The sequence below is a fragment of the Mauremys mutica genome, unplaced genomic scaffold (assembly GCF_020497125.1).
Source record: "Mauremys mutica isolate MM-2020 ecotype Southern unplaced genomic scaffold, ASM2049712v1 Super-Scaffold_100113, whole genome shotgun sequence".
NCBI classification, from domain to species: domain Eukaryota; kingdom Metazoa; phylum Chordata; order Testudines; family Geoemydidae; genus Mauremys; species Mauremys mutica.
In genome coordinates, this window is record NW_025423271.1 from 1,405,349 (window position 1) to 1,477,437 (window position 72,089).

Sequence of the window (72,089 nt, forward strand, 5' to 3'; positions counted from 1 at the left end):
CTGAGGGGGCCATTTGGGGATTTAGCTGGGGATCTTGGACTAGATGACCTCCTGAGGTCCCTTCCAACCCTGATAGTCTATGAAATGCTCAGAGTTGCAAGGATGGAGTCTCAGCAAGCTGATCTAATTAACAAGGCAGTGTACTTGAGGGAAATGTGCATATGTCCGTCCTGCTGCCTTGCAGAGTGAGAGTTAACCCTTGAGGGCTCAGCCAATTGCTAGTTCATCATTTAGTGGTAAGGGAAATAGCCCATCCTCTGACTCCTCCACTTCAACAAAGCTTCACAATCATCATCACTGTGTACCAGTGTTAACTTGTTTGTTTAAAACTTTGTTTGTGTGTGTGAGAGAATTTCCTTGGAACCTAAACCCCTCATTTACATTAATTCGTATGGGGAAATTAGATTCGCTTAACATTTCATTTAGTCACATTTTTTAGGACCATAACTGCAACGTTAAGTGAGGAGTTACTGTACTGAGTGCTTAAAAGAACAGTCAGCTACAGGCACTTCAGTTCTGTGCAAGGCAGTAATGAACTGGTATATCTCAATGGATGACTACTTACATGTACATCTAAGTGGCATTTCATGGCTGAAATGTTCATTCTGCTATCTACATTGTACTTTAGCTTTCTGAAGAGACCAGTCTTTCAAATGAAAGCAATATGCTGCAATCATTTGTTTGAGAGTCTGTAGTCTCATTGCTATGTGAAATGCTGCATAAAACTTGTCCCTAACTGAAAAAAACAGACTGGGAATAGAATTCTAATCCTAGTTCTAATGTCCTCTGTGGCATTTGGTGAAGCATGTGATCTTACACTATCATTAAATGGGAATAACATCTATTTCATATGGGTGTGAGCTAAACTAGAGAAGGCTGTAAACATTTCTGAGCACTAAATGCTAAATACTGTAATGTTGTTGTGCCTCAATCTTGACCAGTAAGAACAGCTTCCAGGGGTGAGAGCATAGTTCAGGTTCCATGTCGATTCAGATCTTGGCATATATGAATCTGCAAACAAGGGGGGCAGTTGAGATGGCTTTTGAATGGAACACCTGTCCACTGGTAAATGTGCTAAAACCAGTCCACCTCATCTCTGAATTAAAGGAAATTTGGGATGGTAGGTCAAAATATAAGAATCCAAAGCATTTCAGACAGTTCTTGTGCTGACTCTACTGAATTTTGGACCAAGTGTTGCAGAATAGTAATCTCCTAAATATTAAGGTTTCAATAAAAACCTTTTTGGATCCTTAAATATAACCGCATTACTGAGTTACTCAGTGATTCTCAGATTGCTTGTTTTGATGAAACACATTGTGATTTCCCTGTTTCTATGTCCTACCTGCCTAGGGCAGAGCTAGACTTGTACTAACAAAGGCCAGATAGAGGTGCTTTTGAAACTAATAAATGATTGCCTAATAACTAGTTTTCATCAAACCAGTTTCTGTGTCAAACTTGTGATCCTCCTCAAATATCTGTTCTCTTATAGGCCTTTGGATTTTGCGGGGTTAAAGAAATGGAATACAAGGGCTTTTGGGGGATGGAGTGGCAGTGAATGAAATGCTTGTAAACAGCACTAAATTGAAAACTACTGATGTCAAACACAGAAAAGTTCCTCCCTCTAAGGGAAATGTCTATGCTAGGGAATATTACCATAACACCCCCCCCCCCCCAATCCCCTCTAGTGTGTGGTTGAGAACACTATATCTGAACCTGGATCCATAAAAGCTAGTAACTCAAAAAAGAAAAGAGTGCTCAGCTTGTTTTTAGATTGCTTTATGAATTTTAGCCTGCATAATGTAACCCCAAAGAAAGGGTCTTCAGACTGGCAGACCACCAACAAAAACTGCCCAGAAACAATGAAAGGAAACACCATATATGGAAGAAAACTGAAGTAGCTTGCTAATGTTACAATTGCTACTCCCAAATAAGGGAATTTTAAGTAAATGCTAATTTGCGGTTTTAACCTTTATAAGCTTGGTAAAAATCTGTAACAGGCAGAGGGGGGCTTAACCCTTACGGGGGAATACGCTACCTCTCTCCCTGCATGCATGCTTGTACTTAAGTAAAAGTGCCTCCGGCCGTCTGATCCAAAAATTCAAAGGTGTGGTCGATTTTTTTTTTTTTTTTCCCACAACAATTTGGGGGCTCGTCCGGGATCCACAGATGACATCCCTGGATCGGAGGACCGCGGGCAGTTACCTCTCAGATGGGCCCAGGGGTTGGAAGGGAAGAGACCTTTTGAAATCTCTAGAGGGGTCTGGAGGAGGACTGATCCGTAGGCTCCGGCTTGGGGTAACTCACAAGCTGGATCTGAACTTTTAACATCAGGCAGGCCAGACGCCTTTTTCTGAGGTTGTTTTGACCCGTGTAATTCCCGGTGTGGTAACGGGTCCCGAGTCGTTTGGTGGTGCCGGCAAGCTCAAGCCTCGGACCCGCACTCCTTTTCGTCCGAGGGAACTGATCGCCTTTTTAGGGGTTTGGGGGTCCCGGAGCCGCCAGGTCGGGAGGGACCAGAGCAGTATTCGCCCTGGTGACTGCCAGGAACGTGCCTGTATGTGTGTGAAGGCCATGCGGCCAGTGTGATTGTTGGTTGTGGGAAGACGCACCGAACCTCCTGCGAAGCGAAAGCTCGTGACCGGGAGTGTCTCGAAAGCAAGCCCCACAACCCTGCTTGAAGAGAGACTGTAGAAGCTTCCCCGACTGGCAGGCCTTGGTAAGTGACTAACCAGTCGAGGTGCATGTACATTCCCTGGCCCGTTACCCTTTTCCCTCTCCACATCCCCATGATCCTGTGACTGCTCTTTGAGCACTGCCTTCACCGAAAGGCCGCAGGGTCCCTTTGTTTTCCCCCGGAGCTATAAGCTCCCTTCCCTTCTTGGAGAGAAGGGAAGCCCCAGGGAAACCACACCGTCAGCTCGGAAGCTGCTGCAGCACCGTTGGCTTGAAGGCTGGTGCTCAGGGCTGAGGAGAGACGTGCGGGGGCCACGGGCTTTTCTGTTAGCCCGCCCCCCCTTACCCGCTCGCCCTGTAGGTTTAGCAGAGGCGGTATCCCGAGCCTCGGAACCTGCTCCCTTGTGTACCTGCCATGGGCAGGTCGGTGGGCCTGGTGGGCCACTGGTGATAGAACCGGGGCAGTCCTAATAAGCGTTCCTTGTGTGATTTGGCTTGAGTGAGAGTAAGAGCTGGGGTGAGAATGGGGTCCGGAGAGTCGAAAGACATTCCGGTCCCACCTAAAGGCACCCCTGCTGCTTATATGTATGTGCATTATGGATCGTCGACGTGTAAATATTTAGAGAGATGGAATTGGTATACTAGGGATGATCTGAAACTGCAGTTTCCCCTGGAGGGAAGTGTCAACCTTGACAGAATTGTGCACCTAAGGGGAGCCCTTCTTGCCAACGCCGTACCTCAGGGACAGTTTGATGCGCATTTTTTGTGGTATGATGAAATGGGAAAATGGCGTCAAGAGTCTCAGGTTAGGGGGCTAAAGGATTCTCAGGAGAAACTTAAACAAAAGCTTAGAGAGACACAGGAAAAATTGAGCCTTACGCATGGCCCTACGGACCAGCCAAGTGCTGGCCCGAAATCATCCCTTTTTCCTGTTCGCCCTATTAGGAAGGCGGCAGCTTCTTGTTTAACCCCATCAGCCCATCTCCCGATGTGATTGATCTGTTCCTGGAGTGCAGACAGTGGCCCACCAAGCCCCAGCCTCGGATGAGGAAGGGGACGACTCAGTAGGTCCCTCAAGGGAGGCCCCTGTCCGCTCTGAACCCCCTTCTTACACATCTACTACTACCCAGTTTCCTTCGACTCCGGGAGGGTCAGGTTCTGAATCGGAAGTTGAGTTCCTCAGGGAACTCAGAATCCATGCAGGTTTCCCCAGTGTTTCAGCAACGACTTGCAGAGTTATCTCAGCATGTCGAAGAGGCGATTGCACAAGCTGCAACTGACTGATTCTACTGACGATCCAGTAAGGCGTCTATCAGATGCCTTTGAATTATTAAAAACCTTTGTGAAATCACCTACCTCACCCCCGGCCTTCCGTACCCGATATAGAACACTTGTAAGGAAGGGTCAGGATAAAACGGGGGACCGATATGAGGAGTTGTCTAACCCTCAGACAAGGAGTTTACTGTTGCCTTTAAGGCAATTACCTGGAGGAGATGGACGGTTGGTAACTGTACATGCTCCTTGGTCACCAGTTGATTTATATAATTTTTTTGACAAATTTCCTAAAATTCGGGAAGATCCAGAGAAATTTCAGGAACAATTAAAAATGGTTGTGCAGTGTTATGATCCGTCCTGGGCTGACATGGATCAGCTCCTGCGAGCCATGTTACCCAGGGAGACACTCAATCGTTTTCTTACCTCTAGCGGTTCACCTATTTGTAATGGCCCTTATGTCTTGGCCCTTTTGTCTGCCCTCCAACTCCCTTCCTCTATTGCTGTAGTAAAATGTTTGGCCCACCGGAAACCCTGCGATGATGTTACGTGAGGAAATGCCCTGGCGGATACTGCCGCCAGGCAAGCAGCCCTTTCCAGGTCTCTGGCTCCCACTGAAATATTCCCCCTTTGTGTACTTCAGCCTCTTACATTGTGCTCACCACCCTCAAAGTGCAGGGGCGGTAGAGTGTAAGAATGGGGAACTTAAGAACAAGCTTGCCAAACTTTGTGCTGAAACTGGCCTTAAGTGGCCAGATGCCCTACCCCTAGCGCTGATGCAAATGAGGAACACCCTGATGCGAAAGCATGGGTTGTCTCCACATGAAATTCTCATGGCCCGACCAATGAGAATGCCAGTCTCCCCACCCTTGCTTCCTAAGCAAGTTAATTTACAGTTAGATGATGATGCTGTTTTAGATTATTGTAGGGCACTAATTCGTCATGTCATATTTATCCATTCTCAGGTTAAAGACGCCCTGCCTGAACCTGCGGATACTGCATGCCACCCGTTGCAGCCAGGAGATTGGGTCTACCTTAAGGTGCACCAGCAGAAATCCTCCTTGGAACCTCGGTGGAAGGGCCTTCACCAGGTGCTGTTGGTTACTCACACGGCGGTCAAGTGCCAGGGATTCCCACGTTGGGTCCACGCCTCTCACTGCAAAAAGGTTACCCCACCTTTGGATCCCACTACGGCACCCTTCGTTCCCGAGATTCAAGACCAATTCACTAAAAGGGACTATAATCTAGTAGACTCCAGAAAGTCAGATTTTTACAATCATAGTGAGAAGTTTATCACCTGACCAGGGATGGGAGCCTGGCTAGCTCAGTTGGCAGAGCATCAGACTTTTAATCTGAGAGTCCAGGGTTCATGTCCCTGGTCAGGTGATAAACTTCTCACTATGATTGTAAAAATCTGACTTTCTGGAGTCTTCTTTGGTGTTACTCTTTTTTTTTTTTTATAATCTAGTAGACAACCCTATCACACCTGAGCCCCAAGAAAAGGAGCCAAGATATAACCTCAGGAAAAGACTCTAAAGGAAAACTAGGAAAAGACTTATTACCAATCTGTTAAAAGACTTAGGCCTTGTCTACACTACAAGACTATTTCGAATCAACTTAGTTCGAATTTGTGGATTCGACCTTATGAAGTCGAATTTGTGTATCCATACTAAATACACTAATTCGAATTTCTGAGTCCACATTCACGGAGCCAGCGTCGACTTTGGAAGCGGTGCACTGTGGGAAGCTATCCCACAGTTCCCGCAGTCCCCGCTGCCCATTGGAATGCTGGGTAGAGCTCACAATGCCTGCTGGGGGAAAAATGTGTCGAGGGTGGTTTTGGGTAACTGTCATCATTCAACCGTCACTCACAAACGCCCTCCCTCCCTGAAAGCGCCGGCGGGAAATCTGTTCGCGCACTTTTCTGGTCAGTGACAGCGCGGACGCCACAGCACTGCGAGCATGGAGCCCGCTGCGATCATCGCTGCACTTATGGCCGTTGTCAACTCCTCGCACCTTATCGTCCACCTCTGCAACAGTCAGCTGCTGAGAAATCGGGCGAGGAGGCTCCGGCAGCACGGTGAGGAGAGTGGCGCAGACCTCTCAGAAAGCAGGGTACGCCGGGCAGTGGAGATCATGGTGGCAATGGGTCACGTTCATGGTGTGGAACGGAGATTCTGGGCCCGGGAAACAAGCACGGACTGGTGGGACCGCATAGTGCTGCAGGTCTGGGATGACACAGAGTGGCTGCGAAACTTCAGGATGCGTAAGGGCACTTTCCTTGAACTGTGTGACTTGCTGTCCCCTGCCCTGAAGCGCCAGGACACCCGGATGCGAGCAGCCCTGAGTGTGCAGAAGCGAGTGGCCATAGCCCTCTGGAAACTTGCCACGCCAGACAGCTACCGGTCAGTAGCGAACCACTTTGGCGTGGGCAAATCTACCGTGGGGGTTGCTGTGATGCAAGTAGCCCACGCAATCGTTGAGCAACTGCTCTCAAAGGTGGTGACCCTGGGAAACGTCCAGGTTGTCATAGACGGCTTCGCCGCGATGGGATTCCCAAACTGCGGTGGGGCTATAGATGGGACTCACATCCCTATCCTGGCACCGGCCCACCAGGCCAGCGATTACATTAACCGAAAGGGCTACTTTTCCATGGTGCTGCAAGGACTGGTGGACCATAGGGGACGTTTTACCAACATCAACGTCGGGTGGGCGGGCAAGGTTCATGACGCGCATGTGTTCAGGAGCTCTGGTCTCTTTAGACTCCTCCAGGCAGGTACTTTCTTCCCGGACCACAAAATAACGGTTGGGGATGTGCAGATGCCTACAGTGATCCTCGGGGACCCAGCCTACCCGCTAATGCCCTGGCTAATGAAGCCCTATACAGGCGCCCTGGACAGAGAGAAGGAACTCTTCAGCTACCGGCTGAGCAAGTGCAGAATGGTGGTGGAGTGTGCTTTCGGACGTCTCAAGGGGAGATGGCGGAGCTTACTCACTCGCTCGGACATCAGCGAAAAGAATATCCCCGTAGTTATTGCTGCATGCTGTGTGCTGCACAATCTGTGTGAGAGCAAGGGCGAGGCCTTTTTGTCCGGATGGGAGGTTGAGGCAAATCGCCTGGCTGCAGTTTATGCTCAGCCAGACACCCGTGCCGAGAGAATATCCCAGCGGGAAGCGCTCTGTATCCGGGAGGCTTTGAAAGCAAGTTTCCTCGGAGATCAGGGTAACCTATGACTCTCCACTTGCTTTCAAGAGAAACTGACCCTGGGCCTGTGTCAGTTTGTGTCGATTTGGATCTGCGGCTACATGCCGCGTTCTCCAAGTTTCCCCCACTTCCAAAGCATGTTTTTAAGCAAATTAATTGTTACACTCATTATTAATAAATCTTTCTTTTACTTTGCATTTCTGTTCTGGTGTTGAGACATGGACGCATACTGTGCTGGGCACGGTGTGCACTGACGTACAGACCGCTTCCTCCATAGAGGACTGACATCCTCCTGCTCCTACATAGGTCCCTGGGTTGGGGGACGGATGACAGTGGTTCTGCATGAAGGGGAGGGTTTGCAGGAAGGGGCGAGTGGTGCCTTCTTTGCATAGGGGTTTGGATGACGGCAGTGGGCTGCGGGTTTCTGCGTGGGAAGGGGTGATGGGTGTGGGAGAAGGGTGACTATCTGTCCGTGGATGAGGGCTCTTGTTGGGCTCAGGGCAGCGGATAGGCTCGTGGATCCGTTGCAAGTGCATCGTAAGGGCAGCCTGCCTTCACAGTAATGGCGTGGCAGGCGCTAGGACCCTGGACAAGCATACACATTACGAAATGATCAGGGGCAGCATACACAACACAGAATGACCCTGGTGCCTACTGACTGCAGTGTGTGTGTGCCCCGCAGTTGATCCTTTCCCAAGTCTGTACCCTGGTACTGTAGGCTATACCGTGCAAGTATGAAACCCCTGTCCACCCCATACACCGAAAAATCCTCTGACAGGAAAGACATGACGGAAACAGTGATTAACAGCAAACATCTTTTATTAATCTAATAAACAGTGGGGGGATGAACCTTGGATTTGGGACTGGCTGAGCCTATAAGGGAAGCACTTCTACAAATTTCTAACGTGAGAAGTGCGGGGTACATGGCCGCTCTGCTCTGGTTCAGTGACAGTTCTCACGGCCTCTACCACCCCTCCGTCTTGTACTTTTGGGTGAGGGGGGGCCAGGACTTCTTGGCTGGGGAGGGCGATTGCAGAGACACTGCAGGGGGGCCCTGTCCTCCAGCCTGCGGTCCTGCAGGACATCAACAAGGCGACGAAGCGTGTCCGTTTGTTCCTTCATGAGACCAAGCAGCGTTTGGGTGGTCTGCTGGTCTTCCTGCCACCACCTATCCTCACGTTCCATGAGTGTGCGATGCTGCTCACATAGGGTCTCCCTCCAGTGTTTCTGCTCTGCAGCCTCTGCTCGGGAGCAGGCCATCAGTTCAGCGAACATGTCGTCCCTAGTCTTCTTTCGCCGTCTAATCATTGCCAGTCTCTGCGAGGGGGATGCCAGGGCAGTCCGGGAAGGATCCGAAGCTGTGTGATGGGGAAAGTTAGTGATTTCCTTGTACAGATACATTTTGGCGAACAGTGAACACCGTCTAGTCAATTTCTATGAAGAAGACCGTACCGGACAACAAGTGTCACGTGGTCTCCAGAGAAGCACAACATTTTGGCCTACGCTCTGATTGGCTGCGCCATTGCACAGGAGAGCGGAGAAGTCGGGAGAGATAGCAGAATCCCTCTAGCAGAGAGTCCTGGTAAGCCTTACAGTACATTATGCTTATCAGTTAACGGATAGCTGTGCCGTCGTGCTAAAGGCAATCTGGAAATCAGATACTATGACCCTTTTGCAGCCACTCCCGACACTGCAGGGGAAAGATCAATGTATGCTTTTCCTGTGTGGCCTACAGCACGTGGCTGCTAAGCGCGGGGCTTTGTTATGCAAACTATAAGTAAACCATTAAGAACAGTAACTATTCGCTAATTGCCCTAATTAGATGCAGCACTTCAGTAACGAGATTACCCTGAGGCGTGTCTCTCGAGTGCAGAAAGAAAGGATGTTAAGGGAAGCACTTCACCGACCGGACCCTACGCGGCCATGCTGGTAGAGGCGATGGTTCCCCTGTATCTGAGGATGTCGTGGCGTGGAAGAGTGAGCTTCACCGGAGGACCAAATAAGGCACCTCTTCCTCGAAACCTCCTGCGGAGGGTATTTGAGGAACTGTTTGAAGCATTTGTGGAATTGTCCATGGAGGACTATTGTTCCATCCCAATCTGTGTAGACCTACTGTTCGTTTAGTTTCCCTTTAAAAACTTTTAGATATAGTATTTATAGATAGAATTTATATTTTTGGTATACATGTTTTCGAGCAAATAAATATTTTCTTGTTTATACGACTTACCGCCTGATCCTTCCCCTGACTCTGAGTCCGGGTTCACGGCCGGTGAGGGTTGGTAGGGGATCTCTGTGAGGGTGATGAAGAGATCCTGGCTGTCAGGGAAAGCGGCATTGTGTTCGCTGTCGCCTGCGCCTTCCTCCACGGACCCTTCGTCGTCTTGCCCATCGGCGAACATCGAGTAGGAACTGTCCTGGCTCACTATGCCATCCACTGAGTCCACGGTCACTGGTGGGACAGTGGTGGCAGACCCACCGAGAATGGCATGCAGTGCCTCGTAGAAGCGGCATGTCTGGGGCTGTGCTCCGGAGCGTCCGTTTGCCGCTCTGACTTTTTGATAGCCTTGCCTCAGGTCCTTGACTTTCACGCGGCACTGCATCGCATCCCGGCTGTATCCTTTCTGTGTCATGGCTTGGGAGACCTTCTCGAAGGTCTTTGCATTACGCTTGTTGGAGCGCAGCTCCGACAGCACAGACTCCTCGCCCCACACAGCGATCAGATTCCTGGACTTCCCGGTCTGTCCATGCTGGGGATCTCTTTCTATTCTTGCATTGGGCTGACTCCTCTGCTGGAGAGCTCTGCATCGTTGCAGGTGCCGCGGAGCTCGCCCCGATGTCAAAGCAAGAAATGAGATTCTAACTGTCCAGACAGGAAAAGGATTTCAAATTTTCCCGGGTCATTTCCTGTGTGGCTGCTCAGAACATCCAAGCTCGGACTGCTGTCCAGAGCGTCAACAGAGTGGTGCAGTGTGGGATAGCTCCTGGAGCTACTAAGTTCGATTTGCATCCACACCTAGCCTAATTCGAGCTAGCAAGTGCGAATTTAGCGTTACTCCACCTGTCGGGGTGGAGTACCAAATTCGAACTAAGGAGCCCCCTAGTTCGAATTAAATGGCTTCCTGGTGTGGACGGTTGAGCGATTAGTTCGAATTAACGCTGCTAAATTCGATTTAAGATCCTAGTGTAGACCAGGCCTTTATTGCAATAGCTGATCCAAGAGCAAAAATCAAAGAATCAGCCATGGTGCAAAAGTGGCTTATACCGTCCCTTTGGTTTATTTGTGTAACCATGTTTCTTTTGTTGCTTTTAAATTTTCATGATACCCTTATGTTTTTCTGGATGCTGGGGAAAGCTAGTACTCCCGTTACCCCGATCCCTATAACCTCTTTAAGTCCCCCCCCCCCGCCTACAAAAGACCAAACCAACCTTGTGCAAAACAAAACCAACCCCACCCACAAAGCCATGCCCAGCCCCAGTAAAGAAAAGGATAGCGCGATCGGCTGAGATAAAGAAGGGGACTAAGCCTTTGACCATTAATGATATAAAGAATTGGCCCTGGTATAAAAGACGCAATATAGTCCACTGGCAGGGGGGAACATGTGGGACATAGTCTTGGGAATGTGGTACCGAATGGCTGGCGGGATTTATCCCACAGGCTGCGAATTGTAAAAGGGACCAAGTACCATACCCATGTCAAACTATCCCTGAATTGTTGTCAGAACCTAAACCTTCTCTTCCAGCAGCCCCAACCAGGAAAATTGTTCCTACACTCCATCCCCGTCCCCACCGAGAAAAGGAAATGACCTTTGACAATTTTACATGGCCTAGGCCCTCTTTTATTAGCAATTTATTTTCTTATTGTTCAACCAAATTATTTTTTTTTCGCTCAAGGCCACCTCTACCAACGGGTAGTGGAGTGGGAATCTTTGGGAACTGTACATATCCATTTTAGTAACATTTCTGTTTATTATAATACCAAACCCACAAAAACTGTTGTCTCTTATGCAACAGTGGGGAAAGGATACAGATGCAATGTTATTTCCTGGCCTGTGTCAAACCCTTGATGCCCAGGGTGCCTTTTGTTTCCTAATCACCCAGGTGACGGTGGACGCTGTAACCACCCATAGACAATGTTCCACACAGACCAGATTTTCGTGCCAGGAAACTTTCCCCCTTACTGAAAATATTACATGTACTTTTATCCAGTTTACCCCCACACATACTATTAACGAGACCATATCCAAGCAGGGTGTCCACATCCACCCCCAGCAGTTGTGGTACGAAACCTTAGACACTACTGACCCCGGGGGATTTAAATGGACTATACTTAATACTACATTAGGGACTATTAGGTTTATATTGCCTTTAACTCATTTTCAAATTGCCGCCATTTATCCTAATTGTTCCCGGGGGGCAGCCCAGGGCCGCCCAGAGGGGGGGGCAAAGGGGGCAATTTGCCCTGGGCTCCGCAGGGGCCCCCAAGAGAAGAGCGGAGGCTCCCGCCTCCGCCCCTCTCCTGGACCCTCAGCGCATCAAGCGCCGAGTCTCCGCCAGGGCCCCTGAGCCCCGCCCCGCTCAGAGCCGTGTGGTCAGGGGGCGGGGCTGGGAGCTCCAACGGGGCCTGAGCCCCGCCCCACTCAGAGCGGTGTGGGGAGGGGGCGGGGCTGTGAGCTCCGGGCGGGGCTGCGAGCTCCGGGCTGAGCTCCCAGCCCCGCCCCCTCACCACGCGGCTCTGAGCGGGATGGAGCTTTGGCCCCGCCGGAGACGCGCTCAGGTAAGAGGCTGGGGCTGGGGCCGGGGCGGGGGGGGAAGCGGGACCCGCCCCCGCCGCCACCGAAGCACAGCCCGGTCTTTGGCGGCAGGGGGCCCCTTCTGTTCCGGGACCCACCGCCGAAGTGACCTGAAGGCCCGCGGCGGGGACCCCCCCCCCGCCACCGAATTACCGCCGAAGACCGGGCTGCACTTCGGCGGCGGGTCCCGCTTCGGCGGTAATTCGGCGGCGGGGGGGCCCCCGCCGCGGGTCTTCGGGGCACTTTGGTGGCGGGCCCCCGGAATCCTCTGGGCGGCCCTGGGGCAGCCATCCAATTATTGTTACAACGCGTTTGGATTCGTAAGTTTAGAAAAAGGAGGGATCTTACTAACACATTATGGAAAGGGGCAAATAGTGTTGCCTCCGCTTGGAGTGTTTATAAGACCCATCAACATGAAAGCAGATTGGGACAATTGGAACAAGCGGCGGGGCTTATTTCCGGGGCACAGATCACTGGGGTCAGGGCTGGGGTTGGAGAACTGCATTTAATCTCCTCCCTTAGTGTTATTACTCACGACATGTTAAGCCAAATGATCTGGAGCGTCTCTGAAGCTGGGAAGGCATCGCAGTGGGACCACGCGTGTGCGGAGGTGCAAGGGTTCCTTAGTGCCCAATTAAGTTCCATTCAAGAAGACCTCAAGCACCCAACTTGGCCCACTGCCCTTACAGATACTTCAGGCGTGCCGCCTGGTTTATGGCTTTGGAGACACACTTGGAGGTTCTCTCTGTCAGCGTTTCCATCAAGAAGGAACTGAGGGTGGGGGCAGCTTCCAAGTTTACACAGATCCCTGTGTGGGCAGTCAGGCCATGCTCCTGTCTCAGGAATTCACTCCAGCTTGGGATCCTTGCTGCCCTGCTGTTGTCCTCCCCATGAGGTGATCAACTGAGGTCTGTGTGGTGACAGAACTGGTTTGTAACAGGCTTGTCTTTCACATTCTCTTCTCAGGCTTGCTGGCAGACTTGTCTGAGGATCTGACAGAGGCGAAGCACAGGGACTACCCAGAAGAACACAGGCAAATCAGAATCGCTCCTCTCCTGCAGCAATGGGTTGGCTGGAAGCATCAAACTGGCAGCTTCACGTTTCCTTGATCTTGCTACTCTCCATGCACACAAAGGGTAAGGAGAAAAAAGTGTTCCGCAATGTAATTCTGACAGGGTGGTGAGCTGAAAGATAACCGCTAACTGTTCAATTTTATTATGAAAGGAAAAGTTCAGTGTGGAGAATCGCAGCTTAAGAATCTCCAAACCACAGTGCAGTCGGGGAAAGTACAGCATTTTAGCTGTCAGTATGGCGCTCCTGCAGCGCACCCCAAAGGATCCTCTTGCGCACCCCACTTTGGAGACCACTGTATTAAACAGTTCAACTTCCTGTGACTCATCCTTTAGTATTGGACATGTGGTTTGTTTTGGGGGATTTTTTGTTTGGGGGTGGTGTTGGTTTTTTTGGTGCTTTAGGGAATCTTACTCTGGCTCCCTAATAGGGCATGATACAGTTAAACCAAATAGCCAGAAGAAACAGTAGAAGTACCTTTGTATAGTTAGTTTGCTCTCAAAGATTGAATGTGTGGTAGGAAGGTAGTAATCAGTAGGAGAAAATTAGCTTCATGAGTCTGCTCTGTGCACTGAGCCCTAATAAAACTTCAGATCCCAACACCCTGAACAGCTTAAGGTCCCACCTTCCCTGTTGACAACTATCTTGGAATATGGTTCTTAACTTAGTGGTTTGGACCCATCTCTCAACTAACACATTTCTTTGGTTTTAGGTGCCTTGGTTGAACCAGTTGTTGATCCACATGTAACAGCCGTTTGGGGGAAGAATGTCACCCTGAAATGCATAATTGAAATAAATGGAACAATAACACAAATCTCATGGGAGAAGATGCATGGTAAAAGTAAACAGACCATTGCTGTTCATCATCCTAAATATGGGTTTACTGCTCAAGGAGACTACCAAGGAAGAGTGTCACTTAAGAACCACTCACTTACTGATGCAACTATCACCCTAAACAATATAAGCTTCTTTGATTCAGGAGAATATATATGCAAAGCAGTTACATTCCCACTAGGAAATGCTCAGTCATCAACAACCGTAACTGTATTAGGTATGTTTGCTTTTTAATTTTATATTTAATTTTTTTATCCCCAAAAGCCCCCACAAAAAGCTAAATAAACTTCATAGGACTTGGCTACATGGAGACATCGTGTGTGGCAAGCTGGGGTCTGAATCTACAGCACAGTATCTTGCCACATAATGATTGGCCGTGTTTACCTTCCTGCTGTGTACTGAAAGTTCAGTAGTGGGGTTTGACAGATGTTTCAAATATTGTTAGTGGGCTCCAGCTTTGTAAGGAAGTGATCGAGATTCTTAATGCTGTGACTTACAGAAGTATACAACTTATTCTTCTGTCTCAAGTTTACTTTAACAATCCTCTTGGCTGACTTGGAAGACAACACAGAGTAGGTATTAGTTGGTTTATGACTTTTTTTTGGTCATCATAGCCACATCCACGAGAAGACTACAAGCCTTTTGATTGAAAGTCATTCTTAGTGATTTGGGGAGGACTTACATTTTTTTAATCAGAAGATCCAGGCACTCTGTCAAATAATCCAAAAGCTGAGAATAGTGTGTGCATTTTTTTTTAAAGTAGGTAATATGGTTGGGCCTTAAGTGCAAGAAGGAGAAAATAAACATTGAGTGATGGAATTAATATACTGGGCAATGCTTACGGAGAGAGCTTGTTTGCTGGGTGACAATAGGCTGAGATGAAATTGTTGCTATTTCAAATGTTTGACAAATATGTGCTAAAATAGTGCAGTTAATTAAAAATAAATGTTCACATTCTTGTATGTTTAAAATAAACTGCACGTGAATGGGAGAAATTTCAAGCATTTAATCCTAGCTTCAATTTTGATACTTTTCTCGAGGAAACCTCTGCCTCCAAAGTGTTTTGTCTACTTGAAATGTTAGTTGCCTCACTTGATCTGGATTTTACCAAATCATTGAGTTTTGACTTGAGCTGTTTAGTCCTGTTAAGAAAAAAGATGTCACAAATTTAGTAGTGTTCAATGTATCAGAAAGCGTAAAGCTGTAAAACCTGTAAGGGATTTTAGAAAATAAGTGATAAATATAAAAGGAATGCTTTTGTCTTGTAGAAAAGATATATATGGCCTTTATTTGATCTCAGTGAACAATACATTCCATGTCTCAGCGGGGTAGCCGTGTTAGTCTGGATCTGTAAAAGCAGCAAAGAATCCTGAGGCACCTTATAGACTAACAGACGTATTGGAGCATGAGCTTTCATGGGTGAATACCCACTTCGTCAGATGCATGTAGTGGAAATTTCCAGGGGCAGGTATATATATGCAAGCAAGAAGCAGGCTAGAGATAACTGGGTTAGTTCGATCAGGGAGGGTGAGGCCCTCTTCTAGCAGTTGAGGTGTGAACACCAAGGGAGGAGAAACTGCTTTTGTACTTGGCAAGCCATTCAGTCTTTGTTTAATACTGAGCTGATGGTGTCAAATTTGCAGATGAACTGGACCTCAGCCGTTTCTTTTTGAAGTCTGGTCCTGAAGTTTTTTTGCTGCAGGATGGCTACTTTTAAATCTGCTATTGTGTGTCCAGGGAGGTTGAAGTGCTCTCCTACAGGTTTTTGTATATTGCCATTCCTAATGTCTGATTTGTGTCCATTTATCCTTTTCCGTACGGACTATCCAGTTTGGCCGATGTACATAGCAGAGGGGCATTGCTGGCATATGATGGCATATATTACATTGGTGGATGTTCAGGTGAATGAACCGGTGATGGTGTGGCTGATCTGGTTAGGTCCTGTGATGGTGTTGCTGGTGTAGATATGTGGGCAGAGTTGGCATTGAGGTTTGTTGCATGGATTGGTACACCATCATATGCCAGCAATGCAGGTCCTTCCCACAAATAAGCCAACCTACTCTGGTACGAGGCTTGAACTTGGTCCTTAACAGCTTCATGGAACCTTCATTTGTGCCTCTAGCTACAATAGTTGTTTTCTATTCCCTTTACCTATTAAAATGGCATCACTTCTGCACCTGGGCCCGATCGTTAGGGGCATTAATATTGGAGCCCCTTTACAGTATTAAGGAAAAAGTTTCATTACAGCCTCATCTCAAACTTCTACCTAAACCATTCTTCCATTTCTGCACTAACCAGGCCATATACCTTCCTCTGTATGTGTGGTTCCCCCTCCCCCATCCATTTCCCATCCAGACCTGTCCAGGGCAGAATCTGCATTCCATACTCTGAATGTCAGAAGGGTGTTAGCTTTGTATCTGGACAGAGCCAGACCATTTAGAAACTCTGTTTCTTTTGTGGCTCGATCAGAAAAATATACACTTTCCACCCAAAGACTTCAAAATGCGTTTCTGGGGCTATTCTGAGTTGTTTGAAAAGCGTGCGAGTCACTGAAATTTGCAAAGTTGCAACTTGGTCACCAGTTCAGTTTTTCCAAACAATATGTCTTGGTATAGGCTTGCAGGTCAGATACTGCTATTGCCAGTGCTGTTTTGTCAGCAGTCTTAAATCTGACTCCAAAGCTGCTCCCTCCTGGATGCTGGTTGTCAGTTGCTTGAAGTGGAGCACCCATCAGGACACTACTTGAGAAAGGAAAGGTGGTTTAATTTTACAGGAACTGACGTTCTTAGACGTCTTGATAGTTGCTCTACTGTTTGCCCTTTCCCTCCTCTTTTGGTGACAGCGAAGGAACTGAGGGCTATTTGCCTGTATGGCTTCCCGTATTCTTGAGACAGGACATGAGGTGGTCTGGAGCCACCTGCGTGTGCTGAACATGCACTGTTACCAAAAATGTCAAAGATGAACCTGAAGTGGAGTGCATGTAGGGGGATGCACCTTGAAGAACTCGAGTTACTATACAAAGTCACTAACCTCTCAATCTACAAGTGGCATTATTTAAACAGTACATTAAGTAAGAATTCTACGTTTGGTCAAGAATTGGTGGATGACTAACTGTATTCCATGGGTGGATGCATAATTGAACCTTATTTATAAATAAAATGTAAAATTGACTTTAACTTAAATACTAACTACTGTAAGAATTATTTTCTTTTAAATATAAACTGCAGTAGAGATGCTCTGGACACCTGAGTTCACAAAATGTTGGGCAGTTGGATATTCCCTGTTAGTACCTTGCAGCATGTGAGTGAAATCAATCTCTTATTTGTAACTGGCTTGACATTCATAAGTAGACTAAATTTCCTTGCACTTAAAAGTTTGATTTTTCTCAGAGGCTTTCCTTAATGTATAAGAGTTCAACCTCCTGGACGTCATTGATTCTTGGGCATCTCTCAGGTCTTTCCTGATGTTGAGTTTTTGCATGTTGATTATCTTGATAGCTATATTTAAAAAAAAAAAAAAGAGAAAAATGAAGAGAAGTGAAAAGAATGTTTTATGGCCAAAGCATAATGCTGCAAGTCACACTGTTAACTACCAAAGAAAGTAGGCTGAAGGACATAATGATTTGTTTAATAGCTTGTGGAGCAAGAATCTTTAGTACTACTTTCTCTTTAACCACAAAACTCCAAAACCTAAACAAACAAACAAAAAAACCCACCCTGGTATCTAGTTAGGTGATAGCACTTGAAGTAAACAACAAAGATTTGGGTTCTAACCACACTGGAGATGTATGATGCACTTATTTACAACTACACATTTCTGTGGTATTTATAAAAACCCTGAGTACATGTAAGTTGAACTACAGAATTGCTTAAGTAAATGTGTAAAATATAGTGTCTGTTCCTGGTTAGTTAAACCAATCTCACCAAATGTAGCCTAAAGGCTATATTTAGTTGCACTTCACATGTTTTAATGGTTACCAATGAATGAGCATCAACCTTACCTTGTGAGGGGAGGGGGATAAAGTACAGATACAAAGCTAGATTAAAATACATGATTTAAAACAAGATTTCTTGCTTGTTGATTAAAATCTGACTTCTGTCACTTTGATTTCAAATCAGTCCATCCTGGCAATGTGCAGCACAGGGATGTCAGAGCTGTCAGTTGTCCAGATTACTTTTAAGTACCCATTGTGTCATCAACTTTACCTGCCGGTTAACAAATCTGCCTTGAAAATGAGTTAGTAGCTGTAGGCTAGTTGATTAAACTTTTCTGTCTTGACTGAAAACGTACTTTTTTTTTATTTCAATACTTGAACCCATTGTGAGCCTAACAAAGGGACCAAACTCTTTAATAGATGGTGAAAATCAGACAGTAGCAGCCATTTGTACAGCAGCCACTGGAAAACCTGCTGCAGATATTGATTGGGAAGGTGGTCTTGGAGAAGTGGAATCCAGTTCTACTTTATTTCCAAATGAAACCATGACAGTTGCCAGTCAGTACAAACTCATACCCACCAAATTTTCCAGAGGAAGACTCATAACTTGTGTTGTGAGGCATCCGGCTTTGGAAAAGGAGCTGAGATATCCTTACACATTGGACATACTATGTAAGTATACAACAAGTTAACTATTGCTTTTATAGCTGCTGGTCTGTCATATGACAACTAGGCCTTGGAGTATGTTCCATCAGTAGATCTGCAAGCAGTGTACAAAGAAGGTCAGTATCATTGCCCCTCACACAGATTGGAGAAACAGAGCTAGGAAGAGGTGAAGTGGGTTGACCAAGGATTTGCAGCAGGCCACTGGCTGAGCTGGGACTAGAACCCAGGGCTCCCGAGACCCAGTCAGTTTCCCTACTTGCTGAGACACATTGCCACTTACCTTTTAATTAACTTGGTTTCATTACCCATTCAGATTCCTCCTATGTTTCTTCATGGACCCTTATTTTTTAACAAATTTGACTAGTACTCAGATGTTGAAGCTGAAATTTCAGTTCCTCCTCGGAAGCTTTACAGGGACTTGTTATAAGCAAAATCTGTTTTCCCATTCAACAAGCAGGGCCGCCCAGAGGGAGGGGTAAGTGGGGCAATTTGCCCTGGGCCCTGCAGGGGCCCCAAGAGCCACTCCGGGTTTTTGGTGGCACTTCGGTGGCAGGCCCTTCACTCGCGCCAGGTCTTCGGCCGCAGGTCCTTCAGTGCAGCGGAAGACTCGGAGCAAGTGAAGGACCCGCCGCTGAAGTGCTGCCAAAGCCTTGGAGCGCCGCCCGGTGAGTACAAGCGGCAGGGGTGGGGAGAGCCGCGATCGGCAGCACTTAGGCTGCTCTACCACCACCGCTTCATTCTTCGGTGGCAATTCGGTGGTGCGTCCTTCCCTCCGAGAGGGACCCACCGCTGAATTGCCACCGAAGACCTGGCCCTGCCCCAGGCCCCCTGAATCCTCTGGGCGGCCCTGTTGACAAGAATTGAGGTATTTAAAAATACTTGAAACGGTGGTTGCCATTTCTTTCACGCTTGGAATAATACAAGTCATGATATTCCCAAAGAACTTCAGTGATGAAAAATGTTATGGGGTAACTGTGCTTAACCAGATCACTCACTACACTACTGAGAGTGTTAGAGAGAGCGTGGATAATTTGAGAATCCCTCCATTTGGAAGTTTATTTTCTTTGTGTGTCTGTGTGTGTATAGATGTGTATGTGTTTTGGTTTGTTAAACTTGATGCCCCTAAAAGAAACAAGTGACAGGAGATGATAAATTACCATGCCCCCCTCCTTATTTGACCCTAATAATAATCTTTATAATTTCATAACTGCACCTTGTATCTCAGCTGTAGAAATTTGCAGAGCTTTCATCGGTTAGCAATGTTTGTGTCTTTATTGCAGCAAATAAGTTTCTGTGTATGACCAGATTGTTTTGGATTCTGCATCTTTACTACTGTTAGCATATCACAAGGAAAAAGTGTGGCACATGTACTACAATTTCAGTTCATTAACAAATACAACAATAAAAGACCTCTTTCTAGCCCTTTGCTGGTGAACTTCTGGCTACTTGAAAAACTCTGTCTTGATGGTCACAGATTAAAGCCCTAACCAATGTCGGGCTTGTTTACAGTGCCTTGCAGTTTGGATTGTGGGAGTGTGAATATCATTGCACACCAGGCGCTGAGTCCTTTTCACACTCCCATAGTCCAAACTGCAGTTTGAAGACACGGCCTTAGCATATCTCCCTCGATTAACCACTAATAATGCGGTGCTCTGATGGCCTGCTGACTTTGACAAGAGTTGCCTCCAAAATAAATTCTCCCCATTGAAGAGTAACTTGTAACTTGCCATAAAGAAGTTGAATTTCTTAAAACCTTACATTGTATGCTATGTTGGTCATTTCGATGTGCTGTTACAAACTTTAGTCCACATAACCCAAAATAGATGCCTGAAGTTGGGCTATCAAATATATGACCAGAATTTTCAAAAGTCCAGAACATATTGGGTTCCTAAGGATTCAAAATGTTAGCTTTAGGCATCCATTTTCAAACACAAACCATAACACAGTAATGGGTGTGCAGGAGAAGGGGAAAGGAAGTGTAGGTGCCACAGGATTCTTTGCTGCTTTTACAGAACCAGACTAACACGGCTACCTCTCTGATACTAGAGTAACTTAATTACTACTTCAGAAAAGCAACTGAGTGGTACAAATATTTGAAAGATACTTTCTCTATTTACTGAACATCAGGCCCCTTGCTGTAAGCTGCTCTATCAAAAAATTAAATATTTACCACCAGTTACTAGTTGTTGAGTCCTTTGAAAAGAAATAAATCAAAATTAAACACAGAATACGCTAAAGTTCCTTGCTGGTTTGACTAGTATTATTAACATAGGCACAGTGCAGATACCTACTACAGTATAAATCATTAGCCAGAAGTTACTCATGTCATATGTGCAATTCATCATTTACCACCGTGTAATATGAATTTTTTTGAATTCACAGAATCTGGCATATTTGAACTATTGAAGTTAGCACTGCATCATGCTAAAAATTGGCATTGTTGACGTAAAAACTATATAATTATCTCCGCTTGTTTCAGTTAACAAACTAAAAACGTATGGGGCCCACTGATTTGCTTCATGTTAAGCCTCCGATGGCAACTACCCATGTATACGTGTTATTTCTAAGATTTCCAGGTAGGACTACCATTGCTCGTTGGAGATTAAGCACTGCCATACTGTTAGTTAAATACAACATGTAGACACATCATTCTAAGCAATGCGTGTCTCCTTTTTAGTAATGTACTTTGAATATTGGAATGTGAAATGAATCATATTTTATAGATGCGCCTGAAGTTTCAGTAACTGGGTATGATGGAAACTGGTTCATTGGAAGAGAGCATGTTCAGCTCCAGTGTAATGCTGACGCAAATCCACCGCCCACGGAATTTACATGGACCAGGTGAGTGTTCATGAAAACAAAAGATGAATTTTCCATTTAAATACACAATCAATATTTTAATAAAGGAGAGTTTTGAAGGGTGCTACTGGCTTATGACATAGTGGAAACAAGGCCCTTTGACTGCTACTAGCTTGTCTGGTTTCAGTACATGACTAATGCACATTCTATGTATTCGAAATGACTGCTTTCCACTTAGAGCTGTTGGGTTCCAAAATGGGGACCTGCCTTGGCTCCCCTAAACTAAAATCCTAGTTTAGATCTGGTAAAAGCTGCCACCACCCAATAAGGTACGTGTATTGGGACACAGTCCTTCCCCAAAATCCTTGGGGATCCCAAGAGCCCCAAATCCATGGAGTTCTTACACCCAGGAGAAATAAACCATTCCCCCCTGCTTCCTCCCCCCTCCCTTTTCCTAGGAGAGATACCGGGATCCACTACAGAGGGATGCTTCCCTCCTCCCCTTTCCCTGAGAATCCACCCAAGGAAAGATCAACCAAGTCCTTTATAGAAAAGATTTATTAAAGAATAAAAAGAAAGTCACTGTCTCTGTAACCAAGATGGAACAATACACAGGGTCTAAATTTATCAATCTCTGGAGAGAATTCCGCCCCCTTCTTTCTCAGTAAAAGCAATAACAGTACAGAATTAAAGAAATTATATAGCAAAACACAGAATTGCAAATACAGAAATAAAAGTATAAGAATACTAGTTCCTTGCTAATACTCACTAGCTTGAATAGAAGAATTTATTGCAGAAACCTGGGAGGACTTGATTAAGATGTCTGGACTCCCTTAATTCCCAAGAGAGACTCTCTAAAAACACAAAGAACAGAAAAAAAAACTTCCCTCCACAGGGATTTGAAATTATCTTGTCCCTGATTGGTCCTCTGGTCAGGTGTCCGCAGGTACTGCTTGTTAACCCTTTACAGGTCGAAAACAAAACCTTAACCCTTAACTAACTGTTTATGACACTTGGGCTTACTGTAAGACATTGTAAGCACCTGTTGTCCAGCCTTCCTCCTCTGTGTGAGTTGAGGACGTGCATAAAGCAAAGATGCAAAAAGAACGGGATATTTTTTGAATAAAATTATATAACACTGATATTACATTGAAAATTGGGATGGAAAACACTTGAAGTATCATTTCAATCATCAAGTTTACCATGCTCTAGTGAAGAGTAAGGCACTGTATCTACTTCCAAATAAGCTGCATGAGATGGCTCCCCTCATGACTCAAAACTTAAGTCAACCCGTGCTGAGATCTGGTATCTCTGTATGGCTTCCTGTTGTGTGATAAAAGCAGTATTTCATGACTCCAATATGAATTGGATTCCTTTACTGAGAGTCCTGCTGCCTGCCATCTGTAGTCTTGCATGTTAAGTACGTTCCCCTGGAGGGAGCCACTTCCGGAGCAAATATATGGCCCTAAAAGGTAACTTCCCTTTTACTTCAACTTCACTTGATCGGTCTGTCTGAAAAGTTGCTTCCTGGATCAGTTAGAAGAAAAAAGACTAAAACTTTTGTCGTTTAGCAGTGTTAAAAACACCCTCCCCACCCCGAACAGCGGAAGTTTTACCGATGAAAAGCGCCAGTGCGGGGGTCGGCAGAGGCTGAGTGGGGCCGGCGGCTGGGACTCCAGACCGGCCGCAAGCGTGCCCCCTTACCGTGCTCGGGCTCTGCGGCTCCCGGGAGCGTGAGCCACCAGGGCGCAGGGCCCTGAGCCTGCTGTGGGAGGGGCGGCGGCTCACAGTTCCGGGAGCTGCAGAGCCCAAGTGTGGCGGGAGGGAGCCGGGGGGCGCATGGGGACAGCCGCCCGCATGCATCTGCTGCAGGAGCCCCCCAGGGGTCACCAGGCCGCAGCCCAGGCAGGCAGGCCTCCCGGCTCCTCCCTCACCACGCTCGGGTTCTGCGGCTCCTAGAACTGTGAGCCGCAGCTCCCCCCCCTTTCAGCTCTTTCCCCCCCCCCCCCACTGCCTCAGCAGCATGGGCAGGAGGGGTGGGAGAGCGCAGGTGCTCCCCACTAGTGGCGCCACCACCTTTGCAGGGCTGCTGCCCCCCTGCACCGCGCTGGCTCCCCCATGGCTGGAGCTTGCTGCTGCCGCAAACAGGACACTCTGGCTCTCTGGTCCCTCCAGAAGGCAGCTCCTCCCTGCCAAACTGCTGCAGCGGCCCAAGCCCCGCAAAGCCAGTGAGTGGACTCTGGGCAGGGGCCACCAGGGTGAGGAGGGCTTGCGGGGGGACTGTGCACCCGCCGGGGGAGTTCCGGGGGAGGGATCGCTCAGTGGTTTGAGCATTGGCCTGCTAAACCCAGGGTTGTGAGTTCAGCCCTTGAGGGGGCCACTTAGGGATTTGGGGCAAAATCAGTACTTGGTCCTGCTAGTGAAGGCAGGGGGCTGGACTTGATGACCTTTCAAAGTCCCTTCCAGTTCTAGGAGATAGGATATCTCCATTAATTAATTAAAAAATTAATTAACCTGGTCTGGGGAGCAGCCCCTGGGCACGGCTGGCCCCTGGGGTCTATAAAGGCTCCTTGGAATTTGCCCATCAATGAACCGATGTGCGTGGGATGGGGGGCAGCAAGGTGGAAGTTTTGCCCAGGGCACAAAATATCCTTGCCCCAGCCCTGCCCCAGGGGGTGCATGCACCCCTGGTTAAGAACCACTGCACTAAACTGATAAGATCTGCATTTTAATTTAATTTTAAATGAAGTTTCTTAAAAATTTTAAAAATCTTGTTTACTTTACATACAACAATAGTCTATAGACTTATAGAGAGAGACCTTCTAAAATGTTAAAATGCATTATTGGCACACGAAACCTTAAATTAGAGTGAATAAATGAAGACTCAGCACACCACTTCTGAAAGGTTGCCGACCCCTGTGCCAGTGTGAACAGTGATTTGTCGGCAGGAGTCGCTCATTGCACGACTTTTAGCAGCATGGCTATAGCGGCACAGGAATGTTGCTAAAAGCTGTGTGGTGTAGACAAAGCTTTTTAAAATTGTATTTGAAATGCAGGGTTAATAATAATAAACATACAACCAAAGTTTCTTGAATGGAACCGCCTAAACGCAGAACAAAATATGCTATCCAAGTATTACATTAAAAATAAGAAACAAATGTAGTAGTCTCAATTGGATCACATTTAAACCAGTTGGATTAAAAAAAAAATCCCCTCCTCTCCTCTCCAACATGTTAGGATGCAGGTTAAAAGTAATAAGGGCAAATAACTAATCTAGTTTTACAAGATATGCTAACCTTCTCACTAAAAGGGCTTTCATAACACTTAAACCAATTCCCAGATTAGTATCATTCCTCATGTAGTATAGACAAGTCTAATATGGTTTGTAAAAGCAGAGAACTTTAATTTCAAGAAATTGGAGATGAACTTGTATACAAATTTCTTGTAATAAACTCCTTGGCAGAAACTTAATCATGATAAGAATGCCGACTTTAAAAAGTTGAGGTTGTAATTTATTGACAGGATACTGAGCTACAATGCAGAGGGTCAGACCACTGTTATACAAGGCTGGAGAGCTGGGTCATGTGTGGGGTATTTACTTGTACTTGCTTCTGAAAAAATGAACAAAGTAGTGGCATTTGGGGAAAGCAAAGGTAGAATCTCATCTGTACCACTTTGTCCCAGAAAACCTTTCAGTTGAAGTTGATTTCAAATCTAGTTTAAATGCTAAATAATGCTTTTGAAGAAATACAGAATTGAACTGGTGCAGAATACATGTATTTTTGCGTTTTGTCCACTGAATTTTAAGATAAAGGGGCTAGGTTATATTCTCAGTAATAGTAATAAGACATGCTGAGCGATCTTAATAACCTGGAAGTAGATGGACAAATCTGTACACAACGAGGTTAATGAATCCTTGTTTGGCTGGGGAGATGACAAATGAGTGTGTATTGCAGCAGTGTGTTGTGTTCACGCAATGAAATGACAATAAAAGTCCATGCATGTACAATGAAAAGTAACATAAGTACAGATTTGTGCTTGTTTAGCCACTTGACTCCTATGATGGGAAAACTTTGAGATTGTCAAACAGGATAGCTATTAAGCTGCAGAAATAAAACGTTTCCATAGTTGTCTAGCAGTCATTGGCCTATAGTCAGCAAAAGCTCACGTGGAAGAAAGTCTGAGGATGTTCATTCACTGTACATGTTGAATTTTTTAGGGTACTGTTCATGAAAAGTAGCTGTAGCATGTGGTGTTGCATGGCAGATTGTGTTGACACTTCACTCATGGAAATACACACACACACACTCTCTCTCTCTCTCTCTCTCTCTCTCTCTCTCTCTCTCTCTCTCTTTCCCCCCCCCCCCTCCCTCCTTTGAGTAATGTCCCTGTGGGTGCTCTGTCAGTATATGCTGCCTGCTTGTGCACTCTTGATCAGCAATGTTTGTCAGTGGTGTCCGCACCTATGCCCTCTTCACCTTTATACCCCAATAAACTGCCAGTGTCTTGCAACAGAGCAGTCCGTGCCCAGCAGTTGAACTATGCAGCTGGCTACCCTTTGCTTTCTTATGCCTTTCTCATTTTAGTTTCTTTTTAGATTTATTTTTTCTGTTAGCACAAGTTCACGCTTTGAGAGGGTTCACCCCTTCTCTCCTGTGGGTCCCTGTTCTCTCCCTCACCTCCGCCTTCAACTCCCGACCCTCATCCGCAGCCCCAAGTGTGGGTTAGGTTCTAGACCCTGGACTTCAAACCTTCCCATATGTGCCATAAGTCCTTCCCTTGGAGTGATGGAGATTCAGCCTGCCTCTCTGCTGCTTGGGAGAAATCCACATTCCCTCTAAATGTAAAGTCTACTTAAGATTTAAAAACAGATCTAAAAAATTGAGGTAGGAAAAACATACATTCCTATTTATGTAGTACTTTTTGAGACTCAGGTGGTGAGTCAGACCCAAATATATTGGTTCTTTGGACCAGCTCTGCTTCGGCAGTAACCAAAGACACTAGACTTCCCAAGGAAAGACCCTATTCTCCAGAATCAGACGAAAAAGGGAAAGTCACTTCCTTGATCTGGGTCTTGGACCTCATGTCCAAACACAGATATTTCTGAGGCTCCCTTTCCTGCAGTACTGTGACCACAGGAGCATACCTAGAAGTCATCTAGAGAGATTCTGACACTGGCATCCGACTCAGCCTTCATTTTGAGATTCGAAGGCAAAGTCCTTATTGGTACAGTCTTCCATAGCCAGAAGTGAAAAGTGTACCATACCTATTCTGGTGCTGCATCCGGCACCACCCCATATGCTTACTCCTGAGAAAACACATTCACACGTCCTAGTACCGTCCAGGCTCCTATCTTACAAAGACGTCCGAATCCTCAAAGAGCCCGAATCACCATTATTGAAAGGTACTGAGAGGCGCTCCGCCAGGGGTGGCTCCAGGCACCAGCACGCCAAGTGCGGCAAGCCACGGGGGGCACTCTGCCAGCCTCCTAGAGCCGCCCCTGCGCTCCGCACTGGTACCAACTCATTTCTCTGAGCTTGCTTACCCTCCATCCTCTTCTTCGATGGTGACTCACCCTGTGGTAGCAACACCATCCCCACAGAGGCTCTGAATTTAATTCTGTTGACAGGATTTGGAGCTAAACTGGTGATAAAGTTGGTCTGTTTTTAAGATTGCTCATTCTTGTAAATGTGTTTGGAAAATGTGTCCTTCAAGCCTTACTTCAAAAGATGGAAGATGATTTATTTACAGCCTACAAACCTGCAGAAGAGCACAAAAGACTCCTCATGAGGGCATTCTGCGCCAAAAAATTCTACATACAATATTTTAAATAATTGTCAAATAAATGTGGAGGCTCCAGCATGGTGTGGGGAGCTCGGGACACTGGCTGCACAGAGATGGAACATCACTGTGCAGCTCCACCGTGCCTCCCCTCCCCCCGGGACACAGACTGAGTGGTGAGGCTGCACCCAACTGTGACATAGTGTGCCCCAGAAACACCCCAGGGCCCTACCCTATGTGCCATATGCAATAGGGCAGGCAAGATCCAGGGGTGGAGCTTAGTGTGGGGGAATCCAGGTGTGGGTTGGGAGGGTTCGGTGTGGGGCAATCTGGGTGCGGGAGGCTTAGTGTGAGATCTGGGTGCGGTGGGGGGAGATCTGGGGACTTGTTGGACAGTTCTGGGTGCAGTGTTAATGGAACTCTGCAGGAGGGTCCAGGTGCAGCTGGTTGGGGCTTGGTAGGGTGGGTTGTGGGGGAGGTGCAGGGGGAGTGGGGCTAGTCAGGAGGATTCTGGGTATAAGGGGATCTGGATGCACGGGGAGCAACTCCCTGTGCAGCGATTCCTCTCTCTGCAGCTGAAGAGCGATGGCTATAGGAAGTATGGGGGATGAGACGGGGAGGGAGAGGAGGGAGTTGGCAGAGCTTCCGACAGCTGGGGGAGAAATGTGGGGATGGGTCTAACATGACCCCAGATGCCATACAGGGGAAGAGGAGCCACCAGCCAGGTCAGATAATACATTTTGCATTTATTTATCTATTTATTGTCTAATTCAGGTTGGATGGGCAATGGCCTGAAGGTTTAATGTCTTCAAATAATACTCTGCATTTCAACAGTCCGTTGACTTACAATTATGCTGGGACTTACGTCTGTAAGGTGACCAATTCCCTTGGACAAAGAAGTGATCAACAGACGATCTACATTTTAGGTGAGTTGTTGTTTCTCCCTTCACTTCCTAAGCATGCTTAGTTTAAAATCCTGTGTCAGAAATTGGATTAGGTGTCTAGTTGAATGCGTTTTTTAGCCATGTTCTATAACAGATTATCTAAAACTCAGAGTTGGGGGCGGAGGGAAGAAATGTTCTAAAACCCAAACTTAAAACACTTTCCTGAGGGAGTCTGGTTTTATTCCTTTATCCTCAGCTGAGCTGTTCAGAATAACAGTGTCGCCTCTCACAGCTCACACACTCCTATGGAGCAAGCATAAAGCTAATTACAAGGGGCAGAAATGGTCAGCGCACCTTGCTCCACCTGCCCCTTCCCGTCTGTGTGGTACTCTCTTGTGGGTGGGGTATTGCTGGTGGCAGACTTTTTGTTAGTATTTAAATCAGGAAAACACTTATTCCAGGGTTTCCGATGGTAAAGAATCTCAGGAGCAGACAGAAGTGCCATGTTATCATAGTACACGTTCCTTTGAGTATAGCAGCATATTGAAAGAGTACCATGGCCTAATGAAGATCATACGTAGTAGCATCAGTAGTAGAGCTGAGACCCAATGTTATTATATTACCATGATGATGGGGGTAAACAAAATGGAATTACTTACTTTTACCAATAGGTGCAAATGTTTCAATTAACGGGTGGTAGCAGTATTCAGAACATGAACTATACATTCATTTTATTCTTTTTATGTTCTTGAGAGCAAATCTATATGGTAAGGTCTGAATCCATTCTTATCTCAGTAGGTACTATGCTGGTGGCATTGTAGCTAATGAAAACTACTACACAACCACCCACGGTTCCATGTTCTTTTTACTTTGCTTCGGTTTTGGTGCAGGGGGCTTTCAGGATGCTTAGGAGTAAACTCATTGTTCTGGGGTATTTCGAGCCAGCTGCCTGCATTAAATGGAGATTCGAGGAGCATACATTAAAAACTCAGAGGACGTAGGATTTGGTATCTGCAGAGCTGTGAATTGAAGGGGAAAGGTTGGGGCTTTCTGGCACCTTTTTCTGATGCCATGTGATCTCGAAGAAGACGCCACAAAGCATCACTAATAAATGCCCAGCTGGTCCTGGCTGGGAGTGAAAAAGAAACGATATTACAGCTCTACAAATCTTTGCTGTTTCAGTAACTGCCTCAGAAACAAAACTTAAATCTAAACCTCTCCATTCAGGCCTGCTGAACTTTGCACTGTTTAAATGTTTGTCTCATGACATATCCAGAGCACTCACATAGAATCATAGGATCTCAGGGTTGGAAGGGACCTCAGGAGGTCATCTAGTCCAACCCCCTGCTCAAAGCAGGACCAAATCCAACTAAATCATCCCAGCCAGGGCTTTGTCAAGCCTGACCTTAAAAACCTCTAAGGAAGGAGATTCCACCACCTCCCTAGGTAACCCATTCCAGTTCTTCACCACCCTACTAGTGAAAGTTTTTCCTAATGTCCAACCTAAACCTCCCCCTCTGCAACTTGAGACCATTACTCCTTGTTCTGTCATCTTCTACCACTGAGAACAGTCTAGATCCATCCTCTTTGGAACCCCCTTTCAGGTAGTTGAAAGCAGCTATCAAATCCCCCCTCATTCTTCTCTTCTGCAGACTAAACAATCCCAGTTCCTTAATGTAATGCACCATTCATGATCCTATAGCAATGTGGAGTCAATGGGACTACTCATAGTGTGTAACGTTATGCACACTGGTAAGTCTTTACAAGGTCAGGGCTTCAGAGTGTTTCAGCTTAGACAGGAGCTGAGGTCCCGGGCCTCAAAAATATTTAGGCACCCGGTGCCCATGTGTTAGTCCCTAAAATACTTTTGAGCATCCGGGCCTGCTAATCTAAGATTTGAAATAACCAGGCAGGATCCTTCTTGGGGAAAAATACTTGCCGGCACTCTTTAGCCATCGTAAAGAAGCAAAAAAAATCACGAGTCTTGGGGGAAGGAGTGTTTGTTGGTTATTTTGGTTTCTTTGCTGAGCACCTTTAACACAAGATTGGGGGAAACAATTCACACTTCTGCTGCTTTTCCTATTTGGTTAGCTCTTCTGCATGGGAATGTTGACAGCAGTGGAAAAGAGGAGAGCTTCCTTTATTATTCTCTTGGATGAAATCTTAGATTCTGCAGAAAACAGCAAAAGAGTCACAGGAAGGCTCAGCAGTTAAGCGTTTCTGAGACACATAGGGCCTAGTTTTCAGTAGGGCTGCAGCCCTCCTCCATTTTGGCATGCACACACCTGTGGTATTTGTCCATCAGTCTCCATTCTCCAGAAGTGACAGATCCTCTGTTGGACAAATGTGAAACTCCTCTCACGTGCCCAGAAATGTAATTATGGAGGGTGGGGGAAGGTGTAACATTTCACATATGAAGGCTGCCTCTTGAAAGACTGCTCCATAGTGGTTTTAAAAAATGACTGCATTTGATCTACTGTTTCTTGTAGTGGTATCAAGAAAATGAAATACTGAAACACCAGTAGTAGTAGCACAAGTGACTTTTTTTTCTTCCATTTCAAGATTCTCCATCATTGGTGGTTGGTGGTGATGATGAGTCTGAAGACACAGGTAATGGTATAGTCTGTTTCTTTAAAGATATCATTCATACTGTTTCCACTCAAGAAGGTGTTGTTTTAATTGATTACAACATGGACATATGGCATTATTATTATTATTATTATTATTATTATTATTATTCAGAATGTATATGGGGAACTGTGCGGCCTGGTGGATAGGACACAATCATGCCTCAGGAGACCTGAGCTCTTGTCCTATCTGTGGACTCACTTGGTGACCTTGGACAAGGGACAGAACATGTTTCTGCCTCAGTTTCCCTTTCTGTAAAACAGGACTGCGTTACCTTTATGAAATGTGCTAAGGAGGCATCTTACCTCATTCAAAGGTGAAGGTGATAGCCTGTAGCATTGGAAATAAGAACTCTCCTGTGAATCAAAAGAAAAAAGGTCTCGTTGTACAACCCCAGCAGCAGATTTTAAGTGATGCTTCAGTGCATACCCTGAGAGCAAGCTAAAACTCAGAATGTGTGCCATTAAGAAGGAGACAGGGAACTTTGAATTTTTTTTAATGGCTTAAAAACAATTTAAACCAATCAAGATTCTGGAAATGTACTAGTTATTATGTACTGCAGAAAACTATTTTTAGTGATTTCAACTGCTTTCTGTAGAATATTTTGCTCAAACAGTGGTTTAAAAGGTAAAGTTGCATTGTTACACTGCTGACATCGTTCTCTTAAAAGAAAATTCATAACCAAAGAACTGCACAACATAATTTAACTTTGAGTTCCTTCACCGTTCCCCACTTAGGCTGTTGAGTTTCTATTAACACAGTCAGCGTTTTGGGGAGAATAATTGAAATCAATAACTTACTTTCTGATAACTTAGCACACAATGTATAGTTTTTCATTCTTTACGAGTTCGCTTCAGTGAACTGAACAATTTCAAAATTTAATAAAACTTTAAGTAAAAAGTGAAGATACTGTTTGTCCTTCGCCAGTATTATTCTTATCTTTGGCTGAGGAATTGGTTAGTGGTTGGTTTTATTTTGGTTTTGGTTTTTTGTGGTAGATAATATCCTCCATGGATGAGATAAAACTGGTTGGAAGTAGTCAACTATAAAATCTACATAAACTGAAAGGAACTTCTCCATTCTTTCAGGAGAATTAATGGTTATTTTTAAAATTTGACAATGATTGCTTTTGTGCTACAAAAGCAGTTCCCTACTCTGCTTATCGTATAGCCCAAAATGAATACACAGAAGCCAACTCAGAATTAGTTGAGAAACTTATCTGTATTGCAAAAGTACTTTATAATTGCTCAAACTTCATAGAAATTTAAGAATGAAAAACTATTGTCCGTTGGTAGAGAGCAACATATTTACATGTTCATCAACTTGGCTTCTTATAAACCCTCTACTGATTTAGCGTGCATTGACATTCTTGGCCTTTTCTGTGTCTTGTCTACCCCAGTCCTCTTTCCATTAGATCCTCCTACTATTACACAACCACCCACGGTTCCATGGCATTCTTCAACTGATGGCATCAGAGCTTCAGCAACAGAACCAGAACTAATGCATTTTCCAACATCAACCTTGTCTCCCAGCATTGCTAGTGCTGTGGGTGGGGCTCTCTTTCTGATCGTTGTAAGTGTTTGGGTTGGAGTTATTTGCTATAGGAGAATATGGAAATCCCGTCGTTACTACTTTGTTCCTCACATAGCTGTTTTCCAACCAATGGATGTAGACTCTTAAACCCCAGACTTATGGCTACACTTGAGAGTTGCAGCGCTGGGAGTTACAGCGCTGGTCATCCAGCTGTGCAGGGACAGCACTGGTGTGTGGCCACACTCACAGCTACACCCCTCCCTGCGTGATTCACAGGGGTTGAGTGTTTGCTTTTTGCTTGACCAGCAGTGAGAAAGGGAGTCAGCAGCTGCTTATCTGGTCTGCAGGCTTTTGCAGTTACAGAGTAAGGGGTTGGGAAAAGTTTCTGCAAGTCAGGGAGCCGATACACAGTGTTGGCTCCAAAAATCCTCTCTCTCTCTCTCTCTCCCTCCCGCTCCCTGTCACACTACACTCCACCCCACAGCTGGCCACACTTTACGACCAGCGCTGCAGAACCAGCGCCCCCATGCAGAGCCAGGTGTACGGCCAGCGCTGCAGCCAGGGAGTTGCAGCGCTGGATGTGCCCTGCAGGTGTGGACACTTACTAATTGCAGCGCTGGAAAGCCTCTACCAGCGCTGCAACTTGCAAGTGTAGCCATACCCTTATCCTGACATTATAAAAGAAGGAATAGACATTTCACTGGAAGTTTTAACATCAAACAATTATATAGAAGACCCAGACAAACCAGATGAAACACTTTAGACAATACTAACAGATCACAAAAACGGTATGAAAGACCAATGGATTATTATGAAGGAGGAACATTGGGAAGGAAGTACATGGGTGGTGACATATAGATGGCTCAGTAATATCCCAGAGGGAGTGGTGTGTGTGTGTGTGTGTGTAGTAACCACTGATACAGTTCCATTCATTAGTTGATCACTTTCAGGTTGTTCATATTTTTACAGGAGTAAAAACAAGCTTTTTGAAGTTGATTTTCAAGCTTTTGTTGTTGTTAAAATCTGGGTTAAATGTATCTGAGCTGCTTTATGATTTTTATTGATATTATTGATATGATATTATTGGACTTTTGATGCATAATGCTTTATTTGTCTACTGTACACATAAGAACCAAGTGCTAAATTAAAGTTACCATACAACAATGTTAGAGTTAATAAGCAGCTGTCTTGGCTTTGCGATTTAAAAACAAAGAGTTTACCTGAGACTATGGTCAAGTATAATCTTTGTTAACCACGTGGCTTTATATATATATACACACACACACACACACACAAATTTTAGACAAAAAAATGAGTGCATTAGTCTCAAAGCTGAAGGTAAATTCAATTCTTAAAAGTAAGTTTTACTATAAAAAATGGATTTGCTTAAATCTGTTTTTTCCCAAAGGTATATTTTACCTTTCTACACACAAATGAATACTTCTTTGTTTTAATGAGCCTTCCTGCAATGCATAGTTAGTGGTAACTTTTTAAAAAGAAAACATGTTGCATTGAAAAAGTTAGAATTCTCAATGAAGGCGTTTTAGAGCCATAACAATGAATATATGGAAGGTTTTGTCTTCTAGCTGATTTTTGCGAACCATTTGTTCCTGCACTTCACATGAGATCAAAACCGGATTCTTGAACTTAAGAGAATTTTCAACTAGAAATAAGATGATGCCAGGAAAGTTTTCACTGGGATTGGGAAATACAAGGTTAGGTCTCATTTCAGATACAAATTCTAAGCATATGGGGGAAACAAATGGAGTGAATGTAGCTAAGATATAGAAGTTTAAGATTTTAGCAGAATACAGCATAACCTAGTGTGCAGAACATAAAAGGTAAAAGGGCACATTTTTACGATGCTCTGTGATTACATCACTGCTTTTAAGGGTTGAGCATACTTGAAAAAAGCATATTTATGAAAGGGGTTAACGTAAAAAAAGTGCTATTTAAAATAAAGCAAGTAGGGAAATAACTATTGCTATTTGATGCTGTTGAAAAATAATTTGTACCAGAATCCCCAGGATTCGCAGAACAGCAGTTGTATGTATTACTCAGTTGGGTTTGTTTGTATTGCATTGGTTTGCTTTGTTGACTAAAACAGTAGGCAGTCTTGTAGCTAGGAGAAGCAGATGGTTCCCAGCAATGAAATTGAATGCTTGGAAGTCAGTTTCAAGAGCTGGAACAACCTTGCCTCTCCTTCAGTAGTAGGTTCACTGCTTCATCTTTGCAAATGAATAGAACGGAATCTGAATGAAATTAATTCAGGTAATCCAGTTTGAGTGCAGTTACATTGTAACAATGAGAGCAAAACTTGCCTTAATGTTGAAGTCCAGAAATGAAAAAAACTTAGCCGGGGGGAAGAGGGGGGGGAGGCGGTATTGCCACACAAATAAAAATTTAACAAGCTTGGACCAGAATTTTAAGGAGGCTGGATGGCTACTTTTTTGAATGTTTCCTTTAGTAGTAAAAGCACTGCAAAATGACAGTATTTAGAGCTTTGCAACAAAGACAGTATCTGTATTAGACTTTTGACAGTTTGTGATACCAAATGACTGTGTGTCTTTCATGGTTATTAATACTTGCAAATAAAAATAAGCATTTATCTAACAAACAATTCCTGAGTCGAGGTTTTCATTCTCTTAAGTGTTAGTGATGTCACTTAAGAAGTTTTTTTGTTGCAAGATTGCCACTGTCAGGAGTCTACCCTCACTTGAAACTGGGCGGTTTCAAAGTGAGGACCCGCATGTCTTCCCCCCCACCCCAAAATCCTAGGGTAGGTCTCCTTCAGGCTGCTACCACTCGGTCGATTACGTGGGCCGAGACACCCCTATATTCCCCCTCCCACTCCCCTTTCCAGAGACGTTCCCTGGGGAAATACAGATCCACTCATCGGAGGGAAACCTCCCCCCCTCTCTCTCTCCTAGCCACTGGAAAGAGATACCTGATTCAACTGTTTGAATCAAACCCAGGAGGAACTATCTCCCCCCTCCCTTCTCTGCCCGGAGATAAGCCTGTCTCACCACCGAGAGAGTGTCTTCGCCCCTCCCCCTATCCACAGTAGAAGGGATTTAATCAAGTCTTTATAGAAAGAATTTATTAAAAGGAAAACAAGAAAATACAGAATCTCTATGAGCCCAAGCTGGACACTCATAGGGTATAACCTTGCTAAGTTTTGGAGAGAATCCTCTCCCTTTCTCAGTACACACAAAACAGCAGAATAAGAATAATCAATAACAAACACACAGAATTGCAAGCATAGGATTATTAGGTGAGGACACAACGTATCTTTCTAATACTCACTATCTTGACTAGAAGAAATTAGTTCAGAAAGGTGGAAACTTGTAGACTTGATTAAAACATCTGGACCCTTGTAACTCCAGACGGCTAAAGACAAAGACCCCCCCAAACAGAGGGAAAAGTTCCCTCCTAGGAGTTTCAAATTCTCTTCCCTGATTGGTCCTCAGGTCAGATGCCCACCAGGTACTATGCTTTAACCCTTTACTAACTATTCATGACACGCCCCCCAAATCGTCACAGTGGGATCCACTGGCGGCGATTTCCTCCTAGAACTGTAAAACAACCAGAGTAATAAAACACATGCACTATTACATCGACTACTAAGCATGAAAACATATTAAGAACAGTTTTTAGCCACTTGATTCTGGGAAACTTTCACGAGAGAGTGCATCAGCAACTTTGTTGGAAGCTCCTGAAATGTGTTGAATGTCAAAGTCAAAGTCTTGGAGAGCTAAGCTCCAGCGGAGAAGTTTCTTGTTGTTTCCCTTGTTGGTGTGAAGCCACTTTAGTGCAGCATGGTCAGTTTGTAGCTGGAAGTGCCGGCCCCAAACGTATGGGCGTAGCTTTTCCAAGGCATACACAATGGCGTAACATTCTTTTTCACTGATGGACCAGTGGCTTTCCCTCTCAGACAGTTTCTTGCTGAGAAACACGACAGGATGGAAGCTGTGATCCGGTCCTTCCTGCATTAGTACCGCTCCTACCCCACGTTCAGATGCATCGGTGGTAACTAGGAAGGGTTTGTCAAAGTCTGGGGCCCTTAATACAGGGTCCGACATGAGCATCGCCTTAAGCTGGGTAAAGGCTTTCTGACACTCATCAGTCCACTTAACTGCATTTGGCTGGGTTTTCCTGGTCAGATCAGTTAGTGGGGCAGCGATTTGGCTGTAGTGTGGTACAAATCGCCTGTAATATCCGGCCAAACCTAAGAAGGATTGGACCTGTTTCTTTGACCTTGGGACAGGCCACTGTTGGATAGCCTCCACCTTGGCCTGTAGGGGGTTGATGGTTCCTTGACCCACCTGGTGTCCTAGGTAAGTCACTCTGTTGTGGCCTATTTGACACTTTTTGGCCTTAACAGTTAGTCCTGCCTGCCTGATGCGCTCTAAAACCATTTTCAAATGTTCTAGGTGTTCGGGCCATGAATCAGAAAAAATGGCCACATCATCGAGGTATGCAACTGCACAGTCTTCCAATCCTGCTAGTAGACCATCCACCAGCCTTTGGAAGGTGGCAGGTGCATTCCGCAGTCCGAACGGAAGCACAGTAAACTCATACACCCCTGCATGGGTGATGAAGGCAGATTTTTCCCTGGCGGGTTCATCTAGTGGTACCTGCCAGTATCCCTTGGTTAAATCAATGGTAGAGATGAACTGGGCACGTCCCAACTTTTCCAATAGCTCATCAGTCCGTGGCATTGGATAGTTGTCTGGACGAGTTACAGCATTTAGCTTACGGTAGTCCACACAAAAGCGTATTTCCCCATCTGGTTTGGGAACCAGAACCACTGGAGATGCCCATGCACTGGTAGAAGGGCGGATGATACCCATCTCCAACATGTTGTCAATCTCCTGTTTAATAGCAACTTTGGCATGAGGTGACACCCGGTAGGGTGGTGTTCTAATCGGGTGAGCATTACCTGTGTCAATGGAGTGGTAGGTTTGCTCAGTCCGTCCTGGGATGGCTGAGAACAAGGGGTCGAAGTCAGTGCACAGTCCCTTGATCTGTTGCCGCTGTAGACGTTGTAGGGTTGTGGAGAGGGTCACCTCTTCCACACCACCATTTCTTTTACCTTCGTAGTAGACACCTTCAGGCCACTCGGTGTCATCTCCTTCCTGAACTGTAAAGTGACAGACCTGTAATTCTCTGGGATAAAAGGGCTTTAGAGAGTTAACATGAAACACTTTAGGCTTTAAAGAGGAATCAGGGAATGTTATGAGGTAGTTAACAGCTCCCAGGCGCTCCTGGACCATGTATGGTCCTTCCCAGGACGCCTCCATCTTATGGGCCTGTTGCGCCTTCAAGACCATGACCTGGTCTCCTACCTTGAAGGACCGCTCCTTGGCATGTCGATCATACCAGACCTTTTGCTCCGCTTGAGCATCTCTTAAGTTCTCTCGAGCAAGGGCCCAAGAGTCTCGGAGGGTGTTTTGAAGGTTGCTTACAAAGTCCAGAATGTTAGTCCCTGGAGGAGGTGTAAACCCCTCCCATTGCTGCTTTACCAGCTGTAATGGCCCCTTAACCTCATGGCCATACACCAGCTCGAATGGTGAGAATCCTAAACTGGAATGTGGAACAGCCCTGTAGGCAAACAGCAACTGTTGTAACACTAGATCCCAATTATTGGAGTGTTCATTGACGAATTTGCGGATCATGGCCCCAAAGTTCCATTGAACCTTTCCACTAGGCCATTAGTTTGGTGATGGTACGGGGTGGCAACCAAGTGATGCACCCCATGAGTTTCCCACAGGTCTTTCATGGTCCCTGATAGGAAGTTTGTTCCCGAATCTGTAAGAATTTCAGAGGGCCAACCCACCCTGGTAAAAATGTCAGTTAAGGCCTGGCACACAGTGTTAGCCCTGGTGTTGCCTAGAGCTACTGCTTCCGGCCATCTGGTAGCAAAGTCCACAAAAGTCAGTATGTACTGCTTTCCTCTGGGGGTCTTCTTTGGGAAAGGACCCATAATATCCACAGCTACTCGCTGAAATGGGACCTCCATTATGGGAAGTGGTTGGAGAGGGGCCTTGATCTGGTCTTGGGGTTTTCCTACCGTTTGGCATACCTTACAAGACCGGACGTAAGTGGTTACCGCCTTGCCCATCCCCTCCCAGTCAAAGGACCTTCCCAACCTGTCTTTGCTTCGTTTCACCCCAGAATGGCCACTAGGGTGATCATGGGCTAAGCTTAAGAGCTTTTCCCGGTACTTGGTCGGAACGAGCAACCGTTTTTGAGGATGCCAGCCCTCCTGGTGTCCACCAGAAAGAAATTCCTTGTATAACAGTCCTTTCTCCACAACGAACCGGGATCGGGTAGTAGAGCTGAGAGGCGGTGGGTTGCTGCGTGCCGCCGCCCATGCTTTCTTGAGGCTGTCATCAGCTTCCTGCTCTTTCTGGAACTGTTCCCTTGAGGCGGGAGACACCAGTTCCTCTGGAAGCAATGTAGGTGATGAGGTTGTTTCCGTTGACTGTGGACCGCTCCCCGCTGGTGCACAAAGTGTCATTTCAGGCTCCGGCTGAGCCTCTTGGGTAGGGTTGTTTGCTGCTTCTGCCAGTTCAGGCCCGTTGGCGCCCTCTGGCGGTGGAGTTGCAAGCGCTGGCGCCGGTGCTGGCGCTGGTTGCTCTTCCAGTTCCGGTTCTGGGACTGGATGTACTATGGCTGCTGTAGGTGTTGGCCTGGGATCCGGTTCCACCACCTCTGTCTGGGTCTCTGGTAATACAGACGGGGTCCCGGTGGATGGCTCAGGAACAGGGATGGGTCCGGCAGCTCGTCTGGCTTGGCTGCGTGTAACCACTCCCTCTGTTTTTTGCTGTTCAATGTGTCGGGCCAAGTCGTTCCCCAGTAGCATGGGAATCGGATGGTTGTCATAGACAGCAAAAGTCCACTTCCCTGACCAGCCCTTGTACTGGACAGGTAAACGCACAGTAGGTAATGTTACAGGTTTTGACATGAAGGGTCGAATTGTCACTTTGGTTTTCTGGTTGATGAATTTGGGGTCCACGAAGGTTCGGTGGATAGCTGACACATGTGCTGCAGTGTCTCTCCATGCGATGATCTCCTTTTCGTCCACTCTCAAAGTTTCCCTATGTTCTAAGGGTATTTGAGATACATCTATGTCCGGCTTTCCTTGGTGTGAAGGTGCAAGGAGTTGCACTCGGTTTAGGTTCTTTGGGCATTTGGCTTTGATATGCCCCAATTCATTGCATTGAAAACATCGCCCAGTTGATGGGTCACCGGTTTGTGTTGGTCTACTGGAGACTGGTGAGGTAGAAGAAGAGGTAGAGTGTGACTGTCCGTGGGTTGTAGGTGTGGGTTTGATTGGTCCGCGACGGTAGGGTTTAGTGTCGGTGTGTACCCTGTTGGATTCGCTCCCCTTGGCAGTAGCTTTCGTGTTGTCTACCGATGCCATCCATCTGGCTCCAATCTCTCCTGCCTCAGTGAGAGTTTTTGGTTTACCATCTTGGATGTAGCGTCTAATGTTCTCAGGAACACCATCTAGGAACTGTTCCATCAATATCAGGAGGTGTAGGTCGTCTAGCTCCTTAACCTTGGATCCTGATATCCAGGAGAAATAGTGTTTTTCCAGGTAAGCAGCGTGCTCTGGAAATGACATCTCTGGTTTCCATTTCTGGGCTCTGAAACGCTGACGGGCATGATCAGGGGTGATGCCCATTCTGAGTCTGGCCTTGGTTAGGAACAGTGGAAAGTCGTCCATCAGGTCTCTAGGCATTTCAGCTGCCACCAGGGATAATTGTCCGCTGAGCTGTGACCTCAGCTCCAGCATGTATTGATCTTTAGGAAGATGGTATCCAATACAGGCCCTCTCAAAGTTTTCTAAAAAGGCCTCAACATCATCCCCGGCCCTGTAGGCGGGAAATTTTCTCCGAGAAGGTTGGTCATTAGGTTGAAGAGGGGTTGGATTGGGTGGCGTTTGCTGTTTAGTTTTTTTCTAATTCCAGAGCCTGTCTCTGGATTTCCAGTTCTTTGTCTTTTAACTCTAATTGTCTTCTGTGCTCAGCCTCTTTGGCTTGTATTATCTCCATTTCTCTCTTGTGATCAGCCTGTTTGGCTTTTTCTTTCATTTCAATCTCCTTGAGTTTTAATTGTAATTCCATGTCTTGTAATTGCAGTTCTTTGTGTCTTGTTTCCAGTTTAGATGCGGCCTTGGCACTCATTGTGTCTGTGTCCTGGCGCTGGCCACACCCCTCTGCAGTCCGTGAACTGTTTGTGGTGTTTGACAGTCCCTAACCCTGGCTATGATAACTTGAGTACAGAAAGATAAAGCAATCCTCTGTATAGCAAACTGTGGTTTGTGTAATGTTACTGCTTTGTACTGAGAAAGAGGGAAAGAGTAAAAAAAAATTCCTCTGTCTCCCTCTGCTCTGAGTTGCTGTACTCAGCAGCCCAGCTGAAAGGCTGCTGCTAACAATACCCCTGAGAAAAATCTGGTCTATTCCTCAGGGATTGGTGTTCTCCTGTCTTCTGATCCTTTCAAAAGACACAGGGAGAGAAAGAAAAAAAAAAAAAAAAAAAAAAAAAAAACCTGGCTGGAGGGTTTGTCTCTTCCCCCCCCCAAACCTGTTTTTCCTGTTGGATGGGAATGTACTTTGTCGAGCACTTCCCCCCACCTTAGGAATCCTGAGTGATATCTCGTCTCACAATGGACGAAAACACCGCTCCACAGGGGGCTTTGTAACAGAAAGCCCTGGAAGAAACTGAAAATCTTCTAACCCTGAAACTGCTTCAAAACCACCTTTTTCTCAAGCTGCCTGTCCAAGGAACAAGTAAGAAAAAGAGAATGCTCCCTTCAGCGTAGCCCAGCTGAAAAAAATTCCTTCTAACAATGGGATCGAAACTCCGCTGCCACCATGTCAGGAGTCTACCCTCACTTGAAACTGGGCGGTTTCAAAGTGAGGACCCGCATGTCTTCCCCCCCACCCCAAAATCCTAGGGTAGGTCTCCTTCAGGCTGCCACCACTCGGTCGATTACGTGGGCCGAGACACCCCTATATTCCCCCTCCCACTCCCCTTTCCAGAGACGTTCCCTGGGGAAATACAGATCCACTCATCGGAGGGAAACCTCCCCCCCTCTCTCTCTCCTAGCCACTGGAAAGAGATACCTGATTCAACTGTTTGAATCAAACCCAGGAGGAACTATCTCCCCCCTCCCTTCTCTGCCCGGAGATAAGCCTGTCTCACCACCGAGAGAGTGTCTTCGCCCCTCCCCCTATCCACAGTAGAAGGGATTTAATCAAGTCTTTATAGAAAGAATTTATTAAAAGGAAAACAAGAAAATACAGAATCTCTATGAGCCCAAGCTGGACACTCATAGGGTATAACCTTGCTAAGTTTTGGAGAGAATCCTCTCCCTTTCTCAGTACACAAAACAGCAGAATAAGAATAATCAATAACAAACACACAGAATTGCAAGCATAGGATTATTAGGTGAGGACACAACGTATCTTTCTAATACTCACTATCTTGACTAGAAGAAATTAGTTCAGAAAGGTGGAAACTTGTAGACTTGATTAAAACATCTGGACCCTTGTAACTCCAGACGGCTAAAGACAAAGACCCCCCCAAACAGAGGGAAAAGTTCCCTCCTAGGAGTTTCAAATTCTCTTCCCTGATTGGTCCTCAGGTCAGATGCCCACCAGGTACTATGCTTTAACCCTTTACTAACTATTCATGACAGCCACCTTCAAGTCTGTCACTGAGTGGTTAGAGAGGTTGAAGTGTTCTCCCACTGGTTTTTGAATGTTATGATTCCTGATGTCAGATTTGTGTCCATTTATTCTTTTGCGTAGAGACTGTCCGGTTTGGCCAATGTACATGGCAGAGGGGCATTGCTGGCACATGATGGCATATATCACGTTGGTAGATGTGCAGGTGTATGAGCCCCTGAATGGATATGTGGACTGTCGAAGAAAAACTTAGTTCTCGCTTTTTGTTTGGGTGCAGCAAAATTAAATACTTTATTATTTCTCCAGTAATTACCATGGAGGGAGAGAGTGCCATAGGACACAGGGTCCTGGAGAGGTCTCTCAACTGGTAAACAATTACATCAAGCCTTTATACCTTATTACAGACAAGCTTAGACAATCATGGAGACAGTAAAAAGCAACAAATACATTTTGTTTATACATAAGCTTTTCTGCTATCTTACTAGAAAAAGCAAGACTGCACATTGCAAGGTCGTAATACTTTCACACAGTTCACTCTGTCTTACATTATCTTGCTTCTACAAATCTCACGTCATAAGGGTCACAGTATGGCCTGACTCTTGCTAACTGACTAACATGCATTAAAATCCCCTTCAAATCCTTATTAATTCTTTCCTTGCTTCCACACTCCCCCCTTTTGTACTTCTAGTACAACAAACAATTTCAAATCTCAATTCGCATTAAACCATGGAGTTTAGATTCTACAGCAGATATGTCAACCTGAGGGTTGTCAAGGGATGTAATGACAAAGCATGATTAGCATGATCATAAAAGGAATTATTACTATAATGTTTTTTTCAAAAACAACAACAACATAATCCTAAACTAACTAACAACACGACAAACAATAACAGTCCCATAGGAATAATACAATGGGGCTGTTGTACAATTTTGATCACAAAGCATAAAACATCATACCTAGTACATAAAGGAAACACTCTATAAGCTGTATGAAAGGCATCCTTTTCAGCTTAAAATATATTCTAAAGCATGTGAATTTGCCCTTGCAATTCAGAGATTCTTTGAACCTTAGGTAACAATGAAAGCAAATTTTTTGAAACCGATCAGGCACTACCGTAGTCCAATCAAAATATACCTGAAATCTAAGAGCTACTCACAACATTCTATCTGCATTCTATCTGCAGGCCAGTAAATGATAGGATTGCCTGCAGCAGTGGTAAGATTAATATGTATATCTTGTAAAGTGGTGGCATTAACGCACACACAGCTATCATTAGCTCGAAAAAGTGGGTGTCCTGGCAGGGTAGTTCCTTGATCTCCACCCTCCCAGCAAAAAGTGTCATAAACAGTGACAACTTCCCTGGCTTCAGTTCCTGTACACACTGAAGCTGTGGTGGCTCTAAGGGCCAAAATGTCCATAGAGTTCCTAACCCCATCCAAATATCAGCTGTAATCCCAGGAGCACTAACTAAAAATCGATTAGGAGTATCAGGCGGTCTCACTTCCCAGATATCTCGGTGAACCACCCAATCCCACATGCATGCTCCCGATGGACCCAGCAGGATTCGGTATGTGGGAGCCCACACCCACCCTAACCGGTCCATATGCTTGGAAGGAGCACCGTGAACGTCCACACTTCCATCCAGAAAGTGTCCCAAGTATGTCTGCATGACCACAGATCAGATGGCACTCCTGATGTGACAGTAAGGGCAGTGGGCCAAGTCTGTTCTAGATCCCACTGCAATGCCTTCCCAGCCTCAGTGATATTCAATACCATCTTTGTCAGTAACTTCTGGGTCATAGAACTAAGGGCGGAAATGACATAGTACTCACCAACTCTAGCCTGTACTTAAGATAGCTGAGTTTCAAGAATAAGGCTAGTAGCCTTTTCTAGTTGGCCCAATTTCTTATCATGTTCTTGGCTTTTAAGATATTGGCTCTAGCCCACAGGGATCTGCTCAATTCTTTTTCTCTCCAGAGGAAATAACCCAGGCCCTCTGTTGTGCTAATCTAATGGCAGCCCCTTGTGAGCAATCTGGGTATGTAGAAGTGATTTGAAAACTGGATAAGGGCAATGTCATTTAAAATCCAATTAGGGAGGGCAATACATACTGAAGGATTTATCCAAAACACAGGGCACAGCCTGTAGATTAAACCCCAAAATCCAATTAATACCACATTCCCAATCATGGGTCCCACAAATTTCTTCCTCCCAGTGTACAATTCTTTGTTTCTTCACCAGGGTCAGTTCTCAATGTCCTTTTAGTCAGGAATTCCTGGACTTTGGCAATGTCAGTGGAACGAGTGTTTCTTCCTCTTTCCCAAAACAATCGTGATTTAGCATCCTACAGGGGAGAGGTTTCCAGCACATATCACCATGCAATGGCTTTGCTTTTTCTAGAAAAGTCTAAAGGCACAGTTGGTCTGTCAGTGGACAAGGGAGAGGTTGCCAGTTTGGCATCTTGCCCATTTTCCTGCTGTCCAGAAGCACAGTGGAACTAGAAAAAGGAATAGGCGAATTATCAGTAGAAAAATTCTTCTGATGTGGAGGGGTCTTTGTGCAGCGAGAACCCTGGGTCCAAGCAGTCAGTCTGTGGCACTTCACAGCGGTGTCGGTAGGCAGCAGGACTTGGAAAGGGCCTTTCCAGCGTGGAGCCAAGGCAGTCCTTTGTTGATGGATCTTTATGTAGACCCAGGCTCCTGGTCCCAACGAGTGGCAAGGTTGCACAGGATCCTTCGGTAGTGCTTCCTTCACCTGTGTATAAAAAGACTTAACACATTGCATTAGTGCCCAACAATACTTAAGCATTATGTTATCCAGCAAATGAATGTCCATCTGAGCTGGGGTTAGCGGGGATGCAGTTGGTAGTCAGCATTGGGTGTCTTGTCAAAATTCCATGAGGGCCGAGTCCAGTCTTCCGATTGGGAATGGCTCTCATACACATCAGTGCCAAAGGAAGGGCATCTGGCCACTTCAAGTGTGTCTCAGCACAAATCTCGGCCAGTTTATATTTTTGTAAGTCCCGTTCTGGCGTTCCACTGTCCCAACTGTGGGTGGTGAGGGCAGTGAGTCGCACATAACCCCTTTACAATCTGTCCAGTACAATGAGTTCCAGGATCACTGTTGATAGTCACAGGGATACCAAAACGTGGTACAAAATCTGTAAGCAAAGACATCTACTGTCCTGCAGGGAAAAGCTTCAACCCAAGTGGTAAATACATCAACTAAAACTAATACATATTCATAACCACAACATTTAGACATTCAAATAAAATCAATCTGAATATTTACAAAAGGTCCCCAAGGAGGAGAGTGGGCTGGCCGCTGCACACCAATCTCGTGTAACTGCAGCAACCATTCCCCCCCGCCCCTTTCCCTTGGTAGGCAGCCAAGCGGTGTCCTTGACTGGGGCCAGCGCATGTTAGCCATTCTCTGGTCGTTTTTTTTTTTCCATTTAACCTACAAAGGAAACTTTTACCCATTACTTATACACCTTCTTATATACCATGAACACATAAACATTACTGTTATACAGTACATTAGTCTTATTATTCAATGTATGCCACATATACCCTTTCACTAAAATAACCTTATTACAGAACTTTGGAACAACAAGCCAGCACAAGCACACCCACTTTGAGAAGTTCACTTAAAATAACCTCTAGTCCAATAGCTTTCCACCATCCCCAGCCCCCTGGCTAAAAGTCTGAGGTAGCCAGAAGGATCCCTTGTACAATATGGGGAGTGGGTTAACTTTTCATGTCCTTGCTTCCAAAGACTGTCAGTATGATTTTAACAACAATTCTCAATTAAAAGATTTGGCCAATGTAGTTTCTTTCTCTTACTGAAGAAAATGTATTAGACTCTAGTATATCACATTTTTCTGATGTAACCAAACACTTTGTATTCCAAGTTGAACAAAACAAGTATCTGCATTTCAATCCAACACTTCCGCTTGATTTCAAATCAGACCATCTCATGAAAATATGAAACACAACAATTCTGGCCACTAGACAAACACGACAAGACAGAACATACAACTGTGACGGAGCGATTCTGGCGGGACCCAACTGAGAGTGCCAAATCAGGACCAATTGCTCAAGCAGGGCAGTCACAGCCCTAGGCTGGGGTTTTTCCACCTCTAAGGCCAACCAAACCAGCCAGACAAAAAGGACTTTGGTCTCACCCCACTGGCTAACCACAAGTCACACAAGCAATTTCCTTAAACACTCCAGTCTCCCAGCATCACCACCAGTGCACTCGTCCTGGGGATGAATGGTTATGAAAACCAACACCCCAATAAAAGAAAACGGTTCCCTCGATCCCAAAGGACCAAGCCCCAGACCCAGGTCAATATACACATCAGATCTTACCCACAAATCACGCTGTTGCCAATCCTTTAGAATCTAAAATCTAAAGGTTTATTTACAAAGGGAAAAAGGTAGAGATGAGAGGTAGAATTGGTTAAATGGAATCAATTACATACAGTAATGGCAAAGTTCTTAGTTCAGGCTTGCAGCAGTGCTGGAGTAAACTGCAGGTTCAGATTAAGTCTCTGGAATACATCCCCGCTGGGATGGGTCCTCAGTCCCTTGAGTAGAGCTTCAGTTTGTAGCAACGTCCCTCCAGAGGTCAGAAGCAGGATTGAAGACAAGATGGAGATGAAGCATCAGCCTTATATAGGCTTTTCCAGGTGTAAGAATCTCTTTGTCTTCACTGTGGAAATTTACAGCAAAATGGAGCCTGGAGTCACATGGGCCAGTCCCTGCATACTTTGCTGAGTCACAAGGCGTGTCTGCCTTCTCTCCATGGGTCCATTGTGTCCTTAATGGTCCTTAATGGGCCATCAAACAGGCTAGGCAGAGCTAACACCAGCTTGTCTGGGAGGCTTCCCCAGAAGCACAGCACAAACTTGAAATACAGACAGCCTAGAGCCAACATTCATAACTTCAACTAAAAATGATACAGACATATAGACAGCATAATTATAATCAGCAACCCAGAACCTGGTCTTAGACACCTTATATGACCCCCTTTACTTAGGATTTGGTGCCACTACAGGACCTTGGTTGCAACCCATGTTCTATATGGTCCCCATTTATACCAATAACGTCACACCCCCAACGCAAAATTGATGCAGGAAGGGATGACAAAACATCGCAGACTGCATCCCAAGAGCCCCCTTTCCTTGGGTCTGTCTCACTACAGCTAGTGTTGGGCTAGAGGCCGTACCAGTGTATAACCGAAATGGTTTATCAAAGTCCTGTTTAATAACATGAATGGATCTCTTTACAAACTTAAGGTATAACTTGGTTAGCTTTTGCAGCATGGTTCCTGTATGTTTCATGTGATCTTGCCAAGAGCTAAAGAAAACAGCTACTTTATCCATACCAGCTTTGGCCAATGTTTTGAACCCCATTAACATTAAACCAATGTAGATATTGATGTTGTTCATAGTACAGGACTTTTGGCATTTAGCCATGAACGCAATATGGTAGTGTGCCTCAGTTTCCCCTTTCATACAGCACATCAGGTCTGGAATGTATTTTCCCCTGTGAAAAGTTCCAACACTGTTTACAGGCATTAACTGTGAAACATCAGTATAGCAAGGCCCTTTAACATAAAGTGTGTTTTCATGTATTCCTTTCAACATGTTCAAGGGATTTTCCAAAAGATTAGGCACATTATACATTGTTACAGTTAGCATTAGCAATAACAACAAATTGATTGCAAGTGTCCATCTACAAACATGTTTGTCATGCCACACCCTTGGCTCAATACCATTGGAGTTTGGGCCTTTTAGGGTTAACCTGTGGGTTCCCTTTGCAAAATTCAGTCTTCTCTTTCCTTCTTGTCCTTTAGGATTAAACCCTGATTTCTCTTGCTTAACAGAGATCACTGCCTGATGGGGTGGGCCCTCTGTGCTAACAGCTATTAGCAAGTCTTTCTTCTCCCTGCCAGCCAAGTAATTCGCATCAACACAGACACTAGCTTTTAACTCTTTAGCTGCTATGGATTCCACGGCTGGACTTTGTCTAACAGAGATACCACACAAATCCAAAGAGTCTGAGGGTGAGAGCTGGCTTGCTCTCCCCTGCCTCCTCAAGCATTCAGCCATAAAACTGTTCTGCTTTGAAAAACCAGTAACTGAATCTGTCCTCAGATCCTGAAGCACAGACTGCTCACTTACCGATTCAGCATGGAGACATTCCTGTCCCAACAGCATTGTCTCCCCAACAAGCTGGCTACACACAGCCAGGTGGTTATAGGGCTGCTCAACTTCCTTAACAGCTTCTACTCCACCTGAGACCTTTTCAAAGCTGCCCACACTGGATCTTTCAAAAGGAAAGTCAGTGGATCCATTCACAACAGAAAATTTCTGGCTGTTAGGAACTGAAACTTCCCTGATTAAATCACTTTTACACCCTTCAGTTGCAGCAAACTGCTTGCACAGGCTACCATGAGGATTCCCTTCCCTAGGAGCTTCTCTAAGCAGCAATTCACCCCTCACAGAAATTCTGCCCTTCCCCTCTCCACCTAGGGCTTGCTTTACAGGAACACTTCCCTGAGCAACCACAGCCGCTTTCTGGGTCTCACCTACACTTAGACTCACTTCAGGCCCCACAGGCGGATTTCTACACACTCCCCTTTTAGGCACACCTACAGACTTTCTAGATAACAGGTCAGAAGCAGTCTCCTTCCCTTGGCCATGAACAAGTTCAGGAATCTTTTCCTTCTTGCTACAAGTTGTCAAACTGTCAGTAAGTAACACACTTAAATCACTTTCATGCTCTCCTTGTGCCTTGGCTAGGGTATCTCCCTGATCAGACAGAGTTGCTGCACCCTTTTCCAACCACACATTAGCAACTGGCAAACTACAAGCACCAGAACTGTCTGGTCTTTGGGACCTTGCTATGACACTAACTGGATGCAACCTAGTCACAGTGCCATTCTCCCCAGCAGACACAAACTCAGGACTATTCCCTTCCTGGGCTTTAGCTGTATTTACAACCAACTCCGAGACAACTGAATCACCCTCAACTATCACAGGCTGACAGGCACCTTCTGTCTGCTCCACAGACACAGAAGCGCCGGAGACACATTCTCCTTTACCAGACACACAGCTTGGGATTTCACTTCCCTTGTCCCAGCACACAGGGCTGTTCACAGACAACTGCTTGGAGACTGGGGTAGCTTCCTTCATAGGCAAGTCAATACCCCTGACAGACACAGGCACATTCCCTCCACTGTCACATTTCTCCACACAGGAAACAGGTAAGGGATATGGACACTCATTTTCCACTATCCCTCCCTTCCCAAACTGCTGATTAGACAAAGCCATCAGCTCACAAGGCTGCCTAGGCTCCTCCAAACTTTCCCTACCAGGCACATTGCCTCTCCCAACAGATAAGCTGCTGCTCTTTTCGCTACACTGAGCTACTTTTAGCAAATCACAGTTACCCATTTCAGGTTTACTTCTACAAGCTGCACTAGCCACCAATCCATTACCCATTACAAATTTACCCTCTCCTTCCTCAGTTAGGGATTTAACCTGAGAAACATTTTCCTCCCCAATGAGATTTTTCTGCTCTTGATCTAACTTCAGATTTCCTTCTGAGACATCAGACAGACATTCAGAAACTTCATTCCCAGACACACTGCTTTTTTGCACAGACAAACCTTTGGAGCAACCCTCCTCAGGCAAATCATTGCTCACATTAGACACAGGTTTAAGATTATTCCTCTCCTGTGACTGGCTACCTGGACTGAACAAAGCTTTCACATTTTCCCCAATTAAAAGATCTTTAGGCAATAACTTCCTGACACCAGCTATCACTTCTTGCTGAGCCCCATTCCACTCAAGGTGGATTCTGGCTAAAGGCACACGGACAGTAAACTCACAGAGGATCACAACATTCACACTCTGATTTGGTAAATAATCTTCCTCTTTGACCAGATCTGCTTTAACAAGAGTGATGTTAGAAGCCATAATTTGCCCTAAACAGCTTTTACCATTGACTTTTACACTCTCTATGAATTTTCCATTACCATTCCCATCCATAGCACTGGCACAATTTATGGGGCCACCCCCTACTGAACACACAGTAACAGCATTGACATAAAAGGTGGCATTGTTGGGGTACATTTGGTTACCCCCAGACAACTGCTCAGAGTTATACAACATACCAACATTGTTACAAACTGGACTTTCAAGAGGATACAGTCTCTGCTGTTCTTCCATTGCTTTTTTGACTTGGAGCTGGAGTCTAGCTGTCTCCTGTTGCATCTGTCGAGTTTTCTCCTCAGCAGCCAGCAGCTCCAGACGCCTCTTACGAGGTTTTTCTTCTCTCTTAGCAACTTCTTTCTTTCTCTCATCAGCCTCTTTCTCCATTCGAATTTCTGCCAGTTCTTGCTCATAATCAAACTGCAGGCTGTCTCTCAAGCCTTGCAGTTTCCTTGCTTTTCCTGATGCTTTCTGTCTCATGGTCACTGATCTTTAACCAACCAAACCTCTCAATCCCAAAGTTAAAATTTGGAGAGCGTGGAGTTCTGACCCAAAGCTTAATTGACCTGGTTCTGTGGATCCAAGCACGACTACGCCACTGTGACGGAGCGATTCTGGCGGGACCCAACTGAGAGTGCCAAATCAGGACCAATTGCTCAAACAGGGCAGTCACAGCCCTAGGCTGGGGTTTTTCCACCTCTAAGGCCAACCAAACCAGCCAGACAAAAAGGACTTTGGTCTCACCCCACTGGCTAACCACAAGTCACACAAGCAATTTCCTTAAACACTCCAGTCTCCCAGCATCACCACCAGTGCACTCGTCCTGGGGATGAATGGTTATGAAAACCAACACCCCAATAAAAGAAAACGGTTCCCTCGATCCCAAAGGACCAAGCCCCAGACCCAGGTCAATATACACATCAGATCTTACCCACAAATCACGCTGTTGCCAATCCTTTAGAATCTAAAATCTAAAGGTTTATTTACAAAGGGAAAAAGGTAGAGATGAGAGGTAGAATTGGTTAAATGGAATCAATTACATACAGTAATGGCAAAGTTCTTAGTTCAGGCTTGCAGCAGTGCTGGAGTAAACTGCAGGTTCAGATTAAGTCTCTGGAATACATCCCCGCTGGGATGGGTCCTCAGTCCCTTGAGTAGAGCTTCAGTTTGTAGCAACGTCCCTCCAGAGGTCAGAAGCAGGATTGAAGACAAGATGGAGATGAAGCATCAGCCTTATATAGGCTTTTCCAGGTGTAAGAATCTCTTTGTCTTCACTGTGGAAATTTACAGCAAAATGGAGCCTGGAGTCACATGGGCCAGTCCCTGCATACTTTGCTGAGTCACAAGGCGTGTCTGCCTTCTCTCCATGGGTCCATTGTGTCCTTAATGGTCCTTAATGGGCCATCAAACAGGCTAGGCAGAGCTAACACCAGCTTGTCTGGGAGGCTTCCCCCAGAAGCACAGCACAAACTTGAAATACAGACAGCCTAGAGCCAACATTCATAACTTCAACTAAAAATGATACAGACATATAGACAGCATAATTATAATCAGCAACCCAGAACCTGGTCTTAGACACCTTATATGACCCCCTTTACTTAGGATTTGGTGCCACTACAGGACCTTGGTTGCAACCCATGTTCTATATGGTCCCCATTTATACCAATAACGTCACAACAACACACAACAAAATTTTTTACTGTGCCAGGAAATCAAGGTACGTTGAATGTTGTGCAGCTTGCATTAGTTTTCGTTGATTATCTGAAAGACAAAAACAGAGGTCCACCCCTTCCGGGCAGTTAAATACTTAAAATATACAAATACTCTTGTTGATTCTAGGCAAAACAGAGGAATTACCCCATATTTTCTCGTATGTGTTTCTTAGACAGCTCTGGTTTCAGCGGCCTCTACCTTATCAGTTAGTTAATTCGCAGTAACACAGATTCTTTCTGGCTTGCTTTTTATGTTTTTTTATTTTTTCTTGTAACTCCTGCTTAGAAACAGTGGAAGGAAACAGCACCACTTATAGTGCCTTTAGAGCCTAATAAAAATTTCATTACATAGCACTGTATACAGTCTTCAACTGATTTAACAAAATTGGTCACAGCCAAATTATTACAATCTAATAAATTCATTTGCCTGAATTTATTTACAAACATTTCAAAGACACCAAAAACTGTTCTCTTAAAAATCACTTGCTTTTCCCTTCCAACAGCCACTTTACCAATTCAAATCACCATTCCAAATATACTTCTGAGTATTTGAAATTCTCATGCTTATATTCACTTACTCCTTTTTTCCACTACACCCTCAAAAGTTTCCAACCTGTTTTCCAATCACTCTGTCTGTTGCCTGCTCGCCTGGGCCCGATCCTTTTTTTCTCGCTGAGCCGTCCCTTCCATTTTGCACCAATTTGCTCCACTACCAGTTTAGCTAGGAGGGTGGGCTTCACAACTAGCCCTCACCCTTCTGGTCTTGTCCCCAAAACATTTCTACTCACAAGACTACCCGAGTCCTCCCTAGTAAGGCTTGCCACCTGGGCAAAAATACATGGCCATTTACTTAACACATAATCCAAACCCCTTTGGGGGTCTACCCAGAGACCCACCCATTTGTCTGCTGACACTTAAACAGAAAAGAAAATTACACAGAGAGCAAAGAAAATTACAGTCTAAGCCAGATTTTTCCACTTCTATTACATTGTCCGTTACAGGGGGGCGGGACAGTAAAATCGCAGGACAACCTCAGAGCTTCATCGCACACATGGCTTCCACCCTGAGGAATTACGAACGAGAAGTTCAGTTCCGCTCACACACCTAACGGCCAAATGAACAGAGCAGAAAAACAACAGTAACCGGTCAAACAGAGCCAAAGCTAAATAGTGCACCAAAACCAAATAGTGTTTCCTTATTCTATACACCTTTAATCATGCAATCCTTATCATATAACACCAACAACACCAAACAAAGCAAACACAAAATAACAAGGGTAAAACAGATAAATGGTGTAAATCCTGCAGGGTACCCCCATTCTCTATTGCTCACCAAACTGTGACAAATTTCTGTTACTAATTTATCCCTCATGTCAGGTGATCAGACTGACAGAGCATATAATCAAATTTTAAAGCTTCATTAAAAATAATAAAACAACAATGGAGAGTATTGGGAATGCTCCCACCTCACACAGGAAAAACATGAATGCCCCAAGCCTTAAACCACTTTAATACTCACACATGTCTCACTGGGAAGTTAAGCTTTGCAAATATAATTCCAATTCTGTAACTTGTACTGCCTTTGGTTTGCCTGTCTCTATTTTCCACAAGCAGCTGGGGCTGAAAGCAGTTTTCCTTTGCACTTAGCATAGTCCGCACTGATTCTCGACCTTGAACACAAAACAACGTCTCCTATCTCTGGGTGAAGCCGAATTTCAAATTAACCCGTTCCTAGACAAATTGCTCACACTGTGTCAGAGGCTTTTCTTTGGTGATTAAAAGCTCCTCTTAGATATATGATCTTATCTAGATTGAAGGTGCCTTCTAATGGGCATTGTTTAAATGAATTTTCACGCGTGTATAGATTCCAATCATTTAAATACCTGCAGGTTTTAGGACCATAATGTACGTACATGTAATATGCTGGGGTACCCTTAGGGGGTACCTTCTTTTCCATGAGTCCAGATGATGAAGATGTCATCAATGTAGCGCAAGTAGAGTAGGGGCATTAGGGAACGAGAGTTAAGGAAGCGTTGTTCTAAGTCAGCCATAATGGCCAGAATGGTGTTCCATAGTGGCCAGAAGATCTTCCAGAAAACACCATTCTGGCCACTATGGATGTGGAAGCCCTCTACACTAACATTCCACACAAAGATGGACTACAAGCCATCAGGAACAGTATCCCCGATAATATCACGGCTAACCTGGTGGCTGAACTTTGTGATTTTGTCCTCACCCACAACTATTTCACATTTGGGGACAATATATATCTTCAAGTCAGTGGCACTGCTATGGGTACCCGCATGGCCCCTCAGTATGCCAACATCTTTATGGCTGACTTAGAACAACGCTTCCTTAACTCTCGTTCCCTAACGCCCCTACTCTACTTGCGCTACATTGATGACATCTTCATCATCTGGACTCATGGAAAAAAAGCCCTCGAGGAATTCCACCGAGATTTTAACAATTTCCATCCCACCATCAACCTCAGCCTAGACCAATCCACACAAGCGGTCCATTTCCTAGACACTACTGTGCTAATAAACGATGGTCACATAAATATCACCCTATACCGGAAACCCACTGACCGCTATACTTACTTACATGCCTCCAGCTTCCATCCCGGACACACCACACGATCCATTGTCTACAGCCAAGCTCTAAGATACAACCGTATTTGCTCCAATCCCTCAGACAGAGATAAACACCTACAAGATCTTTATCAAGCATTCTTAAACCTACAATACCCCAGAAGCCACCTACTACAGGACAGGCCTAAAAAAGAAAATAACAGAACACCACTAGCCATCACCTACAGCCCCCAGCTAAAACCTCTCCAGCGCATCATCAAAGATTTACAACCTATCCTTAGAGATGATCCCTCACTCTCACAGATCTTGGGAGACAAGCCAGTCCTCGCTTATAGACAGCCTCCCAACCTGAAGCAAATACTCACCAGCAACCGCACACCATACAACATAAACACTAACCCAGGAACCTATCCTTGCAACAAAGCCCGATGCCAGCTCTGTCCACATATCCATTCAAGTGACACCATCGTAGGACCTAATCACATCAGACACGCCATCAGGGGCTCATACACCTGCACATCTACCAACGTGATATATGCCATCATATGCCAGAAATGCCCCTCTGCCATGTACATTGGCCAAACCGGACAGTCTCTACGCAAAAGAATAAATGGACACAAATCTGACATCAGGAATCATAACATTCAAAAACCAGTGGGAGAACACTTCAACCTCTCTAACCACTCAGTGACAGACTTGAAGGTGGCAATCTTGCAACAAAAAAACTTCAAAAACAGACTCCAAAGAGAAACTGCTGAACTTGAATTAATATGCAAACTAGATACTATTAACTGTGGGTTAAACAAAGACTGGGAATGGTTGGGTCATTACACCAATTGAATCTACCGGGATCTAACTACAGAGGGATACCTCCCCCTTCTCTTTCCCTGAGAATCCACCCAAGGAAAGACCAAACAAGTCCTTAATAGAAAAGAATTTATTAAAGAATAAAAAGAAAGTAACTTGTCTCTGTAATTCAAGATAGAACAATACAGGGTCTAAGCTTATCAGTCTCTGGAGAGAATTCCCCCTCCCCCTTTCTCTCTCAGTGAAAGCAAAGTAACAGCAAACAGGAATAAAGAATTTCCTTTAGCAAACACACAATTGCAAATATAGAAAGCAACTCAAAAGACTAACCCGCCTTTCTAATTAATACTCACTATTAAATAGTAGAACCTACTCCAGGAGAACTTGGAGACATGACTGGTCTCTTTTAGATCCAAAAAGAGAACCTGAGACAAACAAAGAAAACACAGACAAAAGCTTCCCTCCACAGAGATTTGAAAAAATCTTATCTCTGACTGGTCCTTCGGTCAGGTGGTCATCAGGTACTGTATGTTAACCCTTTACAGGTAAAAGAGCCCTTAACCCTTAACTATCTGTTTATGACAGGGGGTGTTGAAGACTCCAGCTGGGGGTGCAGGCTCTGGGGTGGGGCCAGGGACTAGGGGTTTGGGATGCAGGCTGCCAGGGCCTATGGCGGGAAGAGAAGATTCCACTCAGCTCTCTCCTGGCAGCAGCACTTGGGCTGGGGGTGGTGGGAGAGGTTCCTCTCCCCTGGCCGCGGCAGGTCCATGCCAGGGCTAGGTTGGGGCCGGGGGAAGGGCACCTCTCCCCTGGCTGTAGCAGGTCTGGGGCAGGTCCGTACCTGAGCACCTGTACGGGGCTTAATAGGCAGCTGTGCGGCCGTGGGAACTTAGCTTAGAGGGAACTTAGCTAACAATTGTTTAGATTTTACTAGAGATGAAGGGAGGATAGAGAACTACTCAAGTGTGCCTTTCAGGGCTTTATAAAGTCTGATAGAATGCACGGCATCACTTGGGATAGGGATGACGTAATTACAAATGCTATCACGCTAGAGAAGCAGATGCCATCTCGAACTAAAAGAAGGGAGGGGAGATAGCCTTTTATGGGTAAGCAATCCACTCCATATTGAAACTTCAGAAAACCTATTAAATAGCACAGTTTGCATAAGGAATTGTACTCCACTTTTTCATCTGCTTGAAGTGCTATAGGAGGACAATGGCTGTCTAAAGTAGGTACCTTTTATGTCACCCTAAAGCTGTTCATTTCTGGAGTGTTTCTCCTTTTAGCTGCACTTGCTAATGTGACCAGCCATGGGTATAGCATTGCTATGTAGACATACCCTCTGTGCCTCCCTTCCCATTTGTACAATAGGGGTAATAGTACATTCCTACTTTACAGGGGTAGTGTGAAGATAAATACATTAATAATTGTGAAATACTTAGATACTATGGTTAGGGACTATACAAGTACATAAAATAGAAACATAGATTTCCAGTCCCTTGCTGTAATCTAGATTACACTCCCTTAAACCCAATTTGCCTCTCTAAGCCTTTGTTACAGACTTCATTTAAATATGGCATTAACAAATCAACACATCTTTAGTATCTTGCGGCTGGGAAATCTGTCAGGTCCAGTTGGTTTCTGGTTTTTTTTTAATAGCCTTGACAGTGTCCTTTTAATCCCAGATGTCGTCAGTATACGCCACGGCAAAACTCTCCATCCCCCTCAGTAGCTGATCCACCAGGCGCTGGAAGGTGGCCGGCACTCCCTTGAGGCCGAAGGGCAGGGTCAGAAACTCGTACAGCCCCAGAGGGGTGATAAAGGCCGATTTCAGCCTGGCATCTGCATCCAGCGGCACTTGCCAGTAGCCCTTTGTAACATCCATGGTGGTGAGGTACCGAGCGCCTCCCAAAGGAAACCTGAGATTATTACATTATTACATTACATTATTACAGCTTGTCTAGGAGCTCGTCAGGCCTGGGCATGGAGTAGGCATCAGATACAGTGATGGCATTGAGCTTTCGATAGTCCACGCAGAACCGGATCGACCCGTCCTTCTTGGGGACCAGCACCACTGGTGAGGCCCAAGGGCTGGCGGACGGCTGGATCACCCCCAAGGCCAGCATGTCCCTGACCTCTCTTTCTAGGTCCTGGGCAGTTTTCCCGGTGACCCGAAAAGGGGAGCATCGTATAGGGGTGTGTGACCCGGTCTCCACCCGGTGGACAGTCAAATTAGTGCGCCCAGGCTGGTTGGAAAACAGCTGTCGGTACAGCTGCAGCACCCCTCTGATCTCAGCCTGCTGGGCCGGGGTCAGTTGATCAGAGAGGGGAATCGCCTCCAGGGGGGAACCAGCTTTTGTCCCTGGGAATAGATCCACTAAAGGGTCATCTCCCTGCTCCTCCCAGTGTCTACACACGGCCAACACCACATTCCCCCTGTCATAGTATGGCTTCATCATATTCACATGGTACACCTGGCGGTGGTGTGCCCGGTTCGACAGCTCCACCACATAGTTTACCTCATTTAGTTGCTTGATAACCTTGAAGGGCCCTTCCCAGGCAGCCTGGAATTTGTTCTTTCTCACGGGGATGAGAACCATCACTTGATCCCCGGTGGCGAAGGTGCGGGCCCGCGCTGTGCGGTCGTACCAGACCTTCTGCTTCCTCTGGGCTCGGGCCAGATTCTCCCTGGCCAGGCCCATGAGCTCAGCAAGTCTTTCCCGGAAGGTCAGGACATACTCCACCACCGACTCTCCATCGGGAGCGGCCTTCCCCTCCCATTCGTCTCTCATCAGGTCCAGGGGCCCCCTTACCCGCCTCCCATATAACAGTTCGAAAGGCGAGAACCTGGTAGATTCCTGGGGTACCTCCCTGTATGCAAACAGCAGGTGAGGTAAATACTTGTCCCAGTCCTGTGGGTGCTGGTTCATAAATGTTTTTAGCATCATCTTTAGCGTCCCGTTGAACCTTTCCACCAGCCCGTTGGTCTGGGGGTGATACGCTGAGGCCCAGTTGTGCCAGACCCCACATTTCTCCCACAGGGACTGGAGCAGGTTCGACATGAAGTTGGACCCCTGGTCCGTTAAGACTTCCTTGGGGAACCCCACCTGGCTGAAAATGGTCAGCAGCGCATCTGCTACGGTGTCTGCTTCGATAGAGGACAAGGCCACGGCCTCGGGGTAGCGAGTGGCGAAATCTACCACCACCATGGCCACCTTCTGGAAAGGTTCTTCTATGATGGGCAAAGGCCTCAAAGCTGCTTTCCCCTTGTCCCGGGCCTTCCCCACCCGCTGGCAGGGGTCACAGGATTGACAGTACTGTCGGACATGGGTAAAGACCCCAGGCCAGTAAAAGTTCTGTAGCAGCCTCTGCCTGGTGCGTCGGATTCCCTGGTGCCCTGCGAGGGGGATGTCATGGGCCAGGTACAGGAGCTTGTGGCGAAACTTCTGGGGAACCACCAGCTGCCTCCTGATCCCCCATGACTCCACCTCCCCGGGAGGAGCCCATTCTCGGTACAGGAAACCCTTCTCCCACAGGAACCTCTCCTTGCAACCTCTCCTCATGGTCTGTACTGCACTGAGGTCGGCCAGGTCCCTTGGCCTCCACAAGGAGGGATCTTTCTGCAACTTGGCCTGGGACTCGGCTGCTGGGACAGGGATGGGGACCTGCTCTCTCCCGCTGGCTGGGTCTGAGGCCACAGCCTTTCTGAGCCGTGTCCCTGGGCGTTCCCTCCCCACCAGGTTAGGGTCCGGCGCCTCAGGCAGAGTACCTTTCCCGTTGTCAGGGCGCAGTGCCCCTCGCCAACTCTGACTACGGGTCACGACCAGGGCACCCTGGGCGTTGTTTGGCCAGTCCTCGAGGTCCCCCCCCCCATTAGCACCTCTGTGGGCAAATGTGGGTGTACCCCCACGTCCTTGGGGCCCTCCTTGGCCCCCCACTTCAGGTGCACCCTCGCCACAGGCACCTTGAATGGGGTCCCGCTCATGCCCATCAGGGTCAGGTAGGTGTCAGGCACCATCTGATCTGGGGCCACCACCTCGGGCCGGGCCAGCGTCACCTCTGCGCCCGTGTCCCAGTACCCAGTTACCTTCCTCCCATCCACCTCCAGGGGAACAAGGCACTCGCTCCGGAGGGGCAGCCCCGTGCCCACCCTGTAAACCCAAAACCCTGTGTCTGGAGCATCCAGCCCCCAAGAGGAGCTGACCTGGGGCCCTCTTCCCTCCTTCCCAGGTGGAACACTGCCAGCCCCCCTTTCCTGGGAATGTTGCCCCTCATCCGATTGGGTCTTTACCCAGTCAACCCTCTGTGGGTTGGGTCTGCTCTGTCTGTCCCTGAGCTTGGGGCACTGGGCACGTATGTGGAGGGAAGGAGGATTGGAGGGATGTGTGTGTTGGGGGGCTGTGCTGGAAATAGACCTCTTAGTCTACACAAACACGCAGAGACACTCACAGGCAAACAGATTGTCACCTCCCCTGGTCCCTGTCTGCACCCAACTTTGTACATCCATGAATTGTTCCCTGTCTCTTGCTAGAGTCTATGAAATTCAAACAACTCACTGTATTCTGGCTGTAGCTGGCCAGGATTCCTGGGGCAGCTGACAGGTCAATTGGGCACTGAGAAACTGGGGACTTCTGGGGGCAGTTTTAACAATATTTCTGGGGATCTTTGTCCTGTTCTAGCCACTGTGTGTTGCTGGGCAGGGTCGGGGGTGGGGGCTCAAAGTACCCTTGTCACTCTGGCCTCACTTTGCAGTTTATCAGCCACTTGCCGTTTGCACCAGTCCCGCTCTGCTCCGTGTCAGTGTCCATGTCTGCCTGGCTCAGGAATAGGTGGTGGTGTCTTCAGCTGTCAGTGAGCTGAGCCAGGGGAGAGCTGGTTCTTGGAAGTGTCTCCCCGGTTGGTGGTTTAGCGTTGGAAAGACGGGGCACAGCCTGTGCTCACATCACTACCTGCAACCACAGAAGCCACCCACTCCAGCGCTTTCCCAGCGGGCTGCCGGATCCAGTCCAGCTCGTACTGCGGAGTCGTGATGGAGAACCCCTAGACAGCGCAGGTCACTGTGAGGGTCTCTCTGCCTTTGCTGGTCCCGGGCTGGACTGGACTGGCTGCACCTGGGAAAAGCAAAGCAGAGCAAAGAGAGAATTAGCAACCAAAGAAATCTACGGATCTGTCCCTGATCCCCGCACTGCCCCATAGACACTCACAGATGAGGGCGGAGAACGGGCAAAGAAAAAGCAACAGAGATTCCAGTCTGTTTTCATGCAATGAGAGAAATTCCCCTGAGGGCAGGACCGGGCAGTTCTGTGTCTGGGGAGAGACTGAGGCTCCCAGAGTTTGTATTGAAATAGGAATCCCCTGGGGCCGGCGCTCGGTACATGGTGATGTCCCCTCAGGGACATGTGTCCCCTATACACCCGGAGAGACCGGGCGCTCAGCTCGGCACATGGACTAGTGATGGCTGGCTGAGGGTAGGAAGATGAGTCCAGAGGACAGTTACCAGAACCTGGACTCAGGAGAACCCCCATGGCAAGGCATTTCCATGCAGATTTCATCCAGAGACTATAAACTACTGGGGAGACCTCTAGCTAGGCTGGGATGTCTGGTGGGTAGGAGAGACACAGTCCCCTTCATCCCTTAGGGTGTGACCCATAGGCCGGGGCAGTCAATGGGTTTCTCTCCATTGGAACCGTGGCTACTGCAGACTGTGCTGGGGAAACGGAATCAATACAAGACACATACAGACTCTGCCAATAGAAATGGAGCTCCTGGGAACATCCAAGGGGGAAGGAATCACAGCTGCAGAGGAAGCGAAAGGCTGGTTTCAGGCACCAGAGACTGACAAACAGCTTTATTGAAAGGGAAGGAACTGGGCATGGAGAGACGATGCCTCTTCTGGGGTGTCTCAACCTGAGAGCTGAGGCTGCAGCAGCCCTGAAGGGAGATGCACAACAGAGGGGGATGGAACAGATTTATCTGTAGGCGCCACCATCTCAAGTGAGACAGGGCCAGTGTCTTGTTCCCTGCAGGCAACAATGGAAATGGTAAATTACAGCACCAGAGAGGCCGGAACCTCCGTGTTGAATCTGCTTTCCCTAAAGCCATGTCTACACTACAGAGTTAAGTTGAGGCTAGTTATGCTGATGATCACACGCCGCTCCCTGTGTCAGCAGAGCAGGTCCACAGTTGGTTCTCTAAAAAAAGAACAGGAGTACTTGTGGCACCTTAGAGACTAACAAATTTATTTCAGCATAAGCTTTCATGAGCTACAGCTCACTTCTTGGGATGCATAAAATGGAACACACAGACAGGAGATATTTATACATACAGAGAACATGAAAAGGTGGAAGTATGCATACCAACAGGCAGAGTCTAATCAATTGAGATGAGCTATCGTTAGCAGGAGGAAAAAAACTTTTTGAAGTGATAATTAAGATGGCCCATAGAAGGTGTGAGGAGAACTTAACATAGGGAAATAGATTCAATTAGTGTAATGACCCAACCATTCCCAGTCTTTGTTTAGGCCTGAGTTAATTGTATCTAGTTTGCATATTAATTCGAGTTCAGCAGTCTCTCTTTGGAGTCTGTTTTTGAAGTTTTTTTGTTGCAAAATTGCCACCTTCAAGTCTGTCACTGAGTGGTTAGAGAGGTTGAAGTGTTCTCCCACTGGTTTTTGAATGTTATGATTCCTGATGTCAGATTTGTGTCTATTAATTCTTTTGCGTAGAGACTGTCCGGTTCGGCCAATGTACATGGCAGAGGGGCATTGCTGGCACATGATGGCATATATCAGGCCTGCACAACACGCGGCCCACGGGCCGCATGCAGCTCGCGGGGTCCCACTGTGCGGCCCGCAGGCAAGCGGCGGGGGGGCTTTCAGGTTCACCCCCCCGGGCAGGGGCCGACCTCACAGCCCCGCGCGCCGCGCTCTGACAGCCTGGACGGTCAGAAGCGCGGCTGTCGGGTTTGCCTCCTGCCCGGGGGGGGGGGGGGGGCGACCTCACAGCCCCCGCTTCTGACCGTCCGGGTGGTCAGAGCGCAGTGCGCGCGGGCAGGGCCGTCCGGCCAGCCCGCCCCCGGGCAGGAGGCGAACCCGGCAGCCGCGCTTCTGACCAGGTTCACCCCCTGCTGGGGGGCCGCAACCTCACAGCCCTGCGTGCCGCGCTCCGACCGCCCGGATGGTCAGAAGCGCGTCACGCGTCTCTGTCTCCTGCTCCTCCTACACCGTCACTTCCGGAGCTGCTGAGGCAGGAATCACGAGGCAGAGCCGGTAAGTGAGAGCGAGGGGAGAGGCACCCGGCCTGGGCTCGAGCCGCAGTGGGGACTGGGTCAGGGGGTCCTTGGCTCAAAGGGGCTGGGCTCCGAACTAGGGGTCAGGGATGCGGGGGTTAGAAGGGTGTCTGGCTCAGAGACGCTCAGGGCTGGGGGTCAGGGCTGGGGGGGCTGGGGTTAGGGGGGCGCCCAGCTCAGAGGGGCTGGGCTCAGAGCTGGGGGGTCAGGGCTGGGGGGGATGGGGCCAGGGGGGTGTCTGGCTCAGAGGGGCTGGGCTCAGAGCTGGGGTCATGGCTGGAGGGGACTGGGGCAGGGGGGCGCCCAGCTCAGAGGGGCTGGGCTCAGAGCTGGGGGTCCGGGATGGGGGGGGCTGGGGGCAGGGGGGTGTCCTGGGCTCAGGGCTGGGCTCAGAGCTGGGGTCAGGGCTCGGGGGGCGGCTGGGGTCTGGGGGGTGTCCGGCTCAGAGGGGCTCAGGGCTGGGGGGGATGGGGCCAGGGGGGTGTCGGCTCAGAGAGGCTCACGGCTGGGGGTCAGGGCTGGGGGGGATGGGGTCAGGGGGTGTCCGGCTCAGAGGGGCTGGGCTCAGAGCTGGGGGTCAGGGCTGTGGGGGGATGGGGCCAGGGGGTGTCTGGCTCAGAGGGGCTGGGCTCAGAGCTAGGGGTCAGGGATGGGGGGGGATGGAGTCTGGGGGGTGTCCGGTTCAGAGGGGCTGGGGGTCAGGGCTGTGGGGGAGATGGGGTCGGGGGGTGTCCGGCTCAGAAGGGCTCAGGGCTGGGGGGGATGCCCGGCTCAGAGAGGCTTATCATGCTACTTACCCCTGCCTCCTCCCTCTCCCGGAGCCTCAGTGCACCGCGTCCAGTAGTGGCCTTGGACAATGCTGCAGCGGCCTGGCTCCAGCGGGGCGTGAGCTCCCGCCCCCTTACCACATGACTCTAAGCAGGAGGAGTTCAGGCCTCGCTGGAGCGACACCACTGCAGCGCTGTCCAGGGCTGCTCCTGGACGCGGCATGCTGAGGCGCCGGGGGATGGGGAGGAGGGTGACCAGATGTCCCGATTTTATTGGGACTGTCCCGATATTTACTTTGTTGTCCCGCGTCCTGACCGACGTTCGGTCGGAACGCGAATTGTCCACAGGCACAGCCCGGAGGGGGCTCACGCCCCCCCGACTCCGCCCGCTCCTTCCCCCATTGGATCCCTCCCCAAATCCCTGCTCCCTCACTGCCCCATTGGATCCTTCCCCAAATACCCGCCCTCGGGGGAGGAGGCAGAGGTTTTGGCCTCGGCGCCGGGGAAGGGGTGGGGGATGCCGGCTGCGGCTCTACTGCCCGTGCCCCAGACGAGCGGTCCCGTGCCCCACCATGTGCTTTGCAAAGGGTGGCAGAGTCAGGCTTTGTGGGCAGCTGGGTGCTGGATTGCCGGTCCCCTTGCCCAGCCCGTGTTTGTGAAGCCAGGTCTGCGGCAGCCCACCCTGAGAGTCTCCCTTCCTGCTGCCCCGGGGGCGCTGTGCCATGTGGTTGTTTGGCTGCTGCCGCAGCTTTGCTGCTCGGGCGGGAAGGGGGGTGTAGTTGGCGCGGAGTGCCAGGTTACACGCAGCGAGGGAGAGGCGAAGGAGCGGCTGGAAGATGTTGGGGGAGCAGTGCTGGGGATAATTAGTATCTGTGAGTCTGTCTGCCTCTGGGGGGCAGGGCGGGGGGAGCAGTGTGTGCCTGGCTGGGTGTGCGACCCTAGGTGAGGAGATCCCCTCCCGCGATGCTGAGGCGGGTCCCGGCCTGGGGGCCATGGCAAGGGCCCGCTTTCTCCAGGAGGGGGTAGCCCAGTGGCGCAGAGGTCGCTATGGCTCCGCACTCCCGGGCCCGTGGGGAGCTGGAGCCCGCCAGGGAAGGGGCTGCTCCCCGCTGGTGCGCCCACGGCCAGCCCAGGCCGGTCTCCACGCAGGGACCTTGCGGGGGGCGCTCCCCCTGTCCGTGCCCATCTCCGCGGCATCGGGGTGTCAGTCCTCGGGCTCTGGATGGGGGTTGTTGAGTGCCGGGGCCACCGTTTATGTCTGCATGGCTGGTGCCAGCCCAGGCGCTTCCCACTTGTTCATGCTTTTTTGCTTTTTTTCCCTCCACCACCAGCTTTTTTTTTTTGGCTCCGCCCCCGCATCTCGATATTTCGCCTCTCTGATCTGGTCACCCTAGATGGGGGAAGGCGAAGGCAGAGGTGGGGTGGAGCCTCCGACATTCTCGTGGGGGCCCCTGCGGGGCCTGGGGCAAATTGCCCCACTTGCCCCCCCCGGGCGGCCCTGCGTGTGTGCGTTGCACCTGCCCTGCCCCGACTGCTGTCCCCTTCCCTGGTCCAGAGACCTTACCCCTCCCTGGCCCCTATCACACTGCTCCCCCCCTCCCCCGCCGCAGGCTCCCTGCGGCCCCTGTGTTTGTGTGTTGGACAGTCACATCCAATCCCTTCACACTGCCCCCCCCTTTCCTCTCCCTGGCTTAGTTCATAGTCCCAGAAAATCCCTTCAAACTGTCCCCCTTTTCCCCTCCCCTTATTTCATAGGGGGATGATGAACAGAGAGGGTGGGTGGGCAGGTAGTGGCGGTGAGGCTTTATACTTGGGGGGGGGTGAGGAGGCGAGCGGTGCGTTGGTGGCTACAGGGAGGCATCCATTTTAAGTATTTTAATTTTTGGTACTGCTGTGTGCAGTAATATAGTGACCCCTGGGGGGTTGAAGAGGAGTGTAATGGTGGGGCCGAGCAGGGAGGGGCGGTTCTAGTTTACTGCTGTGAGCTGGTTACCCTATGGGCGCCATTTCTTTCCCCCTCTACAGGCTTCCACACACTGTCAGTGCCTTGCTAGTGTGCCAGGCGCCGTGAGATCTCTCTTCTCTTTGTGTGTGACTGTGAGTGTTTCCCTTGTGTGTAAATTTATTCAACAAAATCTTGAGCTTCATAATGGCTACCACGAGTGAAAAGAAAAGGAGAAAAATAGAGTCAGAGCACAGAGTTTTCAACACTGAATGGACAAATAAATACTTATGTACTGTTTCCAAAGACAAAATACTGTGCCTCGTGTGTCGCGAAACATTAGCTGTTCCAAAAGAATACACCCTTCGGCGGCACTTTGAAACTAAACATCCCAATCTCGCCAAATTGAGCCCAAATGAAAAAATAATTAAAGCAGCCAGTTTAGTGAAAAACCTTAGTGGAGAACAGCAAATTTTCAAGAAAGTGAGCACTGAGAACGATACGGTTACTAAAGTAAGCTATCAGCTTTCTAAGGAAATTGCTGCTGCTGGGAAATGCTTCACAGAAGGCGAGTTTTTAAAAAAGTGTATGTTGATTGCTGTATCTGAGTTATGTCCAGAAGAGGGGAATATATGAGAATGTCAGTCTATCACGCATGATTGTACAGAGAAGAATAGCTACATTTCTACCAATCTAAGTGATCAGTTAAAGCAGAGAGCCACTGAATTCTGCTTTTACTCCCTAGCTATGGATGAAAGCACGGATTTAAAAGACACCGCCCAACTTCTTATTTTTATTAGAGGTATTGATAAAAACTTTGAAATTACAGAAGAACTTGTTGGCATGTGCTCCATGACAGGTCGCACAACTGGAAAAGAAATCTCCAGTGAAGTGATCAAGTGTATGAATGATAAATTGGGATTAGATTTCACAAACTTGCTGGCCATTTGTACTGATGGTGCTCCAGCTATGTGCGGAAAAAATGTTGGAGCCATTAGTCTTCTTGAAGAATTTATTGGGAGACAAATAACCAAACATCACTGCATTATACATCAGCAGGTTATGTGTAGCAAAGTCTTAAAATTTGAGCATGTAATGTCAGTGGTAGTTTCCATTGTAAACTACATCCGTTCTAGAGGACTAAAACATAGGACATTTCGAGCCTTTCTTGAAGGGGAAGATGCCGAGTGCAGCGACTTAATCTACCATACAGAAGTGAGGTGGTTGAGTCGAGGAAGAGTGCTCCAGCGTTTCATTGCTTTGAAAGAGGAGATAGCAAAATTCCTAGAAAATGGGCCAATAAAATTCCCAGAGCTTGAAAATGAGTCCTGGAATCAAGATCTTTTTCTTTTGTGATATTACAGCCACCTGAATGATCTCAACATTCAACTTCAGGGAAAAAAATCAACTTATATTTCAAATGTGTGCAGCAGTGAAAGCTTTCAAAATGAAATTGAAACTTTTCAGAAGTCAGCTGTCAAAAGGTGAAATGTGTCCCTTTCCCACTTGTGCACAGCGTATCCCTCAGCACAAACACGCCGAGTTAGGAGAAAAATACGCAAAGCACATCAATCTTTTGACTGAAGAATTTGACAGAAGACTTACTTTGTCTAAAGATGATGACATCCAGTTGAAGCTGATTGAAGATCCCTTTTCTGTGGATCCAGAGGAAGTGCCAGGAGATTTGCAGTTGGAGGTTATTGAACTTCAGTGTTTGGCAATTTACCGAAATAAGCACAGAGAAAGCAGCCTGTGAGACTTCTACAAAAGTCTGGATGATGAAAAATACAAGAATCTTATCGAAGTTGCACTGAAAACGTTTAGCATTTTTGGAAGCACTTACATATGTGAACAAACATTTTCCATCATGAACATGAATAAAAACAAGCAACGTTCTTCTCTGACTGACAACCATTTGGAAGACATTATGAAAATATCCACTTCAAATATGACCCCCGAATATGACAAGCTTGTTGCCGAAAAGAGATGTAATATCTCTCATTAAATTTGCAAGGTGATTATGAAAAGTACAAATGTTTTCTTTCAACGGAACAGGTGTTTTTCATTTTTCCATGGTTCATTAAAAAAATAATTAAAAAAATTGTTTGCTTTAATTGAAAAATTCTTAATAAAGTGTCACCCCCCCAAAAAAGCCCTTCCTTTTCGGCCCACAGCTGTTTCGGCGAGGCAGTGCTGGAGAAGGAGGGTTTTTCAGCTTAGAGTCACCCCACGTCCCACCAGAAGTACCAGAGAGGGAGATGTGTGCTGGATCCAGTTCTGAGCCTCCTGAAATCAGCCAGAGGTGGCCCCTTGGGTTCAATGGGAGCAGGATCATGTGCTGGGCATAGGGCTCTATGGAGACACTCTCCCAAGGGATGCTAGTACTGGTCTTGCTTGCTGAGCGTTTGTGGCACTTTCTGTCCTGAGAGCTCCATGCACTTTTCTGTGCACAGAGCCTCTGGGCTCTGTGACCATGGAGGATCTAGCCTGGGCTCCAGCTAGAGCCTGAACATCTCCGGGACTAGTTTTAGCCCTGCAGCCCTAGCCCCATGAGCTTGAGTCAGCTGAGCCAGCTGCCGGTTTTGTAATCACAGTGTAGACATAGCCTTAGTCTCCTGATACTGATTCCTGCAGATTAGCCATCTTGGGTGTGAGATCCCTAGACTCTCTGGAACCACAAGCTCAAATCCTGCCAGAACCGACTCAGCCCTTCAGCATCAAGTAGGCAGAGCTGCAGCAGTCACAGGTAGTTCACTGGGTGGGCGTGTGATGAAAGGGCAATAAACCTTATGCAAAGGTAGACATGCTCAGCTCCGAGACAGAGCACATGCGGCTACCTTCTGCCAAGAGCCCAGCTCCTCAGAGAGAAGAAATCAACTCCCTTGCCCAGGGAGCTCATTGCCCACGGACACCCCATGGTACCTGACTGGGTGCCGAGCCCTTCTGAACTCTGCCCCTTAGGGGCCCAGTGGAAACAGAGCACTTCGCAAAGCCCAGCCCTTAGTTACGCACCAGAAAAAGGAGCTAAATAACTTTGAAAAAAACCTAGCCCCAGTTATAGGCATTGACCATTTGAAAAGCTAGTCCCATAATTCTCTGCCTCACTACCTAGCTGGCCACGGCACTCCCTACCACTGGCTATTAGAGCCTTTCCCAGCATGCTCTCCTGGCGCCTGGCCCTTTAAATCTGGGCTGGCGAACCAGCTGCAGCCCTATGGTAGCCCTCTGGCTGCTGAGTGCTGCAGGTTGGGACCCCAGCCCTTCTCGCTGGTAAGTGATTCAATTTATGCTGGTTTTGCCTGGCTTTTCCCCTTTATCTGTGCAGCTGTGGAACATGCTCCTGGGGAGTCTTTCAGCTGACACAGGTTCCCCTCTGGGCTCGGCAGGGCTGTTAAAGACCTTTTCTGTGCAAGCCAGAGGGCTGCACCGAACTGTGCTCTTCATATCAGTTTCTCTCTGACTTTGGTTCCCGCTGGGCAGTCTAGTTCCTTTTCCTGTTAGTATTTAAAGCGGCTGTTTGTGTTGCATCATTTTCTATCTGTGGGCTCGTTTAGAGCTGTGTTTATAATCCCAGCAATTAGCGATGAGAAAAGACCTCCTGGGTCACAGCCTGTCTCCCTTCCAGTACAGGCTTGTTCCCCGTATTCATCTCCTGGTGCTTTGGCCAGACTAGTGCTAAGAATCCCAAACGAGGAGGCCTCCTCCACTTCCCTTAGGAGCTGGACTAACACAGCTTGCGGGTAGCGAAACGTATCTTTCCCTGGAGACGCCTGAAACTCACTGAGCGCCTAAAGTTTTGCTGTGAAAGTTCTCTAGGGACCTACATTTCCACCTCTGGGCATGCGAGCTGCTAAGAGCCTGGACACCTATTTCCCGCCTAAGCCCCAGCATGCTCCAGGCCCTGGGGGGAGAAAGGCAGGGGACGCCTCTCTCACCTGCAGGGCCAGAGGCCACCCACTTCATTCAGAATCTGGCTGGAGGACAGTAAGTAAGGAAATGGTCAGTGGCCGAGGATAGCGATGACTCGGTAGCCCAGTGGCTAGGCACCCAGCTACGTGGTGGGAGAGCCAGGGTCCGGCCGACCTACTCCAACGACTCTTTCATTATTTATTCACAGTGGAACAGCTCCAAGAGGAGCCCCTGAGGGAGCCTCACATTGGAGTCTCCCATAGCTCAGTGGTTAGAGCACTCTCCTGAGGAGAGGATACGGGGAGGCCTCTGCTCTAATCCTTTCTCCCCGTCAGGCAGAGGGGGGAATTGAACCAGGGTCTCGCTCGTCCTGAGTGACTGGGCTAAAAGTTGATGGGGGGAGGCAGCTGTGGGACAAGCACTGGCCATTTTGTGCAATGCTCTGTGTTGCAACACCTCAACCCCTTTGTGGATCTGGGCCCTTCACCCTCCACATTGCTTGGGTGCCAACAGGGGGACCATTGAGGTCACATGAAAGGCTCCCTGTTCTCGGTCCAGGGGCCTGGACCCGACACAATTGCAGGCAGATGGTCGGACTCTGTCTGGGGCTGGAGCGTGCTCAGTGCAGACAATCTTCAGAGTTCTTAGCTGCAAAGCTCCAGCAAGTCCCTACTGAGCATGCGTGAACCGCGATTTTTCTAAGAGTTGGCCACATGGAGGTGGATTTTCACAGGGATAGCAAAAGGCATATCCCCAATACAAAGGGACACGTTTCAAGTCCCTGCTCCAACGGGGGGGTGGGGGGGGCGCGGCTAGAGAGTCTCAAAGAAAAGGTCCCCAGAATTTTTTAACGTGGACAAAGCCATGCATTTTTTCTCTAAGCTGGTTTTTGGAAGTGGCTGGACCATTTTGGCTGAAATTTTCCAGAAATTCTCAGCCTGAGGCAGACACCCAGCATGGGACGGTTACAGCCTAGCAAAATTATGAGCAACTGAAAACAAAGTCTTGCAATGGGAAGAATTGAGCAACCTTATTCTTAGGCCCTGTGTCAGTGAAAAGCTGCTCTGGGAAGCGCACAGAGAGGAGACTTGCAAAGGTTAATGTGTTGCCTGGTATCCCAGGCTTGTGAACGAACAGAGAACTTCAGTTTTCAGGGCTGGCGGCCCCTCTCGCTGCCTGAACAGAGAGAGCATTGAAAGGGTTTTAGTACACAGTGCAAGAGCTCTCTGAACTGGCCCATTCACCACGCTGCCGTCCAGATCTGAGCACTGCTGGAGGGGGGAAGGGGAAGTGGAACCCAGCAACCCCTGCCAGACGAACACTCACCCAGCAGTGAGGGCAGAACCCTCCCCACATCCCCTCCCTTGCTCTGCCCCATTATGTTTCACCACCTCACTGCAGCATCTCGCAATGCAGAATCATTGGAGAAGGAAACCCTCCCCCTACAAGTATCAGAGGGGGAGCCGTGTTAGTCTGGATCTGTAAAAGCAGCAAAGAATCCTGTGGCACCTTATAGACTAACAGACGTTTTGCAGCATGAGCTTTCGTGGGCGTTGCTGGGGTGGGGGGATGTGTTTTGGTGGGTGTAGCAGGGTGGTTACCCCGCTCCTGCCCTGAAGGGCTTAAAACAGCCCTGGGGGAGGGCTGTGGCAGGGGAAAAGCTGAGCTGATTGGGGAAGCCTCCCCAGCCGGCCTGTATAAAAAGGCTGTGGGCCAGAGGAAGTCTCTCTCTGCTTGTACAGTGTCTTGTACAGGGTCTGGCTGCTAGGGACCTGAGCAGGGTACTGGGAGTGGAGCAGGGCTGGGGGAAGGCTAGAGGAGCTGGGGGAGCTCCAGCCTGGAAAACCCCCAAGCTGCGGACCTAGCTGAGGGCCTAAGACCAGTACCAGGGCTGTAGAGGGGCAGCCCAGCTATAGAGGGAGGCAGCAGTCCGATGTGCAGAGACAGCAGCATGAGCTGGTCCCATGGGCAGCACTCAGGACTCTGAATCCTGCAGTCTGAGTTCAAATCTCAATGGGATCTTGTGTTGGCTTGTGGTAAAGCCCTGGAGCTCACAGTGCTCAACTTCCCTGTCTCCAGCTGTGCAAGAACAAATCTTTCCCCTCCTGCTGGGTGACTTGCCCACTGGAGCTGGGTGGTGATGGCCAAAATTGGTTGGGGCTCTAGAACTTGTTACCCTGGTTCCTGATGCCTCTGGTTTGACCAGGTGGTTGGGATTCTCGCTGCTTCGCATGAGGCCCACAAGTTTGGCCATCTTGCTTGCAGCCACATGTTACCTCTTGTCCACCTGGCACTTGAAGGAAGGAGGGCCAGGGCCAGGCTTCATAGTCAGGGCTAGGCAGGAGGGTGGAAGAGTCCCAGGCTGGAGCCCAGCACCTCTCCTCCTCTGGGCACCTAGAGCAGAGGCAGCTGGTGCTGACAGCTCCAAGGGAAGGCTTAAAAGCTACAGAGCAACCGAGGTCAGGGCCAGAGGAGGAGAGGAGCATGCCTATGCATGGCCAGCAGATGGCCACAAAGACACCCGGCCAGCCTGCTCCCTGGCATGCCAAACCCCCACTGAAGACGTGCTTAATCCACTTGCTGATCAGGAGGAAAACCTGTCAAAATCTGTGTGCGAGGAGAACCCGCTTGGCTCGGAAGGGGCGAGGAAAAAGAGCAAGTGAAAAAAATAACTTGTGAGAGAGCAAGCGAAAAGAACGTGAAAGGCAGAGAAAGAAATAAAGGGAGAGAAAAAATATTAGAAAAAGAAGGAAAGAAAGCAAGAGCGTGAAAGGTAGAGGGGGAAAAAGAAAGCAAGAACATACAAGCTAGAGAAGGAAAGGAATGAAAAAGAACGAATGAACCACAAGCGCTAGTTGAAGCTGGAATGGGACAGTCAGAGAAAGGACAGACTGACTCGTTAAGCAAGGTTGCACCCCAGATTCTCCATGTTGGGGGCACAGGCCTCCCATTTCCGTCCTGGCCCTGCTTGGGGGGACCATCCATAGGTGCCTACTGGAACCCCCATGCTCCGAGCAGGGGGCAAGCCCCCCCATACCCTCCCCTCGGGACACGGGCTCTCCCCAATCATGACCCCCCTTCCTGCACGCTCCTGGGAATGGGAGGAAGGTTGGGGGAAGGCGTGTGATGAGCAGCACCGTGAGTGTCTCTCTCCGGGGCAAAGGAAGAGGATATTTTTGTACCAGAAGGAAAGAGCAGGGGGCGGAGGCGTTTGTGGAGCCGGGGCGCACACCAGAGAGAGGAAGTGAACGCAGCCCAGTGTGAGCCCAGTGCCAGTTGGAGCCGAGACGCCCAC

General features: G+C 47.5%; 1 long non-coding RNA gene across 1 annotated transcript; it reads left to right on the forward strand.

Annotated features, from left to right (window-relative positions):
- The first annotated feature begins 18,426 nt into the window (after positions 1–18,426).
- Positions 18,427–27,909, forward strand: LOC123359392. Its single transcript, XR_006575850.1, has 3 exons — positions 18,427–18,451; positions 21,169–21,286; positions 27,800–27,909. It is a non-coding gene; the product is annotated as an uncharacterized LOC123359392 (long non-coding RNA).
- Positions 27,910–72,089: the final 44,180 nt, after the last annotated feature.